Genomic DNA, 72089 nt, shown 5'->3' with positions numbered 1-72089 from the left:
AATTATTATTTTTCAGAATAATCATCCTGTTTATAAAGTTGAGTSGAATTTAGAAGATTTGGAGTGAAAAATATATACACAAATTGTAGGTTAGAAAACATATCTTAGAAGGATGTAATGACATAATATTGATAACAATCGTGTTTTCAAAGAAAAAAATATAGTTGATTTACTCACTGGAATTCTGAGAAAGACTAAGAAAATCCTATCTTTTTCTTACATTCCTTATCACTTTTTCTGTGAGAATGATGGAAATATGTTGAGATATTTTTGAGCCCAAAAAGGGCTTTTGGGAACAATTCTGATTAATATTTCTCATAGAAAAATACACAGATGGAAAGGTTTGTTATGATCACAGTTGGATGAAAACCATCCTAGGGATTGGAAATGGCAGTTCACAGAAAATATGCAAATTAATATTCTGATGTAGTATATAAAAAATTAAATTTGTTGTGAGTTATTAATTTTTATAGAGACTTCTTCCTTACTTTTTATTTGTTTAAAGTGGCTTTTTTAAGGTTATAAAATGACAAAAGAACCTTGCTATTGGGACTAACGTTACTGTCATCTTGAATGAAGATGGGGCTTCATACTTTTTCTTATCACTGTAGTAACTGAAAAAGAAAAGGGAAATAAAAATATTCCTTGATGAAAATAAATACTACATTAATGCTGTGGATATAGAATAATGTCAAAGATCTTTTAATGGTGAGTTATCCCTTTAGACACTTGAAATCCCTAGGAAACACAGGGAGCTGAAATCTGACTTACTGATTTATTTTTACCAACTGTTAAATTTTTTTTTTTTTCTAAAAAGTAACAAAAAACATGCAATAGCTGAAAAGAAGAGATCCAACCTCTAAAAACAGATTTACAGACTGTGATGATGGAAATTACATCTATAGGAAGCAACATTTAGGATCAGATGCTTAAGATGTGATTATCTGTTAAATAAATGTGAGGAAAACAAGAAAAACGCTTGTAAAAATTGACCTAATTTAAGAAACACACATGATGGCATGGAAAGCTAATGAATCCATGTCTTTATCCTCAGATGTTTATCACAGTTTTATACATAAGTGACTTTAATTTTAAGTTTAAAATATTTCATTTGCCCTTTTGGCTGAGGTCTGTACTGAGATCTGGACAGGGTAGACTTTATTAGGAGGCTGGACAGCKAAGCCTGAGCTTGCCACAGCTTCTGGGACTGTCTCAGTACAGCCAACAAGCAGTGCAACTTGTCAGCATCGTCATCACTGGGTAATTRTCTTTGATGATGATGTGACAACTCTTCCCTTGACAATGTCTGACCATAACAATAAGCTCTGGCTCACAGAATCACAGAAGGGCTGATGTTCTAAGGGTCCTCTGGAGTTCATCTTGTCCAGCCTCCCTCCTCAAGCAGGGCTATGTAGAACATGTTGCTCAGTACTGTCTAGATGGTCTTTGAATATGAAAATCCCTCAATCTCCTTGCACAACCCCTGCTGAGCCTCAGCCACCATCACATGAGGAGATGGTCAGCCGGCAGCTCCTGTGTTTTGGTTTGTGCCCATTGACTCTGGTTCTGTCACTGGATGCCACTAAAAAGAACCTCCTCCATTTTTCCATCCTTCTGTATATATCCTATTTATATACATTGATGAGATCCCCYGAAGCCATCTCTTCTCTAGGCTTAACAATTCCTGCACTCTCAGCCTTTTCTCACAGGAGAGATACTGCAGTTCCTTAATCATGCCCATAGCTCTTCCTTAGACTCTCCCCAGTGTGTCCATGTCTCTCTTATGCTGAGACCAGGACTGGACTCAAAACTTCAGTGCTGGCCCTTTGAGTGCTGAGCAGAGGGGAAGGATTCCCTCCCTCAGCCTGCTGGCAGCACTCCTCCTAAAGCAGCACAGGAGACATCATTAGTCTTTGCCACAGTGGCTACTTTTGGCTCATGGTTGACGTGGGCTTCACCAGGACACCCAGAYTGATCCTTTTCTACTCTCCATCCTGTCAGTCCACAGCAAGGGCTGCTGATGGACTTGTTCCACTCTGAGTGCAAGGCTTTGCACTTCCCACTAGTTGAACTTCAGAAATGCTAGCCCATTTGTCCAGTCCATSAAAATCCCTCTGGTGTATCAGCTCCTCTTACCGGTTTTGTCTCATCAGCAAACTCGCTGAGGGCACACTCTGCCCCACCATCCTGATCACATGGAGCAGAATTGCACACAGTATTACCCCCCTGGATGCACTGCCAGCTACTGGCCCCCAAAATGTACCACACATCTCCACCCCCTGGCCCTACCTGTACAGGCAGATTTAAATCCATCTCAATGGCTGTTCTTCATGTGAGCCCATGTGAGACAGCCTTATCGAGGTCCAGGTGAACAATACTGCCTGATCTCCCTTTATTTACCAARCCAGTCATTTCACAGAAGGACATCGTGTTATTCAGCCTTTACCTCCCATTTGTGAATCCATGTCTGGCTTTGCCTATGTGCTCTCTTTTGCAGTTCTTTGTGCACTGTTGTGACAGGGAATTTTAATAATCCCTTTATTCTAAAAATGCCTAATGGCCAGTAGCTCAGGCATTTTCCTAAGAAGAGAGTTATTGTAACCTGAAGAAAATGAAAAATTAATAAACAAGTTTGATACTACTATTAACATTGCTATAATTAGAAAGATTTTAAGGTATTTATAAACAATTAGAAATGCATTATACTCCCATCCATATATATAAATACAATATATCATGTTTAATTCAAAAAGGTCTTTTTACATAAAATATTTTGGTAATTCTATATAAATTGAATTTCCAGAAACTCTGAGAAGGTACTTGGTAGTCTTGTACTCTGAAGGAAGAATGTGTGCAAAGCTATCTTGAGACACAAGCAGGTTATTTAAAGTATTCTTTCAACTGTTCATTTAATAATGTGCATTGAGCATCAGCTGAAAACCCCTGTTTCTAAATAAAACTGATGTTTGAAGTACTTGCAGTCAATTTTCCTGCTCAATGTATTCCATCTCCAAGCCAAACCCTTCATTAGAATTTTCAGAGTGAGTTAATGTGATGGTTTACATTACTCTCAAAAAGGACAGCACGATATTTTTAGGACTGTGATTTAAGCTTGTGGGGTGCCAGTCTTCCGGATTTCATTTAGACAGACTGTGCTATCTTCCATAAAACCATAGAAGCTAAAATTCTTTTGTGATAGGATCTGCTGTCATTTCCCCAGTGACAAAATCTCATTATGAATGGCTGTATGATGTGCAGCATAATACATTACCAGAATTAACASATCAGTTTTAGGTACTGTGTGATTTAATGAATGTGTACAAATTTATCCAGGTCAGTGTCAGACCACATAAACAGGACACTAGTGATCCCTGCTTCAGGTAACTCAACTATGAACTGCCARGTTAACTCCAAGGTTTTGCATAAAACAATGATAACTTAAAGGTGGGAACAGAACAAAATGTGGATATTGTGTTATTTTTCAGCTCCAGTGGCAGAGTCTATATGCTGTTTGATGAACAAACCAATAATCTCTAATGTGTTGCTGGAGAAAAATGTGAACTCTATATAGGCTAAACAGGATTATCTTCTTAATGACAGCAATTTGCATTATTTTAATAGGATTTATTCTGAGTGGGTTGTAGCAGAGAATGAAAGAAACATCCCGGCTCGTTCAGCAAGACATTCCCTGAATGAGTTCACGGGGTTATATGTAATACTGGCATTGTRTAGGCACTGCTGTAGAACAAGGAATTCAATGTCAGAAGCTAGAAGAATCATGAAAGAATTGTTCCAGTCCTTTTGAACATAAGCAAAACATTTTTCTTGTGAAAAGAAATCCTCATACAATTTTTGCTGTAGACAAGGCAAGGAGAAACAAAGGCTCCAAAATGTGTTCTCTTGTGATGAGTAGATTTCAGCATCTATAGGGTGTGGAAGGGCTCGTTCTGCCCCAATGGCAGAGTCAGGCTGACAGCCTCCTGTTTCTGCTGTTGCCTTCTCCACAGAGACAGAACACAGCATGGGGGAACACAAGACAAAAGAATTTTACTCCAACTGATTAAGTTAACAATACCTTAGACTTGCCCTCTGAATACCAAATAAGGTTGCAATTTTTCAGAGCTTTCTGTGCAAGAGAGTCCAGTGGAAATGCACTTGACCAGGAGAAATCTTGACTCAAGAGCGATGCATCACTGCCTGGCTGCTCAGAAGCGGCTCTGCAAACCCACACTGTGAGGGTGAGGTGGAGACCAAAAGTCTCCACTATCAACACACCAAGTGCAAATCAGAAAAAGCACAGCTTAATGGTAACAGTGTTTCAGATATCATATCATGCTTYCTCCATACCCACACATAGGCTAAGTCTTTGCATAACTTAGGCCAACTACTCAGGAGCTTTTCACTGTGTATGAGTAGGCTGCATAGTAAAACAGCTAGCCAGATAGTCTTAACTAYAAAACCTTGCTGATTTGAAAGCTATCATGACCTATTAAACTTTTCTTATATTTTATATATTTTATGTTTATGGATTTGTAAAGATAAGGATCAAGCCCAACATTTAACACAGTATCAYAAGGTGTAATGTTATTACTAGCTAAAATAAATTGAAATTATGTCATTGAAGGAACTACATCAGAGAACTAAAGCTGAAGGCGGTCTGGTATAAACTCCTCCAGCTGTCTCTATAATCTGATCACAAAATATTACAAATATTGACCCATGTTAATTTGAACAGAATTATGATCTGCTTTACACTCTTTTCAGCACCTGAAAAACTGACAAGTATTTGTTTTGAATGGATACATTTAATTGAAAGAGACACTGTGGGGAATTCTGACAGAGACACCAGTATGAAATACAAGCCTTTAAAAGGAAATAACTCTATGGCTTAAATTACTGTAAAACGTGACTGGCAGCTGGCTGACTCTGAAATCCCAAAGGAAGTTTTCCTTCTGAAGCAATCTACACAACTGCAGCACTGAAGTGCAGCCATAATCAAGAATGATATTTTCAAAAATTATCTCCTGTTGTTTGATAACCTGGCAAAGCGTCAAATTACTTCATGCCTTAATAGGGAGTTACTGAAGAAGTACAGGATGATTAAATATTCAGAGATGTTGCACAAATAGTCTCTAGTCCCTGACCATCATACAGTTTAAATCACTGTAAAAAAATATGCATAAGGGGATAGTCTTGAGTTACTTTCACAAAAGGTAGAGAATACTATGAGAAGGTAGGCTATTCACCAGAGCTAACCTGTCAGATGTTTGGCCCAGAATGTTGCAGACTATGATGGCACCAGCTATTATGCACAAAGAAACAAATTTTTCAAAGTTGCAGAAAGAAATAATGTCGACACTTCTTTTTATTATTCAATGATAAGGAAAGCTCCAACTTGTAGACTGAAAAAAGGAAAATTATTGCTTGGACTAGTGAAAATGCCCCTTTCTTTGTTAAAACAGAAGTTCTTTTGGTAAAAGAGCCTGTTAGGACTGTCTTTAATCTACCAAGAAACAATGGGGCAAAATTATGAATGAGAATAGAACACCGTTGTAGGAATGAGGATGACCTGTCTGAATTCTGGCAAATTAATATGCGCAACTCTTCAAATAAACTGAAAAACTCCWCCTTCCCATCCAGCTTGTAAAAAAAGCATTCCTCCTTTTTCCCCCATGTACTATTTACCCCAATAATAACTTGTTTCAATGCTTCTCAAAGGAGTCCATATCTGAGTTTAAAATGCTCTGAATAAAAAGTATGTTCTATACTTCTATTTGGCTAAAAAGAAAGCCCAAGCAGCTGTGACAGGAAAATTATACCAACCAAATTAGATTACTGAAGACGTGAGATCCATGACACCAAGAAATGATTCTCCWGTACAGGAGATATTATAGTAAAGGAGCCTGAGTGGACTGAACCCATGAATCACATGCACTTCATGGTAAAGAGCATGAACCACCTCTTAGAATGAATGAGATTCCATGRACTGGCCTGAAAGCTAAAAATATTGCTTGTATCTCAGCCTTTAGCTAGTGTCAAGAGAGCTCAGAGTACTGAATGACACTCAAGGAAGGGGAATTTTCTTTAAAATTAAAAGAATGTTGTAGGCTTTTCTGTATGATAATCTTGGCTATCTAAACGAAAAAAAATATTGTTGCAAGGATTATTGGCTATTAGTTGGCCATGGTGAAGGCTTTCTCCTTGTGGTAGGAAAGTGTTATAACAAATAAAACCAGCCTCATCACATGTCAGAGAGCACATGATACCATGTATGGTAATAATGTTGGGGTTGAACTCAGTGGGGTTTCTAAATAAGGTCATTTGGAGCTGGTCTGGTAACTTTTTGCGGGATAAATTTCTTGTACCTTTCCTAATATACTCAAAATAGCATAGACAATCCTATTATTCCACTGGCATGAAGTAAGGACCTGCATCAGAAAACAAGATTCCATTTTAGTAGCAAAATCCTTTGTGTGGAGTCAGCAGAAACAGCTATGGAAATCTGAACTTGCAACAGAACTGTGACAAGACCGAGCGAGTCATTACCTCTTGAAAATATTAATGACAAASTCTCAGTCCTCAGCTTGCTTCTTTCCTGTTTCCTTGAAGGACTATTTTAGGTAATGCAATTCTCAGCTGTGTGCTTTTCAGAGATCCCAAGAATTGTGAGAAAACTCAGAGAAGGAAATGATCAGCCAAATTACCTAAATAGTGGGGTTTGGGTCTGCTGCTCCTCCAGGATGCCAGTCATACTTGCATGATCTCTCCATTACCGCTGCTGCACGCGTGCCCACAGGACATCACATCTGCATTAGGAATCCTCTCTAATCCCACATTTTACATTTGTGAATGGGTGAGGAAATTATAGTTTGGTTTGACAGGACTTTTCACCCTTGAGATTCTGCTYATATTTGTCACTCCATGAAAATGTTTTCCTTGGTTCAATTGCAGGCAGCCATGTACGACTGTACCAATGACAGAGCCATGGATAGTAACACAAAACACGCTCACTCAGTGGGCTGGGTTGCTTTTTACAAGGCTGCACAGGGCAATTACACACACTGTCCATGGGAAGGATCAGCTGTGTAAATCCAGCATCATTATGTAGCAGTAGTGTTGCCTTGTAACACAGAAAAGGAGAGACAACTGTGAAACCTGGGAGCTGGGCTGGTTTGAGCTGCAGATGCAAGATGGGACTGCATATAGCACAAAAGGAAGACTCTACAAGAAAGGTATTATAAAGTCTAGTGCCATTTAGTGTGACAGTGGCATAAAAAATGTAGGACAGAAGATATCTGTGATGTCTCTTTGTGTGTATATAACTAAGGATACCTTTCAAAGCTTGCCAGTAAACAGATATTCACATTTTTCAGAGTTGTAAGGATGCCTGTAAAAAAATCATCCATTTCATCATATCTGAGAAAATGGTTCATTTTTAATGGTAATATTTTAAATAATGAATCCCTTTCAAAGCAGGGAATAAGCAAAGGCATTTTCCATTGGGTTGTTCATTCTCTTTATTTGGAGATGCCATGTAGGAATCCAGATTAAATTAACCTAAAATTACTTCCTTTTAATATAGAAAAATATAAACAATACATATGAAATTATTCCCTTTATRGCTTAAGAAGAAATAATCCATATTAGACTCATGCTAATTCTATAATTCTGCAGCTATCTTACATCTTTCCCTTCAAATGCTAGCCTGAGAAAAAAAAAAATAATTTATTTCCCCAGTATGATTTGAAATTAAATATTAAGTAGTTGATTTATCAGATTTATCAAGACGTTGTTTCCAAACAGTCTCCTTTTGCTTGAAACAAATTTACTGCAGGAACAGAAAAATGTGTATTAGTCATCAAAAGCTGTTTATAGATGAGTTTAAAGTGCTATCAACTAAATGATTCTCATGATGCAGACTAAATTCCAGACCAATAGTGCAGAAGAGAATTAGTGGAGGATGCATTAAATAGCCAGAGGAAACTGAAAATTTGAGGAAAGGTAAAAATTTGCATTTGGTTTACGATAGAAATCCAATATAAGGGTTCATCTTTTCTAACATGGTGTGATCCAAAGCCAACTCTTGATATTGAGGCCAAAAATTTTAAAATGACTGCTTATTTTAGGTATGTATTTCATGGGAGCCAAGTCGATTCTGAATGTCAGATTTTTAATCCTGACTTCAGATGTTACTATATCAGTGCGACCTCCTAGTGTGAAGAGGGAAAGCTGATTTTGTAGTGGATTTTTTTGGGTTTTTTTTGATGGGTGATACATGAAAGCKATGTCTGGGCTGAGTGTGGATGTCCTGTGCACTGGAACCAAAGTCCTCTCCCTCAATCCTTGGCCTCGAGGTGTCTCACAGGCTGCTCAGTAGTTTTCTTACAGCCTCTGAATCCAGAGCTACGCCTTTGGCACAAGATAGATGAGAACTTTTCTGAGGCTTAACACCCATCAATATTCTTCTAACYGTGGAACAAGCCTCATGGCTTCTTTTCAACCAAGCACTGTCTCCTATAAACAGACTAACAATGACCATGCCTGCTCAGGGAGAGGGAGCCTCAAGTTTTAGGTTATCTTCAGCCTTTGTGATACCAGTCCCTACACTGACCAAAGGCAATGCTGGAGAAAATTTCTCATTCTTCTTGCTCTTTATCAATTTCACATTCAAGCATAACTGGATGGAAAGTAACACATTCTCCCTGCCGTGGCCACATCTGGCAGATACTGCCAAGGCCAGAAATCTGAACCAGGATTTCTTCTACTGCGGTTGTAATACTGTTTAGTACTGAAATAAAATCTGCTGCCACTCTGCATTAAGCTTGGCCTAAACCTGCACAATGGAGAAGGGCTGGGAAGGACATGGACAGCGTGTCTATGAGTCTTGGCTGGGAAAGGGTAGGAGACATCTCCATTTTTTTTTTGACTGGGCCGCATGGTTGTGGTTTGAATAGAGTGTATGCAAAATATTAGCATTGATTTTTTTTTAAATCATCATCAGAAACATGAAAATGTAGGTGTTGATACATCTCYTATTGCCTAAGGACCCAGGCTTAGCTTTGAGGGTTGCACCATTGGGATGAAGCGCTTCAGTTTCACTGCAATCCCATGTCAGATGTCCATATGCTTTGTAGGTCTGCACACTAGCATCTCCACGAGCCACACATGGGACACCTGAGCAGGTTTTGTGGGCATGGGTTCATCAGGAACTTGAACCTAGCTCTACATCCTAGACTAATATCCACCAAAATGCAGATTCCTCTGCKTAAATTCTGTGTTTAGCAGTTACTTGGTAAAACAACTGGATTCCCAGACTTTGGCTACTGTCTTTTGTACTGAGCAAAAAGCTACACTACCTGTAGTGTAAATTTATAGCTTGCAGAGATTCTTGAAATCAYTTGGGATAAAAAGCCCTCTGTAAATGTGGGTATTTTATCAGTATGCAAGAGAAAATATATTGAAGTACAAAGTAAATACCTCCAGAGTGGGTGTGAAGCAAAGGTTAAYTATCACTGCCAGTCAAGCTGGGACAGTGACAAATGACCTGAAAAAGGAAAATACTCTACAGGCAAGAGAAGATGCTCTAAGGTTGCATGAAGTATTGAAAACAAAAATAGAGCCCTTTTGTTTTAAAGGGTCTTACTTATGTACATGAGTGATGCGCTYGTTCCTCCCTCAGAATCCCCATGGCCAAAGAGCATCAAATGTTCACAAATAATGGCAGAGGATGAGGAGCCAAAAGTCATATGCAAAAGAGAACACATTGAAGATCTCATAGGACTAGGGGAGTGTTTGCCAGTAGAGATAAAGTTGAGAACTGGGAGAGTTTTGCAGACTGTGAATTATAAACAGTCCTTTGTGGGTTTTCCATTTAATGTCTCTATTCAAAAATGTATTGACTGTAAGAAAATTAGATAAGGATCCAGCATTTAGTATTGTGACAACACTTTCTTGAGGAGGGCAAACCTCTCTCATCAAGTAAAGGCTTTGCCAGAATTGCTATTATATTTAATGAACCAGAAAATAATATACAGCCAGGTTAATATTCTTCCAAAAAATTCTATTACAGGCCACAGCTAGGGGAAAGGACACTGTATCAGTGACATGTGGTGGGAGGTCAATTACTGTGCAAAATCATTTCATGAGCTAATATTTAGTGCTCAAAACTTCATCTGGCTTGCACTAATTGGAAGGCAGCCTGCATAGAAATGCCCTCAGAAATGCAGGGATGTTTGCAGTGGGTTACTGCACTGCAAATGTTATCTTTTGCATTTTTGTCATTTCCAAGCTAACAAACGGTGATGGCTTTGCCCTTTTAGYTGTAATAATGTGCTACCAAACCCCAACAATGCCCTCCCTAGGGACGAAGTTATTTTTATGGAGAAAATTAATCAAGATTGCCCCCCATTCCTCATTTTTGCAAGCTGGCGCACATTTAGACTCAGTGCAGAGATATTATGGAAAAATACCCTTTCCACAAAAAGGGGAGCTTGACTAGACATGTGAAATATTAAATATCTTAGGACATTTTGTTCTAATAAGAAAATAATTCTGCTGATACAAATGATTAAAGTAGGGTATARACATATGGTTCAGATAAGTACCAATATCTAAGGTGATTATCCAATCTGACCTTCGCCATTTCTTTTGTTCACCTGGCACAGCCCAGCAGTGACAGCAATGAGGGGCCAAGTCATGGGACCCTTTCTTTAATTTAGACTGTTTTTACAAGCTTTTGCTACTGTGGAACYACTAACTCCCAATGGGGCTCCAGTATTAAAACACTACATTTCTAACCCTCCCTGWGAACACAGGAACCCAGTAAGGGACTTTGGCAGAGTTGCTGTTTCATCAGCCCTTCTGCTGACCTATATCAGGCTGATATTTCAGCTAAACAAAGTCTTTTTTTCCTGGATGGGATTAAGCAATAGCCTCAAATAAAACAGCTCCTCTAGTCTTTCAAGCTTAATAGTCTTTGTACAAATTTCTTTTAAGTGCTTCTCTCTGCTTTTCTAAATCTTGATCAATTTTTCACACTTCCCCAGTCAGAAATTGGTCACAGGATTCTGGTAGCAGTCACATCCATATAAAATATGAAAATGAGATGGTCTCTTTAGTCCTCTTCTACTTGGCATTGTTTAAATACTGAGGGATTTAATCTAGTCCCTTCAGCCACAATTGTGCCCTGAGAACTGGTGTCTGGCTGATTACCTGGGCARTAAGTCATCACCAGAGAGACTGCTCATTAGTACGGAGCTCCTGATCTTTAAGTATGAGCCAATAAACTGATGAGAAATGCATTGTTTGCTTGTGCCTGCTCAAAAACATAATCCAAATTCTATGAGTGATCTGTCAGCCTCATTGTTTACTGCTCCTACATTGTTTACTGCTCCCTCTATTCCTGTACACTTTCTCCATCATGGTTTTTTTCCTTCCACGTCACTGATAAAATGTGAAATCATCTGAGGCCAAAAAAAAACCCTTGAAGGGTGTGGTAATTTTTTCTATTTGATGAAAATTCGTAGTCTACAGTGTCACACTGTCAGTTCAGTTTCAGTAGCTTTAATCAGTTATTTTTGTATCCTGTTTCTTAAGCAGAAAGCTATACAAGTCTAGGTTAAATAATGCACCAAAGTGCAAATATGTCACACCTGAAATATTGCTCTTAACAATTACATTTGTAATTGAGTCAGAAGTATGGAAGTATGGGTCAATTGAATTTTTTCTTTCGTTGAATTAATCATTCATTAATCCTATCATGAATCCCATCATTGGGACTAATTGCTGTCTAGATTTTTCTCCCTGTTCCTTATCACCCTGATATTCATACCAGGCTTATCAGTTTGCAACTTAAGCAAACAGTTAAAAGTATTCACCCATCTTAAACTCTTTTAGCAGAKTGGTGGCCAAGATTATTAGCAATGGTTTCAGAGACTATCAGGTAGGCTTTAACCCAGTGCAGATATCTGTCAGTAAAGAGCTATAATCACTAAGATACCATCCCAAATGCTTCCATGCTTGCTCTCCTTGCAGTTTTCAGCCTTGCTCAGGGAAGGATTTTGTACTCTGGATCTTGACAGAACAGGGTAGAAGGTCAGAGTGTTTCTGGRCCCACTGTCTCTGATCATGAGCTCTCACTTTGCTCAGTTTCTAGGCTTTCTTGGTTGCCCTCTCTGTAGGCTGTTAATTTGATACACTCCCTAATGACACATTGACACTCCTCCAAACCAACAAGTATGAAATAGTTGCCTCATCTTTAGCCATTCCAATGCCTAAATTAATGTAATTTTGATGGTCATTTCGGTTAAATCAAGGGTAAAGAGTCATTGACTTTGCTGGCAGTGTGCCCAGACAACAGTCCACATCTCCAACTGTATATTGATTTCACTAATATCACAGAATCATAGAATGTGCTGAGTTGAAAGGCACCCATCAGGATCATTGAGTCAAACTGCTAATATCAGAGCACCTATGACWAATAGTGACTTGCTCTCAGCCTGCAATGGGTAAATATCCAAATAATTGTGGTTTTTAATTTCTTTTTTTTTAAATAATGCCATTCTATTTTTAAAGAAAAGTTATAAGGTGTTCTAAGTTTTATTTACTTATAATTAATCTTTCATCTCATGTGTCACTAAAGTGTTAGATGCCCATATTTTCTAGCAAAATGAAAGTATAATTTAATAACTATACTTGAAATTRTACTTAATTTTAGTGTGTTGAGGATCTCAAGATTAAATTCAGTGAGGCCAATTCAATTAGATATACTGCAGACCTCGGTGAAGATGCCAGCTTCTGGAGAACATAGTTATTAATCACAATGAGCCACATCATGTCCTCTGAGTTAGCTAAATACACACATAGAGTTGGACTTAAACCGATATTCTTGAGGATAAGRCCTTTCACTCCCTTAGTGATTAAAGAATAACAGTGCTATCAGTGAGAAATTAGTTAAGACAAATTTGACTAAGCAAACCTAGAAAGGGACATGGTAAAGATTTTGTGTTTGAAGGTATTKAGCTAGAAAAAATCCTAAAGGTCTCAAGTCATAATGCTGGTATCCACCAAAATATAGCTGGATGATAGAGATAATTGTATAAACTTGGGAAAAGAAAAAGTAACTCCTGCAATAATTTCTCATCAATGGTTTCTGCTTTGGCAATCCTATCAGGAAGGACTCTCAGAAATAAGTGTAAACGTTTTTCAGTGTATTTGTACAGTCAACATACAATGCACAGTGARCATGGGAAGTGAAGAGTTCTTCAGCTTAGAAAGAGAACAGCTCCCATCTAGAGTTTTGAGATCAATTTTTAAGGAAAGCGTAAAATAAGTAAACTTCGGAATGCTGTACAGAAAATTTAGGTTATCTAACAAAACACTGAAGTAAAAACAAGCAACTCAGGTCTCTGATCTATTTTTAGTTCAGGAAACAGATGAAGGGTCAAATCTGCTTCRCAAGTTATCTTTCAAAAGCAGTCCTAATCCACGGTCCTAAATTCAGATCCTATCTTGTACCTAACCAGGACATGTGCTTCACAAACATTGTATTCCAATTTTATTCCAACTTGTATTCTGCAAAGAAAAGGTATTTGAATAACAGCTTCTGTCTTATAAATGTTACAAAAAAGAACACTGGGAAAATTCAGTTTGTTAAGGGAAAAACAGCTTTTAAGAATGTTCTTGATACACATATATACAGATCAGCCAGGCTGACCCATGCTATCCCTTTGGATCTGAAGTGAAATTAAAACATACCATTAAACTTGGCCATCTGCACTAAGGATGAAACCTGCTAATTATTATTAGCTCTATTATATACTGCAGTGTTGGCATCAGGATTTCATAACTAACCTCACAGAGTAAAATATATAATAATTTCTCTTTCCTCCCACTTGCCGAGCAGTCAACTGCTTAGGACACTTACAGGAATTTAAATCTTGTAGTGCCAAGCTAATTCTTTTCCCCAATCAATGGAGAGAGGACAGTAGATTTTTCTGTGTTATTATTTACTTTGGATCTCCTTTCCCATATATGTATCAGTCCTGCAAACATTTATGCAGATATTTTTTTGCAGGTAAACAATCACCTCACTGAGGCTGACTACTAATGTTCTTAGTTAATATTTTACATTTTCTGTAATCTAAATTCAATTTATGAAATATTTTCAGAATTCCCACTATTTTTAGATGCYTGCTTTGCTGCTGTTTATTATTTGCAAGATTGAAAAAAATGTTAGGGAAACTTTCTTCTTTTCTTCATTGGCTTCATTTAGTGCCCCCAAAACCAYAGAGAAGCTCACACAGGCTTAAATATATACTGGCTCAAGCCCTGAGGGAGTAATTCAGCAGTTCTGTTTCTATGATCAGAGGATCACTGCTTCCCTTCCCCTGCCATTTTTGTTTGTTTCAATCCATTCCCCTTAGCCTACTGGTATTCAAATAACCTTTCTTTCAACTACAGCAATACAAGTTATTTATTCCCAAGTCATCATTTCAGCTCTTTTCAAAATTGGCAGCTACAATCCTGATAACACTGAATTGCACTACGAATTCTTCTCAGCAGGAAGAGCCCCAGGCACTGGCACAGGCTGGGGCTGCTTTGCAGAGAAGGCCCTTGGGATCCTTGTGCACCCCAAACTGAACACAGAGCAGCAACGAGCTCCTGCAGCAAAGGCCAACAACATCCAGAGCTGCTCTAGGAAAACCCTTGCCAGCAGGATGCAGGAAATGATCCTTCCTGTCTGCCCAGCACTGGTGAGATGCCTCTGGCATGCTGAGCCCAGCACTGGACTCCTCATTACAAGAGACATGGACATACTGGAGACAGTTCAAAAAGAGCCACAAAGCCAGGTAAGGGCTTGGTTCACCTGACATATGGGGAGAGGCTGAGAAAGCTGGAACTGTTTAAGTGAGGATATTATCCAGGTATATAAATGCCTGATTGGAGGAGTAAAGAAGTCAGACTCTTCTCTGTGTCAGGATGAGAATCAATGGCATAACTGAGAAGCAGGAAACACCATTTAAAAATAAGAAGAAACTGTCTTATTGTAAGGGTTGTCAAATCGAGGAACAAGTTCCCAAAAAAGTTGTGGATCTTCCATCCTTGGAAGCATTCAAAACCTGACTGAATGTGACCCCGAGCTATCTCCTGTAGCTGACCCCTTCTTGGAGCAGATGTTTGCACTAGATAATCTCCAGGGGTTCCTTCTAACCTCAGATTTTCCACCATTTACTTTAACAGAAAAATGCTTTTTGGAGAAGGTATTGGAATGGTTCTTAAATCCTTTAATCCAATTCTGTGCAGGTACACTACTGAGAATAATATCTGCTATCAGAAATATCAGCAATTAGGAGTTGTTACTGGTTATAGGCTGTGTTTGCAAGACTCAGCCCTCCATAAACTCAAGATATTCACTTCTAACAAGTCCATGCTTTCAATTAAGGGCTGTGGGCTGTTCTTTAACAGAGCTTAGTACAACACAACATTCTATACACACTTCACTGCTTAGACAGGTTTGATGGAAGGTGGGAATCAATAATTTAAGTTCTTTTAAAAATATGCATAAGTACATCACAGAGAATATAAAAACTTCAGGGGAAAGGTGATATTATTATTTAATGCCTTGTTGATGAGGTTTATTTTGGTAAGCTCTTGACAGCACAAGGTAACATATCATCTTTGCGTTGACACAAACACTATCAAAATATGAAAGGATGCACAGCAGAAAAAGAACTGCATCTAAAATAGATTTTTGAGAGAGCAAATTATTTTTTTCCTTCCCAATAGTTGGACTTATTTTTTTTGTTAGAATGCTGCCAACACCTTTAAGCAAAATTAAAAAGCATTTTTGTCACTATGTGTCACTCTTTCCAGGTCTGTTTATAATTCTCAATTTCTTTCCGCCTTCCATTCAATGTTGGAAAATACTTCCCGGCATTTGAGATGGGGATGAATGTCTTTATTTTTCCATTGCTTTCTGAAGCATTGCTCTTTTCATTACTCACTGCACTGTGTACACTCTGCAATGCATTTTTACATTGGAGAGCAGGGCCTTTTCCTATTTTTCCCTTCTATTTTTCCTTTGTTTGGTTTGCAATGAGAATGATTCTGAGAGCTCCAGAGGGCAGTGTTGTGCTGAATGCATCGGTTCTCCAGGCTCTGCCTGGATACTTTTTGGGAACCAGGAGGCTRAAAGTTATTTACTGAATGTTATTTACAGACTTGCTTGAACGGCTTAAGTCTTAATTCACAATTGCCTCGGATATACACACTTTATGGTTGGATCCTTGCAACAAACAAATTGGCTGAGTTTGTGCACATACAATGATCTTCAAGGTTTTTCAAATGCTGTTAGATGGAATCAATTAAAAAAATAGATGCAAAAAMCTCAGTCATCTTAAATAATGCTATGCCAGATTCACCAAGCAGGTTCAATGAGCTGGAATATTCATTTCCCTCCTGTGTCACACTACAAGGAAAGGAGGAAAGAGTCAGGCCCACGAGGATGAAAAGCAATGCTGCTCCCCTTCTCCCTCAGGAGTTCTGCAAAGGAGCAGTTTTCAGTCCTTAAGGCCTCTGAGGAACACACTGTGGGAAAGTCTGCAGGGAAAGTACCAAACCATAAACACCCTTCAAGTACAGCCTCTCACACCTTCCCTCCAACTTGTTCTGCCTCAGTGAGGTGTGTACCAGAATTGCAACAGACCTCAAAAAAACAGGATCACCAGGTCTAACTGCCACTGTACCCCAGACTCCTGGGAAACTTTCAGACTGCATTTTTTCTCATTTTTCAAGCATGTTTCGCAATTCCTGCTAAACCATTGGCACTTAGTCTGTGTCTAAACTGACTGTGTGATGCCCAGAATGGCTACTAACAAATGCTTACATTCCAGCAGCCTTTCAAACCACTACACTCTCCCACACAGATACACAAGTTTACTTGTCCCTGAGTTTCTTTTACTCCTTGCCCCTRAACTTCTATGTCTCTTGTCATCTGCCCACATCACCTCTCTTTTCTGACCCCCCACACTGTTCCCAGGTACCCTGCCTCCTGACACTCTAATTTCTGTCACCTGTATGTCCTCCTCCTTTTTCAGATTGAAGTCCAGTGTCTACCACACTCCTCCTGCTGCAGCTCTTCCCTCTGCTCCAGTTGCCTAAGGACATCCTGTGCCACCACAGCTCTCAAGTACAGAACTAGCTTGCCCTCAGACTGTAGAAACCACCTTGTGAGCTGTGTGTGGCTTACAGCCATAGCTTGAACTGTTTGGATGCAAGCCTGCATTCAGGAGGACGATTTCAAGAGCTGGCATGTCACCTTTTTAGAGCCTGCCCTTGAAGCAGTAGCAATTGGACAGGCATAACCCCACAGCATGGCTTGAACCCACCAGACGTGTCCCAGAATACCAGTCTGGATTCTTTCCAGATGAGGGGTATAGGAAGGCACTGTGGGATGGTCATTGAGAGCTGAAGCAAGAACCTTTGACAAGCGGCATGGAACATATGGCCTTGAGCCTCCATACCACTAAACAAAGAAGGTAGACTAAAGAGTGGATGCTGCAAATCTTCATAGATTTAAGTAGTCCTCGCAGAGTAAATCTAAGTTTTCACCTGAGCATGAACTCTGTCTTCCTAMAATGAGATGCTCAGAAGCAAGCATGGAGGATCAAGCAGAGCAAACTCAGGACATAAATTAATTTTTGCTGAATTTTTGTCGAATAGGGACAAATATAATTGACTTATTCAGCTGTTGTCCTCCAAGAACACATTGTCTTGAGGCTGTAACAAATGGAAAAGGAGGAAAGAAAAAAAATTATAAAGAGTAGAGCAGTACTTGGCCAGATCAAGTGCCGATATGACACTTGCCATAGAAATACTTAAATCTGAACCTCCAGTAGCAAAATGTTACAAGTCTGCTTTTATGTTCTTTGGGTTGGATGCTGGCAGAAGTCTCTGCCCTGTGGTGCTACTAAATTCCACGTGGATTCTGAGGATCTACTAGAAGCTGCCACTTGCACCTACACAGGTGACATGGGTGCCCYCTGGGTATCTACAATAGCCTCATTGACAAGAATAGCTATTGACAAGCTGCTTGGAAGTGCTCACAAGTGAAGTTGAGGTTTTCAACATCCTCATGAGACTGAGAAATATATCACTTTTTAAAACTGCTCATACAGCACAAGCAGGCTTTGCTATTAGCTCTGTCGATAAACATATCTCGAGATTTGTGCCTTGAAGACAGTGATGCTCCATGCCGAGAAAAGGGAGTGGAAAAGAAAATGTTGCCATCTGTTTTTATAGAAGTTTAAATTCATGCACCAGCTCTCCTGCACAGTGAAAGATGAGTCTTCTCTTTTTCTTACAGTCAGTCCTGAGAGTGAGGCCGTGTTCATACAGTGAGACTGAAAATAGACTTAAAGGGTATTTACCATCAAGCCTCAGCCTCTGATTCACATGCCTGTATTGAAAACCTCCAGAAACCAGAGAATCTCTCTCCAAAACTATCAATCAAACCATTAGCCTGTTTGYTGAAACTCCACTGACACTCAAGGGAAGCTGGGCTGCTCATAGGAACCCCCAAGTGACACACCAACTCTCCATAGTGCTACTCTTTCCACAGGATCATTACGAGTCACCCCTGTTTTGTAGGTTTGAGCTCTAATATTATATTGGTATGACACAATTTCAAATATAAAGGCTTTAAAATGACATTGCTAGAATTCACCTGAATGATAACAACTTTGCTGCCTGGAAGAGGTAAATTTAAAAAAACCTCAGGTATCAATACTTGTTTTTATTTATAATAAATAGTCTGTGGTAACCCAGATATAGAATTGCCCAGACAACTGTGACTTAATCATGTGTAACTGCCAGCTTGCATTTTTTCAGGCACATCTACCCTGACAAAGGTTTTTAATATTTAAAATCATGCAGATTATCTATTCAGCCCTCAGAAAACTCATTGTGATTAATTCAGTATCTCAGTTTTAGGCACTTCAACTTCTGACACCTTTCTTCAGGCTACAGAGAGCTTTATTAATTGTACTAAAAATCCTGTGCAAATATTTTAAAAATATTATTTAGTACTCAGTAAAATTTTTTTATATGAGTATATTACCATCTATCAATGTTGTCATGAGTCTCTAGATCTCAGAAGTGTTTTTCACTCTGCTTTTAGAACAGTTTTATTCCAAGAGCCTCTGTTTATGCACATTTATCAGTCAAGTCTATTCAGAAATGCTTATATCATTTCTGAGGTCAGGAATTCAGTTGYATTCAAATTCTATGCCAGATGGATGGGCAATGCATCCATTTCAGTTCTTTGACAACTTAATGAACATATCTCTTGGCAAGATGAGGTTATCTGAACATCCCAAATTATCTGTCACATTTGTCTCCAAACTTTTGGGCTGTAGTCTACTGTCAGCAATGAAAGCTGACCACCACACTGTCTCATCAACCTTTAACTGAAAAAACAATTATTTGCTTGCCTGGAGTGTCTGTGGGCATCTTACCATGGCCTTGTCAAGTAAAGGGCATAAATCCTGATTCATAATGAGTTTCAGAAATCTAGAAACATTACATAATTAAATCTCTCACCCTTCAAGTAAGTTATTTTGTAAGCCATTTAATTCAACTGGCAAACTATGCAGAAAAGAAGTTTTCAGCATACATTTTCAAGGTGACCACTAATCTGGTTACCTCGTTTTTGTAAGACTRTCTGGAAGTACTGTTGGCCCTAATCTTAAAAAACGGTCAAAAACCAGAACTTTAAAGGATAATTTCTGTTTCTCAGGAAGAAGCAGTCTGTGATGTGAAAGCTGAAATTTCCTGCAGAAGATCAGGACTTGGCAAAAAAAGTCAGAACATTTCTGATGAATTTTACCACCTCTACACCAACAACATTAATAGAATCTATGCCTAAGGGTGCTGCATTCCATTGGGAATAGATTCACTAGTATCTTAAACTGGAAATCCAAAATGTCCTTGACTTGTTAAAATTAGTGGATAGTAAAAACTTGGCCTGTATGAATTTTCCAAGGTCACCTATGCACTGATTTTAGTGGCAAAGCTGTAATGAGAACCTGGAAGTTACTGGCTTCCATCCTAATGGTCACTTCACCAAACCAAGATACACCCATTATAGGAGACAATGATGATAAAACACTGCAGTGCTTTCAAACTGCACTAAAACTGTGCTTTCACTGCTCTGAACAGCTATCATTCAGCCTGAAAGTTATCAGAATTGCTGGGCCAACATGCTCTAAATACATAGTGTCATGAAKAAGGCAGTTTTACTTAGTAGAGTAATACTACAAAAAGAGCAAGAAAAATAATATGGAAACAGAACAGGAAACTCTGTTAAAATGTTAAAAAGGAAAGAACAGTAAATAATGGATACTATTCAGCCATTCTTCAAGCTCCTACTGAACTCAAATGCAATACTAGCTACAAGACTTTGAGAGCACTAAGATAACAACTCATGGAACCATAGAAAGTTGGGAGTTGGAAGGGATCTTTTAAAGCACATTAAGTCCAGCCCTCCAGCCATGGGGGGGCAGCTGTCCAGACCTCACCAGTGTTGGAATTCCTTGGCGTTGCTCCCTTTTGCCATGCATTAGCACAATGCCCTTGATAAGCAGAACCTCTGATAGACAACCGGCTCCTGTTTGGGTACCCTCACTGCTGGCTCCTGGCATCCTCCTGGCGAGCAGCTTCTTTGTGCCTCCCCATCCCTGACTGACACAATTCCTCTTCCTTGGTGTTGTCATCCTTTCCATTYTTACCAGAGTCCTCCATCTTCTGGAATGTCAATTCACATCTTCCCACTTTACTCCAAGGACATTCATCCAAATTTGGTCTTTCTGCCACCTTTCTTTCAACTGTTCTCCATTCCCATTACCCTTTCCTAACTCGTTCTGACTCTCAGCACCTCGTTATGGTCCATCACCTTCTTCCTTCCTCTCTCTGCTCACCTAGCCATTCTGACATTATGCAGTCTGTTCCTTAATTTATAAATAAAATGAAAGGGGGAAGGTGGCCTGTATCTCCATTATTTTGGTAACTATTATGCCATTTTATTCCACCTCTCCCTTTCAAGCTCACAGACTGCACTCACTACCTGGAGTCAATGTTCTTGGCTTTCACCAACTGTTTTCATTAAACCTTACTTTCAACATGACCTCTAATTACCTTTTTCTAACTAATCCTGTGAATCAGTAGTCATTTTCAGTCCCTTCCTCAGCTTAATGTGACTTCATTCTGCTCTTCTTGGCCTATCATCTTTTTCTCTTTATCAAGAGATTCCAATCTGCTCATGTTGACAGACTACCACTGACAATTATCACTGACAATTACATTTTCAGGGAACAGCCTTTGTACTTTCTCCCAAGCTGCTCTTCTCTTCTGAGAATCCACCCCCTTGTTATTTTTCAATTCTTTTAAAGCTTTACTTTTCAATCATCTCTCTTGCTCTCAAAAAAAAAAAAAAAAAAAAGAAAGCTGGAATATGCTCGGATCGCCTCGCTCACCATGATTACCAGCACTGCCTCAAAATGAACTTAACAACACTGTCTCATAATTTCCTTCAAATCCCACTTGTCTGTATCCTTCTGTGTTATCTTTTAATTATTTACTTTTAGTCAGAGGCTGCTTTTTCACAGAGCCTAACATAAAGGAGTAATTTTYTATAAGGAGCCTATCAAGCACCATAGTTATATAAATACAAATTACAACAGCACTTTAGATCTCAGTGCTGTAACAGAATAGTATGAAGACCTTGATATAAAGAAAACAGAAYTAGAAAGCTTAAGAATGTGAACTGGGCCTTAGAAACTCATTTCTCAGACATGCTGTCCATACACGAGRGTAATGTAGACATCAATTGTATGGCATACATCCATTGTCTTTAGAAATAAAGGTTTAGACATAGAATCCTATCCTCACTGTATGCAACAGGCACTTTATTACTAATTTCAGTTTGGTCAAGGCTTTTCCATCTGAATCTTATCATACACATTTTTTCAATAGTTGCAAAGAAGCAGACAGGTAGAATATATATAACAATAACATTTTGTAGTTATATTCAGTGACTAGAAATTATCCTGACAGCTTGGTTTCTAATTCTGTATTAGGTTTGAATGCTCGTTTGACAATACCCAGGTACCAATGCCAATATTTAAAGGATCACATATGTGACTTAAGAAAACATTGCTTTTTTTTTGGGTGGTAGCTAGTTTTATGAGGTGTCTTCTGAAATTTAACTGAGTAAATTATTTATCAGCAAGCACTTGTCCTTAGATGGCATAACTTAGATGTCAATACCACCCAAAACATCCACATTTGCCAAACCTGTCCTGCATGAAATGGAATGAGGATATTTACATAAGGAAAATGCAAGGCAGAAAATTAACCCTTTCAGGGCTTTCACATAATCAAATATTGCAATAATTATTATCATATCAAGTATTTATTTAACTGATAACAAAGGATCCTAATATTCCCACTGGAAGTGTATTTACCAGTTAGATTGGTGGTCTTCCTGGCTGGGAAGAGCAATTRGCTTTTCTGTGATATTGCCTTTCAGTTAGTATGCTAAGAAGAAAATTTAACATGAAATTTTAATCCAAAACATACAAAATTGACTCATTTTCTCCGATACAGAATCATACAACAAATCTCAGCTTTTGTGAAAATGTGTCTCTTAGAGGAAGGTCATCTCTACAGAAGTGCCTCCAGGAACAATGGTGTCTGTCTTTGTGGGGGTGAACAGAGGAAAAGGAACCTGAATGCTGACAAAAGGACCCTGTGTGAGCCCCCTGTGTGCATGTGTGCTAACTGAGCCAAAATACAGGAGTGTCTGACAGATGTGGTAAAACTATGAGGGGCTTCCACACATATCTCCAKTCTTAGAAATAAAATTCCTCACACCGACACTGGGCTGAAAAGGATTTGCTCAATATACATTTCTTTCCATCTTTTAAGAACAGAACTACTCACAGAAAGCAATAAAAGAAAAATTTAAAAAATTTGACTGTGGCCAAATGGTCCATCTGGAGCAGACCCCTTGGCTGATGAGCTTATTGAATGTTACTACCATGAAGGTGGTTGATTCAGGAACTGTAACGTGTACTGCTTCCAGTTCACTCCTAACTAAAAGAAGGGAACATAAGGACTCAGCTGCACCATTACACCCCACCTTACTGCAGATGCCCTGACCACTACTCAGGAGCTTAGAAGGAGGTTTACAAATTAGTCCAAAAGCATTATTTACAACTATTAACATAGGAAACTATTACTGTATGTCCCTTGCTTTCCTTGCATCTATCTGATTTTATATTCACTCATCACACTTCAGTATGATACCTCGTGCACTTCCAGGGCTTGAGCTGTCCCTATTTGGTATCAACTCTACTATGCTATTTTGGAGAGTCTGAGAAAGGTACCTATGTGCATACAGATTCCCTCTTGATAYCCACTGAAAGATTGCTTTTGCACATACACTATGACAGAGGTTACATTTACAATCCTGCTATGCCATGTTCTCACTGAACCAGTCAATTAAAAAACATAAACACTGATATAAATGACCAAAATCTTCTTGTCTTTATTGAGATAAGTTTCCACAAAAGGGAGGGGAAATTTTCCTAGAGTAGGGATTGCARGAATCAAGCCAAAGTCACAAGGATTATGTTTCAAATGGTAAGATACTTTCTCTTTTTTGTTTTTTTGCTTATGCTCATCTTGCTAGAGCTATGACTGAATATGTTAATCAAAATCCTATAGAACTGTACTCATTTGTGTGTGTGTTTACTTTTCATTTACATAATTATCTCACAAATGGAGCATTTCTCCTTTGTGCTGAAAGTCTTACAACATATTTTAAAGCCACAGTTACCAAAATACACTATTCCATCAGTCCCACTACTATCGATTCTATAGCCCAGTCATTACCATAAATTATTATGCAGGAGCTAAATATACACATCTAGTCTCATGATGTCCAAACAGTCCTGCAGTCAAAGAAATCAAATGTTCCCTGTGGTATGTCCTAAGAATCTGCATTTAGTGTTTTGGAACAAACAGGAGAAATATKCAAAGCTTAAAGGGCTTTCACAGAAAAATCAAGAAACACATAATTGTAGAGTGCCTTAATTTCAAAAATAGGATTTCTGTGTTTGAAACACAGGAAATGCTTATAGAAATGTGCAAGCACAAACAGTGATATGCATCTGCATAATCAGTGCGAAGCTACTAATACATTTTACTGTTAGATATGTACTTTAAAGAATATACAGACTTGATTAAGAATGAAATCAAATGCTCAGCTGGCAATAGGTGGAATGGAATAGAGCAACTGTGATGGCATGCATTTTCAAAACAAAAAAACCCCAAAACAAAATCAAGACTAAAACAGGTCTTCTCAGTCACTTCTGAGGGGGCCAAGAAGGCATGAAATCCCAAGCAGCTTACAAAATGCATTTATCTCTTGGCCTCTGTTTATTCTGTTACTTCTGTTTTTGAGGAGACAAGCACCTATCACTCGTCTGTAGCCTATGAATATTGTGYAGGCATTTCTCACCTCTGCCACTGCTGAAATTCTCCCGTTAGTACTCAGAGTGTGTGCAACCAAAGTCCTTCTTAAACTCAGCATGGAGTGGGTTGCAGGCCTGTGATGGGCCAGTTCCACAGAATATGGTTTCACTATGGGACAACAGCAGGATTTTAAATGGCCTTTAAACAGGGATGAAAACTTTCTGGCATCCTTCCACCTTCTGCTTAGAGCAGTCATTGACTGTGTCTGCCATAGAACCTGATCCACGAAGATTACTATAGCGCAAAACTTTGCATTTTTAGCAATTTCTTCAATTTGCGTAAGGATGTGAGCAGGCCTGAGCTTGATGGTTATAGAATGAAAATAAAAGGCCTCAGGAAATTCTGTAGTAAATATTGGCATGAGAATTATATCTATACCACACACACACACAGGCAAACAGTAGGCAAGATGCTAGAATATAACCTTGCAGAAAATCTAAAGCATATATGATAACTGTCTTCATTTCTAAGACAACCTTAACAGACATATTTTTGGCTACTCTTCTCTCCCCTCCAAGATACTTGTTTTTCAGTTTTCACTCYGAAAATCTAAACTCTAACTTTCCATGAAAACAAAGAAATAAACTGGAAGCATGTGACTGCAATGTCACATGCCAGTAGAATAATAATTCAAATTCAAATGAGTATTTTCATACTTGGCATTTTTAACTCTATGTTAGACCAAAACTTGTGTTAAACAGCCAATGAAAGGATGATAAAATATACATCTTTAACCAGAGAGCTTTTAAACAAAGGTGAACTGGACTTCCCATGAAGTAACACCGAATAATTTTGATAATCTCTGGAGACAGTAATTCGCCTAACATTTGGAGAAGTTTTCTACCTAATGCAGACTTGATTAAAGTTGATATCAGATAAATTCTGGTTTTATGYCTCTCGTGCTTATTTCATGCAAAACATAGTACAAACCCTGTGATACAAAGAAGTCTCTCATTGGGCTGTATCAGCCAACTTACTGTCTAAAGACATTGTTTCTTAAGTACATAAAATCAATAAGTACAGAAAATGCAAACCATTATTTTGTTATCTAAATGTTATGAAACATGTAGATGACTGTAATTACTTCATTTCAAATGTCTGAAGATAGTACTTACTAATTTCCTTTTTAGACTACCAAAAAATCCAACTTATTTACTGTGACACTCCTTTGATGATCAGTCGAGCAAAAATACCACAAAAACTGTTTACTATTAATAATGAGCAATTTTTAAAGTCCACTCTTCTTTTTCCACACTGGCTAGTTAAAGGCTTTATCCTTTTAAATGGATAGCTTCATCATACATTTTTCTAAATGTAAAGTATGACCTATTTTCAGCCCGCTCACACAAAGTCTTGGTGTATAATATCAAACTCTTTGATTTGCATTCTAAAATGTCATCCTGTCCTGTTTTTAATGGCCATGGCCAAAGAATACTTATCATCATTACTGATTTAAATCACTGATTTCTTCACACTCAAAATCACTTCAGTACACAAAAGCAGAGAACTTCTACTGAATTTTAATTTTGAAGAACAGTACCTCAGACTGAGCTTTCTCTTTTCTCTGAAAAGTCAATCAGATTAGTAGTGTGCACTCATACAGCTCTCAATGAATATAAACTAGAAGGAAGTTGCTTATGTGCTATGCAGAATTGTACAGGCAACTCTCAGTTGTATGTGGGTGTGTAACCCAGGTTGCAGATTAGCAGTGCTATGCTGAAACAAAGCAGAAAAAAAAGGAAAACCACCCACCATTCTTCTTTGAATTTCTGATCTCACTCTTTACTTGAGCTTAACTTCATTCCTAGATAAATGTAACACACATAGGAAGTTTTTATCTAATGTGGACATGCTTTGTACTACCCATGTGTTAGCTTTATGTGGGTATGTCTATTCCATTGCAATAATTAAGAACTAATGGCGTAACTGTGCAACTGTGAAAGAGTCCAACAAGCCACAGGTTTATTCAACATTTGCTAAAAACCAATTGTTTGTCAAAATACCTCCCTAACTCACMTCAAAAATCATCAGAGTTCTCTTTAATATTATTTTTTTTAAGCCCATGAGTGATAACAACCCCCTGAAATACTAGATTCCTATTAATATAAATAAAATGTTGAGATGCTTGGAAGTCAAAGCAAAAGCAAAACAAATGAACAAACACAATGCACTTAAAAGCAGACAGATAGATAGACTGGACTCCTCTGCCTCAAGGCCTAGAGACTGACARAAAGCCATTTTATAGTAAGACTTTGTAGCTGTACCAAAAATCTTGGCTTAATTGGCTAACTGTACATTTCATTTATTTAGAGGGTCATTAACACTGATTATGCTTTTAAAAAAACAATGTGCTCTTGGGCAATGCAACAAAACCAGTGGTTTCCTTATGAACAACTTGTGAGAGGGAAAGCTGTTTCCTGCTGCCCCCTCCCCATTCTCATTTTTCTCTGCAGAACATAAACAGCATCTACTTCATAAGCAAAGCCAGAAGACAGAGCTACCCCATGCATTAGCCAAGTGAGATCCATGAACTACAAAAGCAGCTGGAAGGAACTGGCAGTCCCTCTCCATCCTCAGGAAGGGAACCCAGACACTGACAAACCCTGGGAAGCTGCTGCAGGAGCTWATCTGCTGGGGAGGAGGAATAGCTGAGACACTTTCCAAGGAGCAGGARAAATACAATACTCAGTACACAAAACATTTACTCTTGTAGAGGGATTGATGGAGAGGCTGCCAAAGGGCCAGGGGGGCAACAGAAGGCAAGAAAGAAACAGGGGCAGACAGTCTTTTCTTCAGGGAATCTGTTCTTTTTTCCCCTCTCATCAGAAAATTAAAATTATTAACTTCACATTACCCATAAGCATTAAAGATCAATGCAGATATAAAATAGTGTGATACTCCTTGCTATTCTGAAAAGACTAACCTACCAGCCCGGTATTCTGGCTTTGGCAACAGCTTAACTCCTGTACTAAAATGAAAGCAAAAGGCTTTTCACGCTATGACACAACAGTGTACTAAATTGGAATGAACCTTCTTGCTCCTTTGAATTTATACCTTAATACATTAGTTTTGAAATGCTGACTAGGATCAAAATGACACTGATGGCAAAGAGTGCAAGCACTGCTTTAATTCATGTATACATAGAGTTCTTGTAGGAATCTCTCTAAACTGCTTGACATCCTGTACCAGTGTGTTCCACTGAGTAATAAATTTGCATAAAATGTTACTTTGTATGTTGGCTTTTAATTTCACTGAACATCCCYTTGTCCTTTTAATGCTGGAGAAAAATAAAAGGTCACAAGACTTCTTACTGGCACAATTCTAAAAATTCACTTAATAAAAAGTACCTGCCCTTTTTACAGACAGCAATACAGTACTTTCATATAGCCAAAGGAATTATATTCATATCAAAAGAAAAACATTTATCAAAATATTTGCTTTCAGATTTGTTTACTGTTTATTATTTTAATTTACATCAGTTGCTGCTTGCAAAACTTCCAGGGAAATAATTTTTTTTTTCTTTTCCCACTGCATAGTAAATACCGCCTTCTTAGTATTTCAGAAGTATAGTACTGTAGAAATGCTAGGGCCTGCTTCTGCTCCAAATGAAGTTAATGGGAAAACACCAACTGACTTTATTAGGAGTTAGGTCAGGCCCCAAATTTGCAGTTTTGAAACTTCGTAGTTGAAAATTTTCTGGCTAATCCTCAGAACTGACTACTTCTACAACTATAGCACTATTTACAAGTTTATTTATATGTACTTCTTTATTACAATATGTAATATCAATGTTCCTTGTAAAGGTTACTATTTTAAAGAAATTAGACTGAAGTTATTGCCAATCAACCTTTTAATAAACTTAAGTGGGATGACTTTCAGAATTTTTCTCAACATACGATTCAGTTTTTATTCACTTCTGCCACCTCTGACAATTGTTTAACTACCTTAATTTCAATGACTTTTTCAGTGTAATAAAAATGTCCTTTTGGTAGAAGTTTATTGGTCCCATTTCAAATTACGTTCTGAAACATTCCTATATGGATGAGGACTCATTATTTAAGCAATTTTTCTGTTTCAACACAGTATATAAAGCCATGCCTCTCAACCAATCAACCTCAGTATAAAAGTGTAAGTGAGGTCAAACAGATTGCTCACCAAATCTTTGATCAAGTTGTCTGATCACATATAGACACAACTGTCTGAATAGTTGCATATATTGTGTAATGTTATCATACAAATTTAAGCATTTCCATTATTGTCTGCTGCTTGTGAATGTATACATTAACTTGCTGGTCATAAAACTACAACAAAGGACAAGATATACCAATACTGAAATAAGACCTCTAATCTTGTCTCTCCCAAAATTAAGAAAAATCTGTCTTCTTTATGACTGACCAACTAATGATGTTGTGCTTCAGATAGACACATTTTCCAAAATTAAACTGTGAAGTTAATGTCAAATACTGTGTTGTAACTTTAAATATAACTGACATATTAGAACAGATAGATGGGTAATTATGATAAACTACACAATAGTGCTACTGCAGATAATATCATTTATCAATCCTGTGGTCCCCATCATTCATGCATTTACAGTTTGGGAATACAGTGACTGCAAAGGATAATAATTCATAATGGCTACATTCTCAGTACTTCATGCTGGCTYACTAGACAAAATAAAAAAGGTTAATTGTATAACTGGAAAAATGTAAAATTTTATTCCAAGAAAATTAACAAGCTACACAGGTAAATTTTGGCAAATGCAACTTTATATTGAAATCCACACATCTGTATCTTAAAGAAGGAAAGACTCACAGACTCTAATGTATTTCTAAAATACTAAGAAATCATATTATATGCTTTCACAAGTTAAAACTTAAATAATTTAAAACAACCAATACACCAAAATGTGCAGAAAATATAAACAAGACTGTGCCTTCAGTAGAATAAATGCTTCACAAATTGTGCAAGATATCATACTAAGGCTGCGGTCTCCCCATGACAGCTGTCTTAAAATATAAACATACATCAACTGCCTGTGTTTCTCAGAACAAACTAGAAAGGGCGGCACACCTAGAAAAAAAATCATATAATCCCAGTGATGTGCATATTGATTTTGGGAACCATTGGAGTAAAAAGGAAAAAAGAGGACTAAGTGATCTTTCATGCACTCCCAAACTGGCCAGAGTTATTGATTCAATTTTCCTTGCTTATTTGCTTCAATGCTAAACAAAATGGAAGATACTAGATAACCCTTTAAGGCAACATGTGTTTATTCTGTATAATTATAACTGTTCAATTATGACTGGATATTATCATTAACGTTGCCTAACAGACTGATATCTAGCTTTTTAAAAAATATAAATAAGAGTCTATTAAACTTTATACCAAATCAGCAAAAAACACAGAATACAGTTAAATGTTAGTAATTTCACTGTTAAGGAAAATGGTAATTAGAAAGAGTAATATATTTGGAGGAAAAAAAAATTAAAGTCAAAATTTGAACAAAAAAACTGCTTTGGAATGCTCCCCAAAACTTACTCACAAGGCAAACAGATTTGTAAGTGTGATAATCCAATAATGCATGGCACATCTTTAATCAGTTACAGTACTTGAGTCCCCAGTTTTCAGTCTTTGTAAAATAATAATTGTATGAAATGTTTTAAAGGTCTTCAGATGTCTAAAATTAGTTTTATCAACACATTAACCTCATATCAACTTAATTTATTAAGATGTCCAATGCTAATCTTTTTGATGTTCTTATTTTATGTAGTGATATACACAGCATTTAGCACTGATACTTAGCACCTGCTACTTTCATAATCTAGATTTCAACCACATAAAGGAATTCAGGGCAGTAGTTCAGTCCTTTGTTCTTAATTACAAACCTTCAGCAGTGGTCAGCAGGAACATGTTTAGGTTTGAAACAGGATTAGAGGTGAGCTATTGCAAAGACTGCAGAATGTTGCCCAAATCCTTACAGCTGCTGACATCCCATTCTTGATTTTCTCCTCAAGACATGGCTACAGGCCACAATTGCTTAGCAGAGAATGGTAGTTTCACAAGGCTAAAGATTTACAGATGCTCCCTCATATAACACAGTAAGGTTCCCTTGGTAACCTGGATTTTCTGCAGTAAAGAAGGGTTGTGCTGAAACAGCGCCTCAGCTCCCTGTTGGAGAAAATGCAGACAAAAGGATTGATTCCAGCTTGGGCAAAACTCATCCAGACAGCGGCCGTTAGAAATCCCCCAGGTACTACAGGCCCTCTTGCAAAAACTCTCCAGTAACAGGCTACCAAATAGGGACCCCACAAGGTCAGAAAGAGGAATGTCATGATGTAGAACATTCTGCTGATTCTCTTCTCCATTTTGAATTCATCTAAAACCAGTAGCCTCCTCCTGCCTGTGGTGTTCGCGTTTTGCCTGATTCCCAACAAGGTCGGAGGTGTGGGACCCCTTCCGAATCCAGCCAGCCAATTAGCAGCTGCTTGACCACTCGCTCCAGGACCATGGAAAGTCCAGTTCTGGCTCACTGCTGCAACAAACTGGACTGGCTTCATTTTCCTGCGATCGTGAACAAAAAATATCAGCTTGAGGTAGACAAGCTGTGTGGCTAGGAGGATAAGGGCAAGAAGAAGCATAAATCCCAAGGAATCATTAGCCCTGAAGGAACGATGCTGGAAAGTGCATTGGTCTTCCTCCCTAATGAATGAGTAGGTGCCCACATCTAAAACTGGGGGGAAAGCCATGGCTACAGAGAGAGTCCACACCATACAGATAACAGCCAAACAAGTCCAGAAGGTCAGTCTTTTCGTATAAAAACGGTGGTGGGCAATAGCTAAGTATCTCGTGACGCTTATGCAGAATAACATGAAAGCAGTGTGAAAGCAGGACAAAACCCCCAAAAAGGCAATCACTTTGCAAGTAAGAGTCCCATACGTCCAAGTAGAGCCATTTTTTACCGAGGTGAAAACAAATGGGAAACAAATTGCAGATCTGAGGATATCTGAGCAGCAAAGATCCAACAGGAAGTAGTAAGGAGCTCTATGCAAGGTTTTATCTTTGACTAGCAAAATGGAGATCAGAAGGTTACCCACCACACTGACTCCTATTATGAAACCCAGTGAAGTCAGTTTCAGAAAAGCTGTTAAAGGAGAGAGATTTTGTAAAATGTTGTCAGCTGCATGGCTGTAGTTCGCCATAGATGGATGGATGATATGTATATTGCCTCAGTCAAGTCTCATGATCTATATTTAAGAACAAGGAAAAAATAGATCCATACATCTTACTGAAAATGTAATCCACAAACAGAACTGATCTTGTGTCTAGTCATACAGTACATCCTCTTCTTTCTGATTTGTCATGCCATCAAAATATCTGAAAAAAAATCGAGCTATCAGTTCTTAAGTTAACACGAAATGATGTCAGAAAGTGCTAACAAAGATGTTAATTTATGGAGAACCAAATGAAGTTGTAAATTTGAGTACTATTGTTTGTTTTTTAAAAAGTGAGGCTTTTTTTTTTTTATACTTACTATTTAGAATGATTGATTATTGGCAGATTTGGCTTGTTACAGTTTCAGGAGTGACCAATACCTCTTATATTTGGTAGCACACATAATTCACAGTTAAAGCCTCAGAGATTTTATGAATCAAAAGACTCCCAGTTTGCAAACCCAAGAGTTAATCACTGACATCTTTTTTTAAAAATCCCCAAAGACTGCTGATATTTTGACATTACCCACATTTATTTTATGGCTACGGTATTGTCAATGTTTTTAAGAGGCAGTAGCTGTATTGATATGGATCACACCCAAAGAAAGCCTGCAGAATTTATGTTTTTTAACCCAAGTCACCAAAGCACATTAATCACAGTGTTAGTTTATGCATTTTGTAAGAGAAACAGTATTCATTATCCCCCTCCCTTCCTGCTATAAACCGTAATTTTATCATTTAGGCTTTTAGATAAACAGGTATCTAGACAGTCGATAGCAGTATGCTTTAGGGTGTCGTCCCCCGCCCCCCCCCCCTTCCCCCGTGCTTTAATGCAAATCGTTAAAGCCTCGACATAATTCATAATAAGCAATCGTCAGTGTAAATACTGAGCAAAAATAGGCAGCACAGCCAAGATATAATGCCCATCCTTTCGGGAGAGCTAGTTTTGGTTATGCTTAATAAACATATAAATTGGTTGGCTTTTTTGTTTTGGTTATTTTTTTTTTTAAAGCTAATTAGGGCTCCGCGATTCCCATTAATCCTCCCAGTGAATGGCACCGGAACACATTTCATGCAATAAAATAAAATAAAGAACTGTCTGTTGCAGCTTTTTCGGATTTTTTGTTTTGTTTTTCTTTTTTCTCCCTCCGGAGCCAGGGACAGGAGCCACAGCAGGCATGATCAGGCTCCTTCGTTATTCACACGAAGTGTTTCCTATGCCACCTCGGGTGTACAAAGGATATTCCCACTGAATCCCAGCAAAATCCTTCCATTCTTACCGTCCACAAAAGAGCCTGATTGCTGCTGTGTAAACAGAGGCTGATCAGATCATGGCATCGTTTTAAAACCATGAAATCAGGCTCCCCCTCCCCCTCCCGCCAGCCCCGCCGCTCCCCCTCCTCCGTGGAGCTGTCCCCGCGGCGGCCGGCCCTGCCTCCGCACACACAGCCCGCACGCTCGCACAGCGCCCGGCACCGCTGGCACACTCGCACGGCCGCGGACACACACGCACACACTCACGGCCACGGCCGCTCCCCACGCCCGGCCATGCAGGGCTGGACTGCGCCGCGCTGCAAGGCAGCCCGGGTGCCGCTGCCTGGCATCAGCCGCATCTGCCGGAGCCGTGCGAGAGCCCCCCGCGGCGGGGAGCTGGGGAGAGCGGAAGAGGCATTGTCTGTGAGGGCTTCCATCATGCCACTTCTTTGGAAATCACCCCCCTCAGCCCTGAGCAGGAGAGCCCTCTCCGCACGCACCTGCAGCCGCGGCAGCCCTCGGCGCCCCCAGCCCCTCTCCTCCTACCTGTTGGTGCCGGAGATTCCCACATGCCAGAGCTGTTCCTTCCCGCCGACCGGGGGCTGCTTTACCCAGGCGGTCTTTTCTATTCTCCTCTGCCGTCATTCATTCTTCTTTCTCTCAATCCTTTCCCTTTTTTCTTTTTTTTTTTTTTCTTTTTTTTTTTTTTTTTTTTTTTTTTTTTTTTTTTTTGCCTCGGTACCTTGGCTGAGGATCCAGTCAGTGGCTCGGGCGGCGCATGCTCGCCGCGCCTCCCCCCTGCGCGCCGAGCCCCGTCCTCCCCTGTCGCAGCGCCACAATCTCTCCCAGTAACGCAGCGGCGGCGGCCGCCTCAACGAGGGCACGGCAGGCTCGGCGGCGGCGGCCGCTGCTGTCTCAGAGAGGGCACGGCAACCTCCGCGGCAGCAGCGGCGTCCTCAGTGGTGCGCAGGCAGCCCCGGCGGCAGCAGCGGCAGCCTCCTCAGTGCGGGGAAGGCAGCATCCTCAGTGCCGGGAAAGCAGCCTCCTTGGCAGCACGTTCCCATCGCGATGCATAGCCGAGATGGATTTATTGGCGAGCCTGGGCAAGCCAGTGAGGAAAGGGAGGGGAAGGAATTAGGTCCTGCGCTCCTTGTTTATGCCTCTGGGCTCCCCCACCCGCCCCATTCGCTTACAACGGGGGTCTGGAGGCGCCCGCCGCGCTGCGCGTCGCAGCCTGTCAGGAGAGGGACCGGGCGGTTTCTTCAGCTGCCGCTGCTTGATCCTCCCGCTCGTGCCTCGTTTTCCTTCCTCCCGATTCCCACCCGGTGAATTCCTTCTTCCTGACCCCCGRGCCAGGGAGGGCTCCTTAACAAGTGCCGTTGTTGTTCGCGGAGGGCGCATTCGCCGCGGGGCCGTGAGGACACCGCACCTTTCCCCCTCGCAGCCCGTGGAGCGGCTTCCCGACGCGCAGCCCGAAGCCGGCGCAGAAGTGTCAGCGCGCTCGCTGCATGGCGGCGGGGATGAATCTGGTGTCAGCCTGTTCCTTCCGCGGCAGGGCCGGCGTTCCCGCTGGGCGCGCAGGGCGGCAGCGGCGGCCGCCGCGGAGGAGCGCCCGCCCGAGCCGGCGGCCGGCGGGGATCGATCCCGAGCCGTCCCGATGATGTCATGCGGGCCGGTGGGCCGGGGCGGCGGCGCCGGGAGGCGGCGGGCTGTAGCCGGGGCCGCCGCAAGGGCCTCCCGCCGGCCCCCGCACCCGCTGGCGCTGACCCTCGCTGGTGCCACCGCGGCAAAACCGGGAGCCAGCGGGAAGGGTTGGGGGAAGGCTTGATCCCTCCGCCCTCCCGCCTCTTCGGTTTGGATGGAAGTTTATCCGGGAGAAGTGGGAACGTGAAAGCCATGCCCCAAGAGTAATTCGCTTTGGCTGCAAGGCAGCTGAGGAACAGCTTGTTTTGGGTCGARGGATTTGGATTCTGAGGAACTTCTTTGCTGGGAGCTTCCATTCAAGCCAGAATAAATCCTTCTTGGGGACAGATTTATGGGGCTGATTCATAATGTGTGTCACATCTGTGAGACCGTTAGTAGACTACGGGCATTTTTTAAGGCTGTTGTCAAGTTTGGGTTCCTTTTTTTTGACACTCACTAAAAGGCATTGGAATTGGTTGCCAAACCACAAAATTAGCTTCAGTAGCAGCCTGACGAAGCCTAGAGGTCTGCAGCCACTGGAAAGTATAGTTACTTAAAACCCACCTTGCACTATTTCAAATAATTTTATCTGAAAACTGTTTCAGATAAAATTTATTCTTAGGTAGAAAAGTCACACAAAGCACAGGTACCACTTTTTTTTCTGCTAATGTAATTATGAGGACATGTTGGTGCTCATCTTTGGGGTGGCAGGGGTTAGTTTCCTTTTCAAAAATGGTCATTTTGGGAGGTTATTAAAGTTACTATTATAAGTTGTGCTTTTCATGGCACCATCACCTAACCAAAGCAGACCTTTCTAAGTGTCCCTTTTTTGTTGTTAAATATATGTATCCTCAGAGATATAAACAATGGCCTTTGAAGTCATTCTTGAAATGTGAAGGGCAAGGAAGTAGCTAAGCTGGCAAGAGCAGGACTTTTACTGGTCTGTCTAATATAGGAAAGAATTCTCCAAATGCCATGCATGGAAATGAAATATTTTCAATGCAAGGTTAGGAAGATGCATGATCTGTGGCCCTGAATGACTATAGTATGGTCAGGGTCAGGGCCTATTCTTACGCTCTGATTTGTGTAAGAAAGATGATTTTTTTTTAAGAGTAAACAATGCAACAAAATCATCATTGTCATAAAATAGATCCAGTGCAGCAGGTTTTCTTTCTGTCTGGGCTTTTGTTTTAGAGGTGGTACAAAATTATGTTGCTGTATAGAATTTTAAAACTTGCTTTTCTTTTAGACCTGAAACAAGCTGCTTAGAAGCAATCTGTTAACTTTAGAATTCATTCAGTATTCAACCACCAGTACAGCATAAATCCATTTTTCATCATAGGTGTAACCTGAGAACAAGTGTTCTAATTTTGTTCAACAAAATGTAGACATCTAGATTGAAGTGACACTTAATAAAGCTAGTTTCCTATCATAGAAATCATTGAGAAAGAGATGCATTAGGGAGCATTATTATTATGGAGATTATCTCATTCGGAGTCACAAATCTGAAGTCCATCATATGGCTTGAACTATGTTCTCTTTGTTGTAAGGGTATTGTCAGGCAAGAGAAATCAAAGTAAGATTTCTGTTTGAGGGACATAATGCCGTGTTAAACTGTTGCACTGGGGGCAGGTAACATCCTCCGTGGAGGGAAAAAAAATCCTAGTCATGGGGTTGGAAATCTGGAAGGTGCAGGCAGAAGAAGTCAGAGAGAGATGGCTCCAGGAAGAAAGAACCAGGAAATGAATGTGTGATTGGAGAGGGGAGAAGAAGAGATATGTAAGGAGAGGTGAAGAGGTCACTGCTAACCAGTTCTTCAAAACAGAGAGATATGAAAGGTTCAGAAAAAAAAGTGTGAGGGAGCCCATGTTTCAAAGTGAGTGGATTAGGAGTAGCCAGGAAGAATTTCTTGGGTTTTGGCACAAGGAAGGATTGTGACTCCTGAATAAATTCCCCACAATATAAGGGGGGCAACACTAAGGGCAACAAGGAGGTTCAAAAMCACAGAGAACCTGTGCCCCATGCAGGCATGTCAGAAGAAAGAAGTGATTACTGTTAGGGAAATAATTATCTTTCTCTGCCATTTTCACCCCTACTTATGTGCTTCTGTTCACCAAGAAGGAAGGGTAAAAGGAGAGAGTGTAAGTGAAGTACAAGCACAAGAGTGTTCATGTACCCCATCAGAGCTAGCAGCAGTTCTGATTAGAACTTTCACTAGAAAATAAGAGAGCCAGAACAATTTCCCTAATCTTCTGATTTAGATCAAAGATGAGAACCATCTCCTGGTTTGGACAACTCTAGTATAAAGTTCTTGACAGTAAAGGTACAGAGCTCTTTCATTTTCTCCTGTTTGAATTATTTAATTATCATGACCAAGAAAATAATTGGTGAAATACTCAGCTTTATTGATAGTGACTGAGGATTGTATATTCCATTTCTTTGGGGTTTTTTTTCAATATAGGTACTATTCAAGAATGACCAAGGAACTCTGCTTAGTGAATTGGATCCACTAGGTCAATTCCCAGATTAAGATCATCTTTTTGGAGAACCCTGCTTTGATATTCTCAGTYTTTGATATCATCTACAGATCTGGGCATTTCACTCCCGTGAGGTGATACTTGGGGTGCACACGCCTAAGGAGCCAGGAAATTGAGTGCAAGAATGGGGCACAGTTAAATATTGATGCAGAGGAATTTGTTGCTAAGTAGTATTTGGGGTACTTGCCATCTATTTCTTTTGAGGATATATACCCTGAAATCCTGTATCACGGTTGTGAACCAGGTGAGGATGCTACCTAAGGGATTCTCATTGTAATGAACTTTTTCCTCAGAATGGGAGAGGTTTTACAGAAGATTGACCATGAGAAATCTCACTAATGAAGTCTGAGGTAGAGATTGTGTTAGAAGACAGGATAGGTAAAAAAATGGGGTAAGATATTGGCCTCAAGTTTCTCTCATTAATTCAGTGGAATGAGGATTTCAGCCTGGGGCTAGAAGCTGTGAATAGCTAAAATCTAAAGTACCCATGTCCCTTTTGTCTTGATCATTTCAGTAATTAATATGTAAACTGACTGTCTTGAAATTTGTATTTATGCAGTGTTAGCCCTGTCTGCATGATGTAACTGCAGGATTTTCCAATATTTCTACAAAACAGGAGAGATAATCTACAAGGTGTGCCCATCCCGGTGCAGAGGCCAGCACAAGATTTATGTATTGCTTGAGAAACTCTGATAGATGCTACTAAAGTGCATCCTTTTCAAATGGCTCAAGGAATTCTTCCAAGGGAACTTTCTTGCCCATGCAGTAGATTTGTGCAACTTYGGAGTAGTATTTAAGTCAGACTTACATAATACAGAGACCTGTGTAGGACCCCTGCACAACAGAGAATGTCACCTGCAGTATATTTGGTTCTTACCCTTAGTAAAGTGTTTTCAGAGTAAAGACATTTGTTGGCAGTGTCTGGCTCCTGGGCTGGCTCTCAACACAGACATAAATTTCACCCCGCACTGAAAATCTCTCCAGTGATCTCTGCCTCAGTGTTGCATGTTTTCACCTATGACAAAATTATTTTCATGTGAGTGTAACAATTCTTATGGATAACAATTACCTATTTAATGTTAATATTTAGCCAGATCCTCASATGTTTTATAAATATTGYTCAAAAACATATAATTGAGTATTTWAAAAAAAAATCTTACTTGCCCCTTGAAAATTAATTTTTGTTCTTAAAAGTAGATCTGTGTTGCACTTTTACACAGGAATAAATGAAGTTTTAAATGCAAATACACTTAAATCTGCCAAGCATATGAAAAAGGCTTTGTCGTGCAGAGGAAAACTTCTGTGACTCAAATAGGAGAGAGGCCCCTATATGCTTCCAGAAATTCCTTTAAATACTTACTGTATCCTCAGGCTTCTAAACACCTTTTACCGGGTCATTCACTWGGACTACATTTGAGAGACTGGACACATTTTTTGCATCTAGATTTTGTAGATAAACTGCTACATCTGTGTTGCAGTGTTAAGTTCAGTTATTGTGCAATTTAGGTAGTGTGGACGTGGAATTACTTGACTTCTCTTGCATATCAGGTAGTTAAAAATGCAGATGAGCTTAACTGTGGCCATGAGTAATCACCAATGTTAAATTGCACAGCTAATTACTTGTGCCTGCAAAAAGATAAGGTACATTTTAAAATTGCTGGACTTCAGAAATGGTGTCTTTTTATATATGATTAGAGGGGAGAAGAGAGCGTTAGAGAGTCCAAATGGTTCATATGCTGTTTGTTGTTTGTGCGCCATAGATATGTTGACCTGTGTTGTCCTGTGGTGAAGAATTACTGAAGTGCTTGTTTCCACAGACAAGGATGAGTGATAACAAAAAAAAAAGTGACTTAAAAAGGATAGAGACAGTCACATCCACAGTGATGCGGATCGATGACTGAGCTCCACAGAAGGAAGAGAAAATGGAACTTYATAGTATCTGAAGAAGTAATTTCAAGAAGATACATTTTTGAGATAATATTTTTGAGTGTTTGAGAATAGTTGAGGGTATTTCTTCAATACTGTTACGTTGGATGTCTCCTTGCAAATATATAAATAATGTAACATTCAAAATATATAATCTTTGTGCAATTTGTTTARTTCAAGTTTTGTGTTGTTTGGTTGGATTTTTTTCAGCAATGGAGTGTAGGCACTATCCTGTATGTCTACATAACAAGTCTTTTAGCGTGAATTAYTCTGAATTTGTGTTTTCATTAGTGGGAAGCACTTAAATTCTTATCCCATCAACAGTTTTTCTTTAATATGACTCCAGGAGGACTGTTATTAGCTGCATGCCTAGAGAGGAGAAATAAMTTCTTGCCAGAACATCAAGAGAATGTGAACCAAGCCTAGTGAACTTCCTGCCATATCCAGTCTCTCCACTCTCTTTCTATACCAGAAAACCTGTTGGTGGTTTGGTAACTGAATGTGAAACAGGAGAGAGAATACTTTCTTCTTTCTCCGTTAGAAAAAATAATAYACCATTCCTTACAAATCTTGTAGATGGGATTTGTTGAAGCATATGCATAGACACAGGGAATAGTCTTACAGAAACAGTGATTCATTTATTTAATGTATTTTCATCTGCTGTTTAATTAATCCAATTAATTGTAGATCTTTTAGTATAATCTACAATATAATATGTCTTTCAACTTCTGTAAATACATTCCATTCACTATTTGTTATTCTCTGCATGACATATGGTAATACGAACACATCACATTGGTACAATTCAGCAACCGAAAATAGTTGAAAAGTGCTGAACACAGTTAGGAATTCATGACTAAATCACCACGGGTGAAAAGCATGATTTTTTTCATGACGCTTATCTAACAAATAATATTAAAACAATCTGGTTAGAAACAGGTAGAAAGTATTCCAGGATTTAGAAGTTGAATTGGGAGCACTGACCAGGGCCATGCTAATGACATTTTGGTTCTGATGCATGGCTAAACAACCTTGGCCTCTTCGGTCACCGTTCTCCTGTCTTACCTTATGACACTACATCAGTGACTTTTGGGTAGAAGGGAGYACTCCCATACAAGAAAATGCAAGTCAATGCAAGTCAGCACCTCAGGGCTACTAATATAGAAAGCTCTATTAGTTTAGTGCAGTGGGAGAATCTGTAACTGTGATTTTAGAAATGTCTGTTAGCTTTAGAAAGCTAGTAGATTTTTAAACAAAGTGCTTGGTTTTTGTGGTTTGTGAACCTCATCCTTTCTCAGGTATTATATTTTACATTTTTTATATTTTTGTCTATGCTATTTTAAGATTTGATTTTCGATAAAATGCTTTCCCACAGCTATACAATACCCCTGGTTTACCTTGCTAAATGGAAATTCAGGTCTTGAAATCAGCTAACCATGCTGAAGCACAGAGCAGCTCTGCAGTGTCATAGTCATTAACAGTGCCAATCACAGCATTCAGGAGCACCTTTTTTCTATCACCATTACAGGCGCCAGTTGAACACTGTGGAGCAAAATGAGTGGGGTTAGTGACATTACAGAACAGAATGCTTGCTTTGAGAGACAAACCTGAAAACACTTGAGAAACAGGGGAAGGATGACTTCTTCCAGCTGAGCTGCATCCATTTTTATGCATCAATATAAAGCAAAGACAGACTTGTGTGAGATGCACATAACTTTACCTGTTATGTAAACCTACACTATCCCAAGCTCTTTCATAGTTTTCCAGCATGTATGGATATGTGCAGAATGTTTCCTTGGCTGGGGGGACTGCAGGATTAGCAGGTATTGCTCCCATCTCTTTTAGTGCTGTTGGCTCACTAGAGATTATTAGGATGTAGTTGGGGCCTGATGAAATGAGTGATTATGGTTCATTATTTTTCATATACTTTCTGTCATATAGCTATATAACGCCTAAGTGAATTTATGCAATTTCCTTCCCTTCCTTGTTTTTTAAACCTGAACACTGATATTAGTGAAGTCTGATGCATAAGCAGAGATGTCTCAGAGGCAGATGAGATTCCTATAAATTTTATGAATGTAGGTGTTGGCTGCTTATCCTAGAGTTTATCTTTTCCCCTTGGCTGGCCACCAATTTCAGGCTGGCTACCACTCTCCCTAGGGACCCTGGTCTCTAACTGAGGCTTCAGCATAGAGTGATTGATCTGCTGGTCAAAACTGGCCATGGCCTGGCATCTTACTCCTTTCCCCATTCCAACTCTTTGTGAGCTGGCTTGGCTATGCTCAGCTATGCAGCTGGACAGGAGGCTGGATATGTCACTGTGGTTTCTGTGTCCAGGGCAGAATGGCAGCTAGCAAAGACCATGCTGGTTTTGTGACAGACTACATATCCTACAGACCACTTCAGTGTCAAACTGATCCACAGCCACACTGCTGAGCTCGTCTTGCCTCTGCTGCAGTTACTGCACCATTTCTTCCTGTGCTCATGGAACTATTTGCATGACTATTATTAGTGCATAGGGATATGTGTCAAATCAATCATTTTTTGTAGAGCTGAGATATATAAATGCTTCCATTTTCTGCCCTCTTTAAGGTTAGGTTAGAGGTGAACCATGGAATGGACAGTGTGTTGTAGGATTAGAGACACTATTTGACAATAGAATTTTCTATTTCTAGCAATATACTGAGGGGGGATTAAAAAATAATGGGATAAAATAGGATAACTGTCACTGACATCTTTCCAAACTCTCTCTTTGGCTGTGCTTAGGGACAAAAATTAACAGTGTCAGTATAAGAAATATTTATTTTTGCTGATGGGACCCATTCACATCTAGGCATTGGTCTTCCTACAAAATCTTCAAATTTTATTTTAAGTTAATACATAAAGTGTATGCATTTTATATATGCATACATATGTGTGTGTGTGTGTAGGTATCATATGTATGTATATATGCATATTATATAGTACAGTGTAATGAMAATGGATTGATTTAAAGCTCTGTAAAGAAAATATAAATTGTTTAAAAAGCTGTACTGCTGAATAATAATTGCTTTGAATGCATAAGGTTGAGACAATGGAGAGTAAAATCTGTAATGTCTGGGGTGGAGGGTGAACACTGGTTTTGCAAGCAGTTACTATGAATATGTGTTCTACTATCAAGCTTCAAGTCTTATGATCTAGAAAGTGAAAATATTTTTGGATATTTGTGTCAGCTTAGCTGCTAACTGTTCACTGCAAATAATTTGATACCTAGAACCTTATGCCATGGTCCCTTTTTGTCAGTTTGTTGGATATTAAGTATGAAATATTCTCATTTATATGTAGAAGAAGGAGAAACAATTTTAAATTTTATACTTGCAAGGATGCAGAGAACAGTCTCTCTCAGTAAAGGTAGGTCATCTTGTTAAGAAACACAACAGTTTGAATTCTGCAGATACTATCAGAACAGCACTGTGAGGGCACAGTAGGAAGAACTGCATGAATGTAGCTCTGATGTAACTGTAAAACTGTAAATACAAATTACTGCATTGCCTGTTTCATGGAATTATGAAAGAATGAATGTTTTATTTGAAATGTCACCTGCAAAATTGGTCAAGTCTAATGGTAGCAGATGGCAGTATCTTGCTCAATTGGACTAGTATTTGCATGTGGTCAGGCAATGTTTGAGTCTGGTATTTAAGAAAGGAGTAAAACACTGAGCAGAAACAGCACATTGCACTGTACTAGATAAGACAGTCTGCTGGCAGGAGAAACACGTGGAATCTGGTCCTGTTTAACTAGGTTGTTTAGTGGTGGCTTTGCTTTGTTCTCTGATTGACTGTATAATGTCAGGCTATGGAGCTGAGACCAGGACCTAAATCTTGCCCTAAAAGGGCAAGCTTATGTATCACATGCTGCTTATGTATCAGAAGCAGTAAACATGGATGTCAGTCTCTCTTGTCCACATCCCACCCTCCCTGTCTCATTGCTCTTGCATTTTATAGCTGGAGAGTCCAGGACAAACAGGAGACCATGCYTTCCAGGACTGCACTGTCTAGTACTTCAGGCAACTTTTTTGGGGGGTGGGAGACTGGACTTCAATTCCAGATTTCTGTTTTGTGCAGTGTAAGTTCCCACCATAAGTAGGTGAGAAAAACCCTGGACTTGCTGCAGCACTTGTGCATTCACTGGACTCAGCACTGCTGCTGATGTCCCTTACCTGAACACACCACTCAGGTCAGATTTTTGTAGGGACATTGCCAGTAGCAAGACTTTTACGTTGTACTCTGTCTCACCAGGATTCTGCACTGCACACCCTTGGTCAATTCTGCATGTGAAATGAAAATTTGCAACCTCAGGTCCAAAGTGCAAATGTCAAATGTGCATTGAAAAGTTAGCACTGATAAGTCTTAGTGTTGCTGCAGTGAGGGATTTCTGGATTCTTTTTTGAGGATTCTGCTCAAGTCATGTTTTAGATCATTTAACCACCTCTTAAGGTATTACAGTTCCTCATTGCAAAATTTTAAGTCTCATTGAACTTATTTGTTCTCCATTATTAAAACAAATTTTGGAAATAAAGATATCCAAATAATATTTACCTGTTTTTCCTAATCTGAGAGATGTATGTGGACGAAAAAGCACTCTTTTAATGAGTCAAACATACCAGTTCTTCACAGTGYAGTACCACAAGTAACCAAGTAAAACATACCTGTGTAATATTGTGCTGCATTGTAAGTCTGGTATTRATGTAATGCTTCAACAGCTAACAGAACATTTAGTTGATATACTGTATCTTTCTATTATGTATATGTTGTGGCTTATGGTTTCTCCCTTTGTTTGCTTTCTTGGGAATTTTTCTTTCCCATTTTGTTGCTGGGATACACTGATTGCCAGGTCATCCTTTTGATGGCAGGGTGATTAGTAAAGACAATAAGACCTACACCCCACCCAAACGATCCTGCTAAGTACTGGGAGGGGGTGTGTGTGGGTGTGGTGGTGGTGGGTAACTATATATACTGCCCTGCTTGGCTCAGAGATTGGGTTGGCTTGCTACCTGTGGAGCAGAGCTCGACTGCTCTTTGGTTCCTGTTTTGCTGCACTGTGATCTTCTGCCCCGGTGCCTTGCCTGGGACCCCTGAGATTCGCGCTGCGTTGGTCAAAGGAGCACTGAGATTGGCGTATCCGCTGTGAGTTTGCAGAGGAACCTTTTTTTTTCCCATCCATCTCTGCCTGTTTTGTGCCCCTCCTTGGCCACGTGGGAGATCTGAACCAGCCAGGACCTGCGCCACAGTGCTCCTGCAGTCACYGGGGAATCAGGTGAGCATCTCTGTGTGAGGCTGTCACTGGGTTTGTGGCTGGGCTGGTTGCTGCTATTGTTGTTTTAACTTATTTTCACTTTGTTATACATATTAATAAAACTGTTATTCCCTTTCCCCCATATTCTTGCCTGGAAGCCCGTGATTTTTTTCAAAGCTATACTAAGTCAGAGGGAAGGGGGGTCATATCCACCACTCCAAGTGGGGGGGGGGTCCCTGCCTTTATTGGCAAAACACCTGTSTTTCAAACCAAGACAGTATAATATCTCTTCATAAATATGCATGCATAACAAAACTGTGGTAATTGGAGGAATTTATGTAAAACTTATGAATTCTCTTTGAAATTACAGGTCCCCAAGATATATCTATTTCAACCTGCATGCTCTATATTGATAAGAAGAAAGAAGTTCTTTCCTCTTTCCTAACCTTTTTAGTGCATTGAATTTTCAAAGGACACTGCCACAAGGCCAGCAATGGAACATAATGAAATGTTGGCAAGCTGAAATCAAATGGAAGACCTTCAGACAAAAAGAGCTGACAATTGCTTGGAATTATTTGTTTTCCCAAGTGGGTTAGTTACCAAAACATGGATCACATCTTGGGAAAGCTTGGTGATGCTGAAAAAGAAGTAAAAGTTAAAAAAGGGAAGAGAAGTAAAAGCTAAAAAAAGGAAGATAACTTAATGGCCATTCTGAAGTAAGACATAAGAAATCAGAAGAAAAAGCTTGTTTCAGGAACGTAAGAAGTTGTTTTCTGTAGTCAGCCACACAGAGACAGTTGAAAACATAAAATTAATGGAATTACAAGGGTAGGTTCAAATTAATTTTTGACCAATTTAGGCAAACCTAGTTAGACAATAAATGGAGCTGGGATGACCTGGATGACCTTCAGTGAATACAGTGAGAAGTTGGAGAGAGCAAGTAAAGGACATAATTATGAAACTTTCAGACTTGTCAGTTTTGAAATATGATTATGAACCTACTTRAACTAAAACTATTTTAAGGATAGGTAGGTTTTAAATGCTTAAACTCTTTAACCTTTACCAAAAAAATCTGTAAATTGGGGGATTCAAATATGGCTCCTAGTGAACAGATACACTTTCAAAACAGAAAACGAAATGCTTCTTTTTAATATGAAAACTACATGTTAATTCATGCCTGGGGGCTTCTGAAATTGAAAAATACAAGAAGAGTAAGAGAATTAATAATTACTAGTACTAAGAATATTTTCAGACTTTAACATTGAAGTTTCAAGGGCTAAAATGAATGAAGAGACACAAGTCTAGTAGACTTTGATTCAGCATTATGATTTAAGGCTTAGGTATGCTGTAATGTGAAAAAAGTGCATTATATRGCAGTTTTGAGAAAGGATTTCTTAAGCCTCTCTACCAGGGGATGGTGAAAGATTTATTCTGGTCTGTTCAGTGTGAACATCCTAGAGGTAACTTTTGGAACCCGTGTAGTTTATGGGTTTCTGTTATTTTGGTGATAAGTTTAAGGCAACATGTAAACTTATAAAACTGTTTACAAATGTCCTGCTTTCACAAAAGCAACACGTTTCTCAGCCTTTGTAATAAGCCCAGAAATAGTTATTGTAAGCAGGTTACAGGGATCAATGGTTTCAAAAATGAAAAACATAATATTTCACTCATGCGGTTTATTTACTTAGAATTTATTTCTTGTGAGGCCAGGGTGCAGCTTTTGAAGCACAGGAGAAAAGGAAAGTGGGGTTTCAACACCAGATAATGAAAAAAACCTAAAAACTCAGTGCTATAAGGGGACATAGAATTCTTACAAATTGCTTAGCTACTACTGCATGAAAGACAGTATATTTAAGGTATGTTTGTCAACACCTCTGCTCTGTTTCTATGACATTTATTTCCCAAAGCCTGTATTTTACACTGAATTAGACAACTTTCATTGTCCTGAATTACAGTAGTTGACATTATGATATATTAAGGCAGCAATTGAACAATTATTACATACTGACAATTTCAGATTCTTTSAGTAGCATACATAAAGGGATCACATGCTTCACAGTCACCACTGGAAGGTCTGTATCCCTTTGGAAGTAGAAGGGATTTTAATTGTTAATTCCTATTAAAGCTWTTGGGAGTTAAGGAGAGAAACCTCTGGCAAAACTCAGGAAAGTTCAGATTTCTAGTGCTTTACATTTCTATCCCCAGCTATAGTAGTTTCCTTGCTAGTCCTTCTGAAACTGAGAGCACGTAATCCTTTTTACTGGGATTTCAGTGTTATTCTGGACAGGAAAAGAGAATTTATAAAGTTCTTATTTAATATACAGAACCTTATGTATACTAGGTGAAAGGAGTTCCTGAGGAACAGTTTGACACAGACACAAAACATATTTCTTTTATCACTGAAATAATAGGAACAACGAGGCAGAAAGGTAAGGCAGAAAGGTAAGGCAGAAAGGTAAGCAGATGAACATCAGTCATGTACAGCACACATATATTAAAAGTGTGCAAAGAGCCACTTTTTATTAATATGGTGTCCTTGAGAGTGGGCTGACTTGCGGATTTTCCTTTGCCTTTGTTGATAAATCTTGGGGGGAAAACAGTGGAGTCTAAGTTAAATACACAAGTTCTGAAGTGTATTTGTGGAATAAGAGTGGGGAGAATTTTTTTTCTAATATTTATGAAGATGTAGGTCAAATAATTTAGTGGTAGCAGACTGAGAGAAAAAAAAAGACAATCTATTTTAAGAACCAATTTAGATTTTCACATAAATGGAAATCAAGAATAATTCTACTGCATTACACAGAAGTATAAGGGCTGGTGCAAGGTCAGAATGAAGCCTCTTGTGTTTTCTGTTCAAAATGAATTTAAATCAGGATGACTGCACTGATTTCAGCAACTTCAGGCTGTTTTTAAACCAGATGAAAATTTGGCATTCAGTTATCACAATAAATAATTCAGCTAATATTTTTCTAAGGAAAGAGATAGAGATGGAGGCTACTGCGGCTGCAGTTCCCCATGAGCACCATCTGGTGCAAGGTGCACTACTGGTCAAATGACAGAGACCCATCCAATTTATCAACATATCTACTGCATCCAAACCTGTATTTTATATGTGACCTTGTCCTAAATTCCCACTGTTGACAATGGGAACTCCATGTGCAACAAAGTCTTTTATTCTGGCTGTCAAATCTTCAATATTCAAATCTGTCAGTATTTTCAAAATGTTGACTTGGGCGGGAGTTCACATAATTCACATTTGGGGCTTTACCTTGAAGCACTTGAATTCCATTTGGAGAAAAGTACCAACCCCATAAACCCATCTGTAAAAATCCCACTCTSAAAAGAGGATTAGTGTACATGTGCTGCATTTGCTCCCTTTTTTCCATAACCTTTTAATGCCTCAGGGATTGAGTTTCACTAGACACAGTGGGAGAATCCTGGTACATCTGGTTTCCCTGTGGTCTTACATGATGACTGAACAGCCTTACAGCTTTTGCAGTCAGGTTCCCTATGGGCTCACACTGTGATTAGATTTGTTCACCACAAATATATCCTTGTTTGCAATGAAGATACGAATGGATTGAGCTTCTGTTTATGCATCCCATTTACAACTAGGATTTCATAGAATCATGCCGTAAATTAGGCTGGAAAGGACCTGTGGAGGTCACCTTGTACATTTCTTGGCTCAGTCTCTTCCAAAAGATGGTTTATTTTCCCCCTTTTTTTTTTTTAATGGAAATAAAGAAATATCCTTTCATCTGACAGTGTCTGCTGCTTTGCTACTTCTTCTAGATGTATTCACCCCCAAGCCCACATGGATGCCATATTTTAAAAGATTATATACAGGGTTTTTATAAATTCAGTGTACCAACAATATTAAATTTTGAAATGTGAAATCTGGCATAGAAGGTTAAAGATACATAAGCCACACAGCTATTCCTGAATGTTTCAACAAACAGCTCATAAMCTATTTGGCTTTTTTCACAGTAAGAGATGAATGTATGGAATGAGAGGTTAGCAATGGCCTGGGCATGTGTTTGGCACCCAGGGAGACACAGCTGTCTGTCACCTCCTAGGCAGGATTTGAGGTTAGCCAGCATCCTGTGCATCGGGACAGCCTGCTGCCCTAGACCTGGCATGGGGGATGGTATGGCAAAGTCATGGGATTCAGAAGGCAGTATGGTCACCCCTTTGAAAGAGCTTGATTTCAGCTCAGGACAATAAATTTTTTTGTGTTGACTTCATTGAGATTCACACCACAGCCATAATTATTACTATATAATATGGACTTGTTCTTGAAAAAAACACTTTTTGCCTGTTTTGACAATAATTTTTTTCTTTGCAATTTATGAGTTATTTTCTGCAAATGAAATAGGATGAAAAATATGGCTGTGTGACATTTACTGCTGAATAGAGGTCTCTTATTGGTTACTGCTCCAGATATACAGTCAGCATCTTTAATTTTATACTTTTTTATTTATTACTTTTTATGAAAAATACTTTCTAATTATAGATGTAGTCCACTTTATAGATTATATCCTGTCTGCAAATATCAGATAGACTTTTGGAATTTGATCACAAATGGCTTTTCTGAAAAGACAGAATTTTTAAAAAGCTTAATTGTTCCTTGATTTTCATGTAGATGCTGAAATAAATAAATGCTGTTGAAGAAAAATGAGTCAATATGGCTTCTGCTGATCTTCCAGGTAATTTGAATAGATAAAAAATAAAATTTAAAACTGCTACCATGGGACTTACGAACAATCATGTTAGGTTAAATTCTGAGAAATAAGTGCAGGTATTGAGCATGTAATTTCTATAACCATATCAGTTTAGAAATAGCTTGGCAGAAAATGTCCTTGAAAAGTTCTAGAATTAAAGACATTCTCATTTCACAGGTAACTCATGAAATGGAAAGCAAACATATTTTGATAAAAGGGACAATTTTCTTCACTTTAATTCTGCCAAGATTAAAATTGGTCACGTTTTAGGAAGGTTGCTTTTCCGTGAGAGGTTAGGGAAGGGACATGGGGTTATATTATTTATTATTAGCACTGTCACAGTGTGTGCAATCAGCTGCACAAACAGAAGAACAGAAAAAACAGACAAAAAAGACAGACCCTTCTCTTCTAAGTTTTAGAGAACTGTGTTTCTCTGCAGTTTTAGCTCCATTCAGGAAAAGAAGGTAATTTTCATGGCTTTTATACTTGCCAAGTGGAGAGCAGAAGTACGAAGATGTATGTAAAATTTTTGTGCCTTGAAAGAATGGCAGTTGAGAAAGCTGTCCAGTACTGTTGGTTCCAGCTGAAATTTCCAAGACAATGACTAGCAAGGAGGAACACAGCTGAGACAGGAAGATTGAAGCAGAACACAAACTCAAACTCAACCCAGCAGCAGCATCTACTTTTCTACAATGGTGTGCCTATGGACACAATTCTCTCTTCCCTGCCCTTAATGTTTGTAAATCCTGTGTCTCATGGAGGGTGCTCTGCTTTCAGGCCTTCATTTATGCTGTATAATGTGTGCTCAGCAAATTTGCTGTTGACACTGTCTTGGGTTGATACTGTGACAATCTTGTGTGTTCCTATATTCCGTCAGTGTATACCCAAAAGGTGCCTGTGCCTTTAAACTGACCCAGAAGTGGCACGGGCAGCGCGGGCAGTTTAAAAGCTGGGGCTGTCACGCAGCCGGGGGCTTTTGGAGCTCAGCTCAGCTCTGTGGGAGGTCTGCTCGCTACCTGCAGTGGAGTTACGTTTTTGCCATTTAGCTAGCTCGGGTTTGTTAGCTCGGGCAAACAGTTTTCCAAGGACTGCCACCCCCTCTGCAGCTGCTTTGATTTTGCTTCTGGAGCAATTCGGCGGCCGGTGGGGACAAGCGGCGCTGTTCCATCTTGTCCCGGACTCCGGAAGAAGCCAAGCTGACAACAGAAAAAGCACACTGAGCCTTCTGTTACATCCACAGTGAGGACTGCCACCAGGTTGCCACTGTTGCCCGAGCGGACAGATTGACCTTTTTCTTTTGTTTCTTTTTTTTTTCCTGGGGATAGGGGCCACGCCATCTTTTTCTCTGCACCATGTGGCTGAGCGGCTGGGGGTAGGGAGCGGGGAGGGGGCGGTATGCATTCCTGAACTTTTAAATATCCAAGTTAATTTTTATCTGTGTCCTGTGGGCACTGTGTTTTGGTAATAAASTACTTTTTATTTCTCTTCACTTTGCCCAAACATCTATTTCATATTAGTGGGAAAAATTATCAAYTTTTTCACTTCAGAGGAAACATTTACTCTGTCACATTTTTCTCTGAAAACATTGTCTCAAACCAAGACAGACACCAAGCTGTGTGGTGCAGATGACCCACCAGAGGAAAGGGTTGCCATCCAGAGGGACCTTGACAGACTCGAGCGGTGGTCTCGTGTGAACTTCATCTCATGAAGTTCAACAGAGTGAAGGGCAAGATCCTATACCTGGGTTAGGGCAATCCCAGACACACCTCCAGGCTGGGTGGAGAAGTGATTGGGAGCAGCCCTGTGGAAAAGGACTTGGGCACGATGGATGATGAAAAACACAATGTGAGCTGGCAATGCTTGCAGCCCAGAAAGCCAACTGTGTCCTTGGCTGTATCAAGAGTGGCCAGCAGGTCCAAGGAGGTGATTCTCCTGATCTACCCTGCCCTTGCAAGCCCCCACCTGGACTACTGGGCACAGTCCTGGTTCTCCCAGCAGAAAAGGGGCATGGAACTGTTGGACCAAGTCCAGAGGAGGGCCATAAAGCTTATGACTGGAGCACTTCACCTAAAAGAYAGGCTGAGAAAGTTGGGGCTGTTCAGCCTGGAGAAGAGAAGGTTGCATGGAGACCTCATAGCAGCCTTCCAATATCTGAGGGGGGCCTACAGGGAAGCCAGAGAGGGACACTTCATCAGTAACTGTAGTGACAGGACAGTGAATAATGGGTACAAACTAAAAGACGGGAAATTTAAGCTAGATATTAGGAAGAAATTTGTAACTGTGGGGATGATGAGACATTGGACCAGGTTGCCTAGAGAGGATATGGATACTCAAACCCTAGCAGTTTGGTCAGTTTGGACAAGGTCTTGAGCAATCTGATTTGGTGGGAGGTGTYCCTGCCCATGGCAGGGAGGGTTGGGCCTAAATGATCCTTAAGGGCCATCCCAACCCCTTAACATTATCTGATTCTATGGGTCTCTTTGCTTAGCACACTAAAGGGACATTTTATTTTTCTCATGCAAATCTCATGAAAATCTGATCAGATGCATGATACAGAAACAAAAGGCTCTGCTGACTGTCTAGTGTTCTTGTACCTTAATGTGACAGAGCTTCCCACGCATTTTCAAATTTCATTACAGAGAAACTGAGCTGAGACAGTTCAAGGTATGGAAATGCTCTGAATGCCTATATAAGTTTATTGCTCTTGTAATTTTAGTTCAAAGAAGTACTTTTATGTTATTTACCATATCATACTTGGTATGTAGATTCCAAGCTGCTTGCTAGAAAACTTGCTTTCCAAATATAATATTTGGTGTTACTGTGTMGTCATGTGAACTGAAAATCGAAAATCTTGTAACTTAAAAAACTGGTTACATTCTTTAAGACTTGAACACTTAGCAGTGTAGTTGGTGTCCAATGTATTAAAAACTTTTCACTTAAAAGTTCTGAAGATTTATTTCAGCAGGAATTAAGTAGTTTGGGTCCTTTGCATCATCACATCGGATCTTGCCCTGTATGTTTTGCTGCATTTGGTTCCCAATTAGTATTCTCACTTTTTTCACCTGGTGAACAACCCACACTTTCTGTTGACTTCAGATCACTATTTGTTCAAGTGTAAACCAGAAGGACAACCAGACCCAGACTCTCCACCACTCCTCATTACACCAATCTCATCATTACACCAATTTAGATCTGCCAAAACTTTCATTACATGTAGAAATAAATGGAAAGGTTACTTCTGTAGTATAATATGGGCATTCATCAGGGTAACACACCTATTACAGTACATCCACTTAGCCATGTTTATCTTGTTAAAAGCAGTGAACTCCCCTTCTCACAAAGCTTAGGAAAAGAGCATTATGCAAACAGGAACCAGGGCTTCAGACTGTGTCTGGGCTAGTCYGGGGACAGCTCCCATGGCAGAGCATGGTGGCTGAGAACAGGCACAACACACTCCAGAAAACTGAGTAAATACCCTGGAGATACCAGCTGATTCCTGTGACACCATTGTAAGCCAGTGATTCTCCTTCCACTTGCTCCAAGGATTCAACTGGGATGCAAACATTAATACCTTTAAACATGTCCTCAAATGCAAGATGTCGTAGAATTGCCAGGTCCCATAACACTATTAAAGCAGCAACACCACTAGCAGCAGGATTTATCTGAGTAGAAAAAAGTGGTTTACAGTGTTCATACAGCCAGAGAAGCAAGTGCATTGGGAACTGGGTGAAGCCTATGTATTCCAGCCCTAGGTACTGCTGTACACAGCAGAATGGCAAAGCCCAGCTGGTGTGCGGCACTTGAAGGTACTTCGTAAGAAGTTAAGGTCTTCTGTCCATTACAAAGGGACTGTACATGGACTGATAAATGTCCATGTACAGGATGGCTGCGTTTTTTTTTAGCTACACTGTTTAAGCATGTGGAAAACACAGCAGTCAAAAGCTACTCTTTTTTGCCCTGCAGGGTTTTTTTATCAGAGAGTAGGTGGTATTTGTTAAGAGGTGGACATTGTCAGGCTGTTTTGACTTTCTGCTCTGAAAACAGCTAACAGTATTAGCTTGGTGCACCAAGATTTATGCAGTAGCTGAAATCCTGAAAGAGCTAGAACCCTGTTTTCACAAAATGCTGGGATAAAACTAGCTCTTTTAAAGTTAAAAAAAAAGAGTATAATTCAAATAACTAAAGCACTAGAACATAGTATTTCTTTAAAGGAAAAAAATCCAACAGAAAATGGTCCTTTATATCCTTATRTCCCAGCTAGAAAACTGACATGAACAGATTTTCTAGTAGAAAGGCAACTACATAAGATATGTTGAAAATTTACAGTCAAAAGGAAAAATAATTACTTCAAGATTTCTTTGTACCAGGCAAACAGAATTCTTTGCAACTACAAGCTGTTATTTTGGCAGTGTCAAAATAAGGGGACCTGCTCCCTTGAAGTGCTTTAAAGCAGTTACTGAAATGGGATAAACAAGAAGTAGGACCAAAAGAAGTACATTCAGTGCACAAAAGTTAACTGAAAAAATACCAAAATGCATTAGTTTGTAAAGTTATGCAACATAAGCAAAAGTAGATAAGAAAATAATAGTCATCAGAAGGAATTTCAACAGCTTAAATAATTTCTGTCAATTTTCCTTTTTATAACAATTACTTCATCAAGCTGATGATAAATCATACATCAAAGTTTATTAAGACAAGAAAAACAGGGGTATCTGATTTTACAGTCAGGTCATTGACAAATCCAAGACTTCAATAATAAAGCTTCTCTCAGATCCCAGGAAACAAAGCCATTATGCTGTGCAAACACTTTTCAGTGAAATACATACAGCTTTGGGCAAATAATACAATTTCTCATATCCCTACTGCCTGAAGATAATTACTGTTAAAATTTTGTTCTCCTGCAGTGAAACTGTAGCCCAGTTCTGTGAAACTATTGCRAGGGATCTTTTCGAAGGAGTAAATGTAAATGTATTGAAAGAGGAATACTTAATATTTCACTGAAAAAATGGCAAAATTTCGTAACTTTGGGAACTATAAAGTGAATTGAGTAGCAATTTTGTGGAGGGTTATTTTGTGGATTTTTAATTTTTTATTTTGAAATTTTTGGTTGGTTTTTTTTCTGTTTGGATTTTTTTTTCTCTGTTTGGGTTCTTTCTTTAGCTAAGCTGGAACCTCAAAGATCACACTTTGATCTGTGCTTGCACCCACCCAGCTGAATTATCACATACATGGTGCTAAAAGCTAAGCAGCTTTCAAATATGATGCTACTGTCTGAAGCTCCTCTTTGGGCTGTAAATTTCATTTTTTTTATATAGGAACGGTAAATCGGGTCCCTTTCTGCCAAAAATGACATGCAGAAATCCGGATTTGGAGAACATGATCTGCCCACCYAACTACTTACATAAGACCTGCCCAACAACTCTTCTAGCCACTGCTTTGTGTTCTACTGAACAGAGACAYGGAGGAAGTTGGAGCATAGGATCAAAATACACAGATCTGAAAGATAAAAGCCAARATTTCTAGCAAGAGTGGCAGTGTCCACAAGATTAAGCACATGATCAGAAAGAAATTCTGTGAATTGTGGAGAGCCCACCTTCCTATGCTCCTTTTTCTGCTGCTGTAACAGACTGTCCTCCTTGGCTCAAGCAGGCACCTAGAACACCCTAACAAGTCAGTGAGACTTGTGGTAGACATTCCTGGCTGAGCTATTTCACCTTTGGTACTTAAAGAAACAGGTCCTAGACACTACTAAGTCTTTCAACCATGTATCAGGCAATCTGACTGAGCATTATTAGAATAAGACTATTCACATCTCCCATTTTGCACCAGGATTTTTTACTTTGGTCCTAATTTTCTGTGGAACTCATGTACATCAGTTAGAGAAGCCTAAATGTTATGCTAGCAACATGTCACTTAAGAACAATGGACCCCTTGACTAAACCCAGTATTTCAACAAAACAAGTTACTCTACATTGTAAAAGAAATGTGCACAATGGTCTTGTTATTATTCTAATAGCCTTCTAATGAAGAAAATACTACACAGAATTCCTCATCAAAATATGTAAGTCTTTAGTTTTGGAGAAAAATGTACRAACACCAAATGAAGTAAGTCTTAAACCTGATGTGACTTGAGGAAAGCTGAGTACAGAAAAACAAGAGACAAAACCCATATCCTTAATCTGATTTACATAGCCTTACGTGTACTTTTCTGTGAAATACATGTTAAATAAAAATGGTGGTCTTATTAAGTCTATCTACTTGGTAACAAGAACAGGCTACAGAAGTGGCATATTCTAAAATAAAAATACTCTAAAATGCTCTTAAATGAAAAAAACCCTTTCATGTTTCTTTAGTTTTCTTAAGTCTCATCCCTGTGTCAGCAGAAGTGAGGTGTTAGGTGTTAACTGTCATTACAAGAGAATGTGAGTACAAGCATACAAGTTAGAGCAGTCTGCTCACTAGCTATCTAGTCAGGACTAATTTCAAAACTCCTGTCATCCTGACTGGAAGATTAATAGCTGTTCCTCCTGATTAAACACTGAAACCAAAATTATGGAACTTGCTGAWGGCTCACATGCTAAATTTATAAACTTTTACTGTGAGCCACTCTATAGTTTTACTTCCCCATTCAAAAAAGTTTTTACCCTTCTCTAAGGCAAAATGTAATCACAAGCAACATAAAATAATCTTTCTGTAATGAGGACAGATCATACAAAYACCTTTTACTGGGTACAGTCTTGATTCTGTTGTACTGAACAGTAAGAGGTATTTGCAGAAATATCTACTACATGTTTTTTGAGTTATCCAGAACCAAAACTCAGTCTTACACCCAACCCCAAGCCGTGTTTGCAGATTCACTTCATCTGAGCATTTTTTTGAAATCACTGCTGCCCATTCCTTCTCCTTGCGTACAAGCCAAGGCAGGCGCAGAATCCAACGACACTGACAGCGAGGCCTAGAAGGAAGGCAATCGTATCTCCTGCATCCAGGGCTTCAACTACTGGCAAAACCAGCAGCAATGACACGAKGACCAGGAAAAGTTTTGAGGTGTTCTCGGTTGAAGGCATGCTGACGACCAGCTGACCCCAAGGGGAAGTTAAATGAAAGTGGTGGATGGCAGAYACTTCAGTGGTATCTACAAGGAAAACAAAAGGAACATTACAGGATTTCCCTTCCTTCCCCCCTGATTTGTYTTGCCAAAAGTCAGCTGATGTGATTAATGCATTACAGGCATCTGTGCGGGGCTCATGAAATTTARGTTTTTATCTTCCCAATTACAAAAGCAAATGACTTATTATCATGAGATAGCCACAGTGGGTTTGCTATCTTACTATGTAACTCTGTGGAAACTAATCTATTRAAGTCTTACCGTGAGGAAAAGTCAGAACAGGCTCTCCTGCCTGCAGCTACCAGAGCCTGCTTCCCTAGTGCTTTGCTACGCGGCCCAGTTTCACCCGGTGTTTAGGGTTTGATGGCTGTTGCACATCGCTCATCCGCACTTTCTAACGCCGGCCATCCTCGGGATCCGTGAGCACGAATATTCTACGGTACACGGGGGAGGGCGTCAATTTAACCTCCCGGACAGTGCCCCCGCGCACACCCTCACTGCGGGACAAATGTCCATCGTGGTTCCTTCAAGTTGGAAAGGTGCCCCCGCGGAGCACACCGAGACCAGCCCGGACCGCCCTCTCCGAAACAGTTCTTCCCGCAGGGAAGGCTCGTTCCCAGGGTGCACACGACAAAAACCCGCGCCGGGACACCCGAACAAGCGCCTGCTCCGCTCGCAGCCCCAGCGGGGCCAGTGCCGGGCTCCGCCCGAACGGCGACCGGACCCCGCCGGCCCTGGCGCCCGCACCGCCCCGTCCCACCGCCGCGGGGCTGCGGGACGGCCGCTCCACGGGGCAGCCCCCGGCAGGCCCTGCCCGGACGGTGCCMCTCAGTCACCTCCTGCCGCCGGCTCCGGGCTGGGGCCGTCCCCGCTCCGCGCCGCCCCGGGGCGCTCAGCAGCCCAAGGCACCGGCCCGCACTGCCCCGCCGCGCTCCCAGCGCCCGGCCGCGGCCATGACAGGAAGGGGCGGTGGCGCGGCCGGGGGCGGGCGTGACCCGGCCGGGCCGCCTCCGCTCCGCTCCGCTCCGCTCCCGCTGCGGCTCGCACCGCCCGCCCGCTTCGCTCCGCACCGCCGGCCCGCTTCGCTCCGCCGCGACTCTCGGGGGTGGCTCGGCGGCGGGGGCGCTGCCAGCTGCCCGGTAGTCCCGGGCCCCGTCGGCGGCCCCGGATCGGTGCTCCCCAGGCCGGCCTGGGCCCGGAGGGGTCCGGAGGGGCCGGGAGCTTCCCGGGAGCCCTGTCTGGGGGCGCCGGCTGCTCCCCAGGGCGGGTCCCGGCTGGAGCCCCGGAGTGCCCGTGGCCCGGGGAACCTCGGCCCGTGACAGTGTCAGCAGGGACCACCTGCCCTCACTGCGGGTCCACTGCACTGAAATGAAACTGTGAAAATACACCGACATGCTTGTTTTGTCTGCAAATAAACGAATAGCAGAAGTCACCACTAGTTTGACTCCATCATTTCAGATTTAGGTCCCTGTGATAACAGTAGTAAGATGTGCCATGATAACTAATTCCTACTCTGAAGAAAGCCGTTAAAGCAGTTTTTTAGGGTGGAGAGCAAAACTAACTCTCCAAAAAAMCAAAAACTAAAGGAAGTGTCAGGAGGTAATTGAGATCACTCCCCAAGATCTTACCTTGTCCCATTTTTTATCTTGTTTATGTTTTGGATAAGGCTGCTTGTAGAAATCGTATATTAGGTTGTTTTGTTGCACTAGCTAGGTCCTAAGCAGGGCTCAGTCTTTCTTTTCAGTGGCAAAGGTGTGTGCTTAAGTTTGGATAAAAACCAGTAAGCAATTATTGTAAATTCACAATATGTGTCTTTGGAATGCTTACAGAAATAACCCAAAKAAATTGTGCTAATTTAATGTCAAAATCAATCTAGAATTTGTAATCCATTACAATAAACATTAACTCATGACTGAGAACGCATGTCCTCACAATGTTCCCTATGACTTCTGCAAAAAAAGCAACTTCTTTAAACATGTCTCTTTACCAAAACAGTTTTTGATGAGCTTCTTAAAGAGAAATGGAGATTCAGATAGGTCTTTCAAAATACATATAGCTTTGCCTTATAAAATTTTACTGATTTCTCTTGAGCAGCCATTCTTCATGGTTATAGGAGCTTCATATGTCGGAAGTGGGATGTTACTATAGTGCCAGTCATAATTCTTTTATTAATGCCCTTCTTTTGCCCATCAGTCAGGATCCATCAGATATCATCATAGACAATGAACTTCAAGGGATAGAAATATCTTTTTACTCCTTTATTCCAAGTAGCATTAAAGCATTGTCTTTATAAGGAGCAGTGCCAAGAATCTGATAATGCAAATAATAGTGAATATCAATATTATTCATAAACATATTTTTATTAATAAAATACTTATTTCACAGTTTTTCAGATCTTAAATACTTGATGCTTCGTGTTCAGTTCTGAAGGCATTTCTCAAGAAGCTGATGCCAGATAAACTCACAGGAAAAGAATCTTGAAATTTCTGAGAATGTTGTCATGGCACGGAGAAGAGTAATGGTGTGCTGCCTAGCTCATTCCTTAAGCAATAACAGATAAATCATAGCCCATAAAGAACCTGAAGAATGCAATTTGAAGTGCAGGATGTGTCATCTTAATCACTGCTGTCACCTCAGGAGAGTGGGCCTTGGAGTCCTGGCCTCTTGCTTCCTTGCTTAGCCTGTTTACTGCATCCTGCACTGTTGACAAGGAAATGTTGCACTGTTCTGTAATGTCAAAAAGTGTTTAATTAATCCCTATAAATTTCGATGTTATATTTGCTGTTGCCACCATTTACTAACTAAAGTTTTCAGTGGTTGTCATTTAATCCCACAAAATAGATGTGAAGGGGTTGAACAATGACTTTCAAGTCTCTCCTATAACTAGAAATGCCAGTTCCAAAGAGCTGTGGTGGCTTTGGACCTAAGTATTTTCAAGAAGAGAACTGGGTTTAACACGCTCCTCCTAATATCTCAAGAATTGTGCACATTTGCAGGCCATTGAAATGACACAAAGTACAGTATGCATGAAGAAAATACTGATTGTAATATATATAGTTTGTTAGTAACATTATGGAAGTGCCGTTGGGAGCTAGAAAACAGTGCCATTTGGGGATATTTCTTTGGCTTATTAGCTCTTTCAATGCCATAGCTTTGGCTTCAGAAATAGTGCTGCTTTGGAAAAAAGCCAACAAAATCCAGTCAAGGAGGCTCTATTGGTTTTTGTGCTGTCAGAATAGCAGAGAAATGTGTATTCAGCTTCAAGCTCTGCCATCAACTTCCTCCATCACCTCAGGCAAATCTTCCTTTTGACCTATCACTGCTTTGATTGCTTAGCTCAAGCTATTATGTAACTAATATTCAGAGGAAAGACGGAGAATTCCCAGAGCTGACAAGCTAAAGCTTTGTAAATTTTGAGCACAAGGCTAAGGAGGTATATTGTGAGACTGGATATTGAAAATAAAGTGTACTTTCTAGAGCGGAAAAAGTTATAATCAGCTATACCCTGAAGGGGGTACTTGTGGGGTTTTTGGGTTGTTTTTTTCCTTCTCCTTCTTGTTTCATCTATTTTTTTGAGAGCCATTTGTTTATTGCATGACCATGCTGATCTGATACTGTGGTTTCACCCCAGCCAGCAACCTAGCCCCATGCAGCCAGTCGCTCACTGCCCCGCCAGCAGGATTGGGAGAAAGAATCAGAAAGGTAAGCATTAGAAAACTCAGTGGTTGAAATAAAGACAATTTAATAGGGAAAGGAAAAGCTGTGCACACAGGCAAAACAAAACAAGGAATTAATTCACTGCTTCCCATGCAAAGGCAGGTGTTCAGCCATCTCCAGGAGAGCAGGATCCCATCAGTAACAGTTGCTTGGTGTATTTGGCCAAGCTTTGGTAGCCGGGGAGCCACAGGAGTGGCTTTTGTGAGAAGCTGCTAGAACCTTCTTCCATGTCTGGCAGAGCCAATGTCTGGCAGCTCCCAAGATGTGTTGCAGATCAAGACTGGGCCAATCAGAAATGGTGATAATACCTCAGTGATAACATATTTAAGAAGAAGATAAGAAAGCTGTTGGGCAGCTTTTGTGTAAACTTTTGCTTTTCTTTATTTTTGCTTTAGTAAACTGCCTTATCTCAACYTGTGAGTTGTTTTCCATCTTATTTCCTCGCCCCTGTCCCCTGGGAGTAGGTGTGATAGAGTGGCTTGATGACCACCTGACACCCAGCCAAAATCAACCCACTGCACTTGGGAAGACAAATGCTATCCCTCCAAAATGTCCCCTCCTTCCCCCTTCTTCCCCCCACTTTACATACGGAGATTGTCATAYGGTCTGGAATGTCCCCTGGGTCAGTTGGGGTCACCTGCCCTGGCCGTGTCACCTCCCAGCCTCCCACATACCCTGAGCCYCCTCRCCAGCGTGGCAGTACAAAAAGCAAAAGAGGCCTTGGCTCTGTGCAAGCCCTGCTCAGCAACAACAAAGGCATCCCTACATTATCAACACTGTACAGCACAAATCCAAAACACAGCCCCACACCAGCCACTGTTAAGAAAGTAAACTCTACCCTGGCTGAAATCAGCATGTCTGAAGAATTTTTGGACATCAGTTGCATTGTTGTAATGAGAAAGGCTAACTCTGATTGTAGATAAGATGCTGACTRTGGGGCAATGATTATCACTTCTGCCTGCACATGTTTACCCTTGAGCTACTTTTCTCTGATGATCCTTGATCTGACATTTTAGCTGACTATCACTATATTCTCATCTTTTCACTTCAGTCATAGATCCACATCCAGTTTTTCTCCTACAAGAAACATGATTTTCCTCATTTGCACTTCACTGTGTCTTTCTCTTTTGAACAAATAGGCTCTACTGCAACTACTTCATCTACTTCTGCAGAAAAAAAAAACCAAGTTAAAATACAGAATTAATTACTTCTATCATTAACCTTTTCCATATGTGCTGTTTGGTCTGCTGTTACACAAATGTTGACTTCATTATTTCTTACTTTCTCTTTTATTATCCCTTCCACTCCTATCCTGTGTGTCTGCTTCATCCTACCTTGTCCCCTTCTGTTTCTCAAAGTCCTTAGGTTTCCTCTCAAATAATTGTAGGTAGTCACAGGTCGTGCCTGTCATAAAAACACACGTTGGATTTCCTTCCTGTACCTGTCACTTAATCTGTTTTATTCCTGTAATCTCTAGCCTCTCCAAACATGCTGTTCAAAACTGCTCTAATCCTACATCTCCTTCACATTGATATCCCCAGTTAACAACTTGGACATAATGGCCTGCATTTCATCCTTGGCTCTGACTGATGGACTGCTTTAGAAACTCTCATTCCTCTTCCCAAATCCTGCACTGAAAAACCCCCAGCACACTTCAAAAAATCATAATTTCCCGTTTCTTCTTCACTTTTGCTTTTTGAATCTTTAGTGCTGGCTCCTCTTTTTTTCTGCTGCTGGGGATGTGCTAGGCTTCCATCTGTGTTTTTTGCTCTTGTCTCTCTAGATGTTGTTCTCTGGATGCTCTATTGACAAATACAGTTTTGAATACAATCCATGACTCATGTTTTCCCTTTCTTCCCTGCTTGATTGTGTTGAGATCTTACTGCTTGTAGTGGCCTAATAGCTCCTRCTGCTTGTAGCACAGGTCTAGCACTTCTCTCTGACTGTATGACTTAGTCATGTCCTGTCTCTTTTTCTGACCCCTGCAGCTTTGTTTATTCAAAGTGCTGCTGCAAAGGGGCAGTTCTCTGGCTTCTTGTTTTTACTGTGTTCCTTCTCTTTTTAATCCTCTGATGTTGCATTTCCTCTTTTGCTGAATCAAATATGATTTCCTTTTCAGTCCTATATGATCTTTGCAGTATATAAGCTTCCTTCATACTGGCTTAACCTATTACCATTGTCAGGAGGTTAACTTCTCTTTTTTTMTGTCACCCTGGCAGACTCCTTCTGATCCCTCCAAGAAGCAAAAGTTGCTTCTTTCTGAGAGCACAGAAAGGCTTACAGAAAGAATGGCACCATTTTTTGATAGAAAATTCTTTCCTTTGGGGTCACATACTTCCTGCTGTCCTTTATACAGACATGAAAATAAAGGATTAAATAGCTCAGTGATTCCTTTTCCCTCAGTCCTTTGCTTCTGTAACCTGGCAGGGGGTCTGCTCTGTCTGCTGGAATCTCTTTGAGCTCTCCTGCCAGCACTTGAGAGATGTCTCTGTGCAGCAGTGTCTGGAGCAGAGAGACATGGAGGCAGCTGCCAGCCCTGCAATAAAAAAGCTCTGGAGTTGTGGTGCTGGCAGGAGKCAGGAGCAGCCAGACTACAGGAGTGAGTGCAGGGGATTCCAGCCAGAGTTAAACACCCATTGATTGACTTCCCTGCTGAACTCTAYGGGGGAATGGGAGAGCTACCCATCAATAATGACAAATCTGGGTATTCCCTGTGATTATTATGAATACTGGCGTGCTTTTTGTGGATTATAAGAAACAGGCTTCTTGGGTTCCTGTAGAAGCATAACAAAAGTAGAGGTAGACTTCAACTGGAATGATGCATCCAAAATTACCTCCAGCCTTGAGAAAGTAAAGCCTGAACCTAGTCCTCTTGATTTCAGTGTTTGTACTAATCTAAGCTATTGAGATGTTTTCACATTCTGCAAGAGTGCTTCCACAGGTAGTTTGAATATTGTGTATTGTTTGCCTSTTTCTTGTTGAGAAAAATGAATTATTTTACAGTATTAGCAAGGAAACAAAATACAGCACAAACAGTTCARCTTCAGAGGGCCTGGTGATGCCAACTTGATTAGTATTGAATGGTAAGTAAAAGAAGATACTATTTAACACAAGGGTGAGTGAATAAGTTTTAAAAGGGGAGTAGCAGCTGTCATCCACACATGATTTTCTATAGTGCATCCTTTTTTTTCCAAGCTATGATGTCAGATGTTTTCTTGACTTCTGTGCATGTGGTTGATACAAGTAGGAGAAGTTTCATGAAGATAAAAATTGTTTTGAACATAATAAACTTGTGTAATCATACATTTCAAATCTAGATAGATTCAACATTTGGATACCTGTTTAGAGGTACATGTATACAGCTTTTTTTTTTTTCTCATCTTTAGGTATTATTAGAAATAAAGTTTATGTTCTTATGGAATTTAAGCTGTCTAAATCTAAGCATTTAGTCATAAATGAGAAAACTGACATTATAAGAATGGTTCCTCACATTTGCATGCCTCAGAKAAGTTTTATCCAAGATTGGTGCTCCAAGAAACGTTTGCTGAAATTAGAAGGTAGTTTGGGAAAAGAAGAAATTACAGTTAGGCTGAAGGTAGTTTGTTTATCTTTGCCAAATGAAGGGACAAAATTCAGGAGGGCTGTGCTACATGCCAAAATTACCTAGCGAAGGAGAACCACAGAACTGCTTACTGTGAAAGGCATCTCTGGAGATCACTTTGTCCAACCATCTGGTTTTGAATAGCTCCATGGRTGGATACTCCACATCCTCTCTGGGCAACCTGTGTTGGTTTCATCTGCTGTCAGGGTAAAGGAGTTTTTTCATTTGTTTAAATGGAGTTCTCTGTATTTCCGTTTGAACCCATTGACTCTTGTGCTGTCACTGGGTGTCACTGAAAAGAGCCTGGCTCTCTCTTCTTTGACCCTCCGTCAGATATGTATATGCACTGCTGCATATTGTGAATGCTAACTTGCCTTCTCCAAGCTAATCCATGTCTYATGTTCCAGTTCCTTCTCACATGCCAGGTGCTTCAGACCCTTGGCCACCTTTCTTTTCTCGTCTCATTCCTGTCACAATGTACTGGGAGCAAAGGACTGGACCCAGCACTCCAGCTGTGTCTCAAGGTGCTGAGTAGGGTRTCAGGATCCCCTCCCTTTAACTGCTGGCAGTGCTTTTCCTAACATAGCTGAAGACGCTGTTGGCAAAAAACTATGTCCCTACAATCTTGCTATGCCCTACAAATTCTCTACTGATCTGAGGAGTAGAGTGGTTTTGGAGGAATTTATATACCCCTTGACAACACTTAAAGTTACCACACATTAAATACTCTGTGGTTCTGGGGCACTAGTAACATGCTTTTGTGTRGTTCCTGCAATGAATCTTTAAAAAGGCAACTTGTTATTTCTGTTCATCATCTCAGCATTTTTTCTAAAGAATCTTTTAAGACTGGCTCAAATCTTTTAAAACCCTTTTGTCATGGTCCACTGTCAATAACCTGGTCAGGAACCAGGCTGCTCAATTGTTATGCATAAAGAGCAAACAGTCCTGATACACAGATTTAATGGAAGTACATCCAAGGCAAGAAGCAATGAAATTTGTACACAGAACTAGAAATGAACAAAGCCTGAAGTAGGCAAACAAGAAAGAATAAAAATATCTGAGACATGTAGTATGAAACTATGAGAAGACTTTTTAAAGAAAGAAAAAAAAAAGAGTTGCAGATCACTCTGCAGAGAACTAAYTAAAATATTCCAGCTCACCTTGAATGTTTTTATTGAAGATTTCTTGAATTCCTTGTCTAAAGTATTGTCTTACTGACTTATCTTGGAGTTTTCCCATTGCCTTCGGTAAGCYAATGATTCCATCTGTATCTGAAAAATAAGTAATAGTTCTTCCCAATGTTACCAAAATTTCATAAATTTTCTGATGTATGTGCAGCAGTCCAATGGTAGTGGTAAGCCCATGGGAAAACCTATAAATAATTTCACCAGAAGTCATTTATCCTAGGAACTACATGCAATTGTTTGGTAAATGCTGAAGGTCTGATGTTGCAAACTAAGAAATGTTATTTTCTTTGTGAAATGTATTTCCTATATCTTATCTTGATCATAGAAGGTCCTAAAAATACTGTAGAATACAAAGTAAATCTGGATTATTTCAATGCCAGTCTAGRGGGAAGTGGCATCATTCATGACGGGCACATTGAATGAGCCAACTATCCACTTTCAATAGCCTGCAATTCATTCCAGCACTTGGTTATTTGGCTCCCTTTTCATAGTAAAACAGTTTGAGTTTCACTGTTGAACTAAATACACAGCTGTTCTTACAAAAGACACCATGATTCCAAAAAATATAACTGCTTAGTACCTTTGTGTTTCACACATTACACAGATTTTTAAAGGAAAATGTATTTTTCTTCTATTACCAGTGTGAAAAATCATGCCATAAGAAACATCACCTGGGATGTGTGAACTCAGAYATACAGTACTCAATACATGTAATTAAAACTGACATATCTCACCTTAATGACTCCCATAACCATAGTGATAAAAACCAAAGACATGTGAAATATGGAGGCTATATATAATATATGTGTAATATTTTATTTTTCAATAATATACATAATATAATAATAATAATAATAATAATAGTAATAATAATAATAATAATAATAATAATAATAATAATAATAATAATAATAATAATAATAATAGCCAGATTAGTATTAGAGCACTAAATCCAAAGTCACTGGCCAAAGTTATTGAAACTTTTTTKTTGTTGTTGTTTAAATATTATCTTGCATGCATGGATTTCGTTCTTTGTTAGCAAAGACAGTGTGGACAATCAWCTCCAGTTTACATCTTAGATAATCATGACATGGAAAGATTAAATAAATTCCTGGAATTCTTGCATCAATTTAACTGCAAAGCTAGAAAAGAATTCTATGCCTTCTCATTCTTTTACATTTCTATTCCTATTGTAGCTGGTGGCAACTTACATAGATTTATGTGGAAACAGAAAAGGAAAACACTTTTGTGAAAATGCACCGTCTCTGTYAGGATGTATGAAATTTCCCTCCAAAACCACAATGAATGTCTGAGGGAATGTCTTTTACAATGACAGAGCTCAATCTCTTTTGTGCTGATTTGCCTTATATTCCAGTGGAGACATAAAGATGCTGTAAACTTATCAGCATCAGCAGGACAAGGCTCAGACTTTGTTGCTTCTTAGATAAAATATGCAATGCCATGATAATATAAATATATGAAATACATGCACACAGAAAATTATGCTTATATGTATATAAACAAATGTATGTGCATAAACACACATACTCTCTTGAAGTATTTAGGTGTTTAACTTGCCCCTTAGTCTGAGCAGTGTGACAGTCTGCACATTTTGGCTGCCATCCCATGAAGCCCTTCATCAGTCACGTGCCACCCAATGCGCATGTACACGGCACACAGAGAGTCAAAGAAATGAGTCAGCTGTTCACATTTACTCACACGCTTGATTGCTCACAGTGTCAGGAGCAGCACATTTAGGATCTTGCCAGATAAAGCCCTAAATGTGTATCCCAGCAAACAGARAAGGCACTAAATTCCTTCAACTAGTACCCCAGTTTTTGCTAAGACTTTTCTAAGTGTTAAAGTTGGATTTTCAGTGTATAGAAGCTAAGCTTTATGCCTCAGTGTTATATACCATTGCAAGACCTGCACACAGAGACCATTCAGACAAACGTTGTGATTGCATGCAAACATGTAGAAAAGRCATCTATGTTAAAGACTATTTGAAAGTAGGTTCTAATATGTAATACTTTTCGTGGATGTCGAGAGTAAACTCCTAAAAAAAGGGTTGACAGGAGATTACAGAGTTTGAAACCAATTTTGTCTGAGCATCTGCATTCTAATGCTTTTGACAGAATTACAAACCATTGCCTATTTATTCCTATTGCAGAATATCTTGAAAATATTTAATAGGTGGTGTTAATTGCTTATATTCATAGTCTCTGGGGTCTTCTTTTGTCAGGATCTTTCATCTTATGAAAGTGTCAACCACAGAGGGATTCAAAATTTATTCCGACTCTTTTATGGTTTGCAGTCCAGATTGAGATAATAAGTCATACTTTCTCTTCCTAGCTTGTAGTAATGTTGCCTCTTATTTATCCATGATTGCAGRCAGTTAGAAAGCCTGTATCCATTAGTCTGCATGTTTTGGAGCACAATAGCTATGTGCAGATTGGTTTAGACATTGCTTTCCTTACAAATCTTGTCCTTTTGTTTCATGCTTATTTTATTATTTTCAACACATCAGAAAAGATTTATGCAGATCATGGGGAGGCCATAAATAGGAAGGTTGTATGGGTCTAAAGGGGAGATGACAGGAGCATGGACTGGTATTTTAACAGTAGGTATAGAGTGAATAGGTTGGATTTTGTTTTAAAAAGAAAGCTATGTCAAGGCAAATTGATGTTAAGGCATCTGGTGGAATGTATGGATGGATAGAAGATTATGTTGGTCCTGCAGACAGTGGTTGTATTCTTCATACTATGGGAAAGAAAACACAAGATTAATTATTATGAGTGTTAAGGTGTGAAGMCATATGGGCATCATCTAAATTTATTGCTGTAAAGCAATAATTTCTGGTCAATTCTGTAACTTTCATTGCCCCTGGAGCAGGTGCCTTGCACTTKGATGCTGAGGCTGTCTTGGGAAGTCTCGCAGAACTAGGACTATATTGGTGACCACAAGAGAGAAGCTAAGAGTTAACTTTTCATTTGTTTGTTTGTTTTCTTCAGGAGAAAGCTGATGGCAGTCATTTAACTTTACCAGACTAATTGTCAGCTGAGTATGGCTGAAAGAAGAATACTGATCCAGGCAGGATTTGGATTAGTACACACATGAAAGGCTATGTAACACCTTAGCGGCCAGTAAGGAAAAGGGACAAAATCCTCATTCTTGGCTTCACTGCTCTGACAGTTTTCCAAAGTGAAAGGTCAATGACTGTTACTGAAAGTTTTTCATGCTGTAGTCCTTCATTTTGCACAGGATCACTTTTTTCTCTGTGCCTGGACTAAAAACCTCACAGCAAGTCATTGTGACAGTTTGAAGAAGGGAAAGTGTTACTATTTGTTAGAATTATAAACCCTAGTGAATGACTAATAGAGAGATTAGTGCTTTGGCTGCATCTGGAGTTAATGTGTTGAAGTTTAATACAAATTATTTTCCCCCATTTAACTGATACTAGAACCATAACTTATTCCTGGAAGTGGAATGYATTTGTTACTATTTTTCTAACAGTTTTCTAAGTATCTGCTCTGAGTTTCGGATAATTCTGAAATAGCGTAAACCTTCTGAATTTATTTGGTTCACTTCCTCCAATTGACATTTTCAAGCTGAGAAGATGCAGCAAGTCATACTTTCCTGAAGAAGCAGTATTACAGAAAAGCATATTATCTAGCCTTTAGATTCAATAGGCCTTATGATGAGATGAGTAATGAGAGAATAAATATTTAATCCTCCCAGTGATCATTTAAGGAAATTTAGCATAGCACTTTTCCTCTATGCTTACTCTTTCTATTACTGAATTACTGAAATGAACTTAGTGGTGTTTTCGTGTTTAATTTGTCACATCAGATGATGAGTAACTGAAATTGAACTAATGTATTGGAGACTTTATCAATAGCAGTAGCAATTTGTTTATGAAAAAGCATTAGACAAATCAAATTATCAAACTCTGAAAGCACTGTAGTCATAAACCTGGTAAATATAGGTCAAATTCATCAAGAGGACTTAGGTCCTATGTGTATCTCTGTGTGATATCACTGTCACCCATCTCTTAACCAGTAATTGTCTGTAATCTTGCTAACAGGCATGTGTAGAACCATCTGTGAGTTGACACTGCTCCATGGTTAACAAGCTGCCATTAATTGTTCCAGAGAGATAACTGGCAGCTYCAAGAAAGGGATCCTCAGTGTGGCTGAGGGTTCTTCACCGTGGAAATGTAGCCCTGGAGTCTGGCTGAGCTCAAGGTGTGGATCAGCTGGATGTAGCTTTCACCACAGCCCAGAAACCAGTGTGCATACAGACCAGTATGTCTGGTATATCTTTTGTGCCCAAAAGATTCAGCTTCAAATCTTTAATTGGGCCTGATTCAAAGTGGGAACTCAAACTTGCATTTTTGACATAAGGCAGAAGCGTCCTGGCTGCCAAGCTGCTCTGCCGCTCAGGAAGACAAAGTGTCCTTAAATACAGAAAGACATGCAATTTGGTGTTTCAGGCAGAAATGAGTGGGTGTCCCCAGAGAGGTTATCTGCTTTACTTGAACCCAAACTTTTTCCTGTGAAATCAAGTCTTGCATAGCTTCTGAGGCTCTCACAGAGCAGGTCTGGCCTCTCCTTACCCCTGCAGGGACAAGRTGTTGTCAGCATGGAATTATGTGCCAATGTAACCTGGCACTAGCGGCAGGGAGGCTTGCATGTCTGGTTATCAGSTTCTGGGCATGACCAAGAATGTCTCAGAGCTAGGCACTGTTGAAGAAACATGCAGTATCCTYCACTTGTGGCTGTGCAGTGCCGGGGAACCTGCCAGGGGTCAGGCTTAGTCCGTGTTTGACTCAGTCTGCAGTGAGGAACTTTGAGGGCTCTACTGTGCTGCTCAGAGATGTTCTGCCTCAAAAGCTCCGTCTCTGAAAGCAGTATTGTCCAATAACATATTTTCTTTTTCCTGCTGATGGTTAGTATTAAAAATAGCAGTAATATGTYCTGCCATTATAAATAAATTAAGATAATGTCAAACAAATACTATGCTGACCATGTTCTTTTATCTTTGAGTTGCTCTTGGATGAGCAAGTCTTTGGTCTCTTGGCATAACTACTTTAGGGGTGGCAGGTCCAGATATCCATTTGTGCCATGACCAATTTGATGTGATTGGTCCCTATCTGTGGCCTTTCCTGGCACATTTCAGAGTAGTTGCTTTTCCCCAGTCTCCTAAACACTTTTGTCCATCTCTTGTATTTGTTGACAACAAATCTTGCATAAGCTCTTGGGTCAGTCTCTTGAAAAACAGATGCTGGTAACTAGATTCTTATCCCAAAAATGAACAGTGCTGTTTTCGGGACGTGGTGGCAGCTCCTACAATACTGATAGGTCTTTTTAAAACCCAAATTTGTCCCTTTYTCAACCTGCAGTTCTTCAGTGACTCTGACATTGTTTTCTGACTGTGCAGGTGTTTTGTTTTTGTTTAGCGAAGTGTCAGAAGCTGTCAGTATATGATTCATTGATATAATTTTGTGATTATATTATCTGTGAAAGGAATTATAAAGAACCATGAAGACCGATACGAGTGTGTGGTGAATGGAAATGCAGAAGCACCAGAAAGAACAGCAGAAAATTGGCATGTATTGATGACACCAATATCTTCAGGATCTCAAAGCATCTATGTACAGCTTCTCAGGATACACAGATCAGAAACCAAGAGACACTGAGTAAGTCCTTAGACTTGATTGAGAAGGAATTTGAATTTCATTCTCTTCCCGAGGAGTACAGGAAAGCACATCCAAAACCATGTAATCACTGACACAAGATGACCCCAGAAGATGTAATGAGGACTTGGTAGTGGGCATCCCTCATCTTCTGTATCACCCAAGACAGAAAGACCAACCACCTTGGTACTGGTTAATTGTTTTAACGTGTTTTACTCTGTACTGGGAATTAACATGGACTCACTATCCTGTAGGTGGTCACGTATATAATTTTAAAAAGTCTAAAATAATGCCCTTCAAGCTATAAGCCCATTGYCAGACACTACTGTCCAACATAGCATATAGGGCAAAAGCAAATTTGTCAGCAAAAAAAATTTCACTGTACTGGAATTGTAGCTGTCTAGAGGAATCTAGTAGAGATACCTAATTTTTGCCAATTGGTGTAAAAGCTCRAAAAGTCTGAACTAGTCAGATATCATAGCATTAACAGTGGTACTTCATTTTGATAATTTCATGGTAACAGGTATTTTTCAACTGCTCCCTCTGGAGATGTCATGGAATATTTAATGGTGTATTTATTGTCATTGTACTTGCAGGCTGACGAGTCTTTTATGTAGTTTGTGCAAATTCTCAAACTTTTTATTGATTCCACTATGTTGTGTCCATTATGTGTTTTCTTGYAATTGCACTTTTAGCTTACCAGTGCAGACATCTAGAAAAGGAGCATTAGTGGTTCTTGCAAGAAACTCTTTTGAATCTTTTCTGTTGAGGCAAGCACAGTAGTAAAGTCTTAGATTACTAKGAAATACCCTAGCATTCTGTCTTATTCGCTTCTTTCATTCCAAAACACAGAATGAGAATTATATGTTGCTTTTGCTTAGCAGTTTAAACTGGTTTTGCATTTTCCCTCAGATGAAAATGCCCTTTATGCAGGGCCTATCATAAAAAATACATTTTGTTTTCTAGTGAAAAGCCTTGGGTGTCCATCTCCAGCCCAACATCTTCCCAAGATGTTTAACACTTGTGCAAAAAGATTTGATATTTCTAAGGTCATTAGCTAGAGTTTTGGAGTTGCAAATGCTTCAGAGAAAATATTTGACAAATATGTTGGATAAATTTGTCAAAATATGAGTCCTATTCCTTGATATTATAAACTGAAGGTAGTGGCAATGCTGAATTCTGTGGCCTGATCTTATCACAGCTGGTAGATAAAATGTTATGCACTGTCTATGCACTTGAGCCAAAAGCAACCAAAGTGATCAATGGTTGCTCACTCCTTGTCTCTCAGTGTGGTTATGATACAAGTGCTTAGGTGCTCCCTTTGTTTCAAACCTCTTTTTCAGCACTGTACCCAAGCCTGGCAAATGCAGCTTTGYTCCATTTATGCATTGTAACCCTCCATCATGTCTAAATGAAATAACACCTGAGTCAGTAATTAATGTGCAGACTCTCTTCTCCTGGTCAGGCATGAAAAATGAAGCTCCTATGACCACTGAAGAGAATGAATGGTCGATCATGCTTGTTAAGGCCCCTGGACTGTATAAATCTGTTAGGACAGAGAAAAAGCTTACCAACCCC

General features: G+C 39.8%; 2 protein-coding genes across 3 annotated transcripts; both read right to left on the bottom strand.

Moving 5' to 3' along the window:
* Positions 1 to 28032: 28032 nt before the first annotated feature.
* On the bottom strand, positions 28033 to 34697 carry GPR85 (G protein-coupled receptor 85). Its single transcript, XM_057390499.1, has 3 exons — positions 34256 to 34697; positions 33609 to 34161; positions 28033 to 31971 (listed from the first exon to the last, which is right to left on the bottom strand). The coding sequence occupies exon 3, from the start codon at positions 31794 to 31796 to the stop codon at positions 30684 to 30686; it is 1113 nt and encodes a 370-aa protein (XP_057246482.1). The 5' UTR covers positions 31797 to 31971; positions 33609 to 34161; positions 34256 to 34697; the 3' UTR covers positions 28033 to 30683.
* A 19172-nt stretch (positions 34698 to 53869) lies between these two features.
* SMIM30 (small integral membrane protein 30) lies at positions 53870 to 57287 on the bottom strand. Of its 2 annotated transcripts, XM_057390497.1 has the most exons (3): positions 57148 to 57214; positions 56573 to 56745; positions 53870 to 56338 (listed from the first exon to the last, which is right to left on the bottom strand). In XM_057390497.1, the coding sequence occupies exon 3, from the start codon at positions 56268 to 56270 to the stop codon at positions 56085 to 56087; it is 186 nt and encodes a 61-aa protein (XP_057246480.1). In that variant the 5' UTR covers positions 56271 to 56338; positions 56573 to 56745; positions 57148 to 57214; the 3' UTR covers positions 53870 to 56084. The 2 variants fall into 2 exon arrangements, with proteins under 2 accessions (XP_057246480.1, XP_057246481.1); XM_057390498.1 differs by lacking the exon at positions 56573 to 56745 and having other exon boundaries at positions 57148 to 57287.
* Between the last annotated feature and the right edge of the window lie 14802 nt (positions 57288 to 72089).

Source organism: Malurus melanocephalus, unplaced genomic scaffold, assembly GCF_030028575.1.
Source record: "Malurus melanocephalus ecotype Western Australia unplaced genomic scaffold, MMel_1.1 scaffold_27, whole genome shotgun sequence".
Lineage (NCBI taxonomy): Eukaryota > Metazoa > Chordata > Aves > Passeriformes > Maluridae > Malurus > Malurus melanocephalus.
This window is presented reverse-complemented; position numbering and strand designations above follow the sequence as displayed.

What these genes read in the sequence shown, in the direction of transcription:
- GPR85 (XM_057390499.1), bottom strand. Translation starts at nt 31,796, where the DNA reads ATGGCGAACTACAGCCATGCAGCTGACAACATTTTACAAAATCTCTCT.